The following is a 72,089-nucleotide window of genomic DNA, read 5'->3' on the forward strand; positions in this document are numbered from 1 at the left end:
TATTCATGAGAGACACAGAGAGAAGGGCAGAGACACAGGCAGAGGGAGAAGCAGGCTCCCTGCAGGAAGCTGACGCAGGACTCAATCCCAGGACCCTGGGATCACGCCCTGAGCCACAGGCAGACACTCGACCGCTGAGCCACCCAGGCATCCCGACAAGCTTGATTTCTAGCGTAGGGAGGAAGTTTTGAACCACTTAAGTATTGGGCCTTCACGGAGTTGAAAGCCCAGGGCAAACGAGCACAGCTCCCCGTGTGGGGCCATCAGGACACTGTGGGAAGGGGCACGGTTGCCCATGGAAGCCAAGGACAGAGGGTCTCTTGGCTGACCACATGGTAATGAGCATGACCTACGCCTCTGAGCCCAGAGGCAGAGGAGAGGAAACTGCACTTTGACCTTCAAAATGTCTTCTTGCCCAGTGAATTCCCATTATTGGTGAATACTTGAGAATAAACACTCTGTTATTCTAAATACTCAGAGTCTGTCCTGAAATCAAGAAATGGCTTAGACTGGAGGCCCTTCAAGGGCCTGGGAGGGTCCCTCCTCTGCACGGCCTTGCAGGGAGGGGGGTCTCCAAAGGAGCCGGCTCCCTCCTGCAGCTCCCCGGCAGGCCGGACGGCCACGGATAATTAAAACCTTGGTGGGTTTCTCACAGTACTTGCCACTAGCTCATGGAGGGGCTTGTTGAGGCAGATTCTTTGTGTTGTGTTAAGAGAATGGTGTGCTCCTAGTTCTTTTGGGGGGGGGGGTAAAGGAAATGAATTCCAGCACCAGCACAACCTGTGCGGCAAAGATGCCACCTCTTCCTGGCGTGAAGCCACAAGATCCCTTGGCTGTCTGGTGCCCAGCCCCAGACCAAATGCCATGTGGGTGAGAGAACTGAGAGCAATGCGGGTGCCCCCCGTGCCCCCCTTACCTGCGCCAACAAGGCTGTGATCTCGGCCAGGACACAGCAAGCTAATGGGCCCGGGGAGGGCGGGTACCCGGGGGCCCAGCCAATTCACGGGGAGGACATGGCGTCAGGAGACGTGGGCCGGAGCGTTGGGTCCTGCTGGGCCTCTGCACCCCGGTACAGGTTACACGCCGTGTCGGGGTGCTGGGTCCCGGACCGGCACCTCAGAGATCATGACCCCAGCTTCTAGGGAACAAGTAAGAGGCCGAGCACCTGCTCTGCGCCAGGCAGTGTTACGGGAGCTGGGGACACAGCAGCACATCAGCAAACATGACAGCCAGGGGATAACTTGTGCTCTTGTGGGGCTCCTGCTATAGCAGAGCGGGTTAGCGCAGGCCGATGGCTTTGCACGGTGCCCGGTGAGTGGTGACACCCAGCAAGCATTAGCATCGTTACCCAAAATCACACGGAGCTCCTCACTCCGCAGCCTGGCCCTCAAGAGGCTTCCTCCTCCCAGGAGAAGAGGCATTGGGGTACCTTGCCCCCTTCCCCCAACCTGACCCAAGTCCCCAAGTCCCTGTACACCCCTTTGTCACACGTCCTACAGCAGGGGGCAGCCCGCCTTGGGAACTGCTTCCTGGAAGAGGCGTATGACACAGTGGGTGACAACTCACTCCGGGGTCAACCTAGTCAGGTGGGAGTCCAGACCCTGCCACCTGAGAGCCCTGTGACCTTGGTCCGTTGTTTCACTGCTCTGGGAGGCTAACAAGGGCAGCCACGTCCCAGGGCTGATGGCAGCGGCGAGGCGGCGAGGCGGCAAGGCGGCGAGGCGGTGCCCAGGGTGCGTCACAAAGCAAAGGGCCAATGCCTGTCGGCAATGGTGATAATCAGCTCCTGACAAAGCCCACAGCAGAGAAGAGATGCGCTGTCCCTTGACATGACTGAGCACTCTGTCCCGCTCCGGGAAGAAGACAGCCACCCCCTGGGAAGGCCTGGGGCAGCCTGATGAGCATTTTCATTAACAGCCTGAATGAGGACATGGAAGGCCAGCTTATCAAATTTGAGTCTGACATGAATTTGAAAGGAAAGATAAATGAATCAAATGAAAGCCTGATCCAAAAATCTTTCAACAGGTAGGAATGATAAGTGGGAGCCAACCAGATGGAACTGAACAGAAGAATCTAAGTCCTGTGCTTGATCCCCCACCAGCTGACTGCACATGCTTAATGAGGGACACAAGACTTAACAGCAGCAAGACTTAGAAAAGACGCAGAGTTCTAACCAAGAGTGAGTTTAGAAAAGTGTGGCATGGCCTTAAAAAAAAGGTTTTGCTAACATAGGCCATATCAATGAATGTATAGAATCTACAGCAAGGGAGGTGAGCATCTCCCACCCTGAAAAATCAAATCTCTATTTTAGAAACCATTTGTCAAGATATACACTGATAGGACCAGAAACCAGACACCAGACACCTGAAAATCCTGTGTCATACATCATAGGATGTATTCACCGAGAAACGGACTCTAAGATGGAGATCTCAACACAGAGAGCTCATTATGGAGTGCTCTCAGGAGCCACACCTGTGAAGGAGTGGAGTGAGGGTGTTTGGGCAGAGGGAGAACTGTGCTGCCGGCATGGCCCTTCAGAATCCCTGGATTGGGGGTGGACCTCTGTGCCCCATATCCACCACCTAGCAGGTGTGGGCCGCACCCGGAGAGGAGGCACGGTAGCTCCCTTGGGCCGAGGGCAGTTCCCCGGGAGGGATGCGGGTGGGAGCCACCGGGGAACGGCACTGCTGGCAGCTGCGGGAGCGAGCTGAGTCCCGGAGCAGGCCCTGGGCAGCGTGTCCCACCGTCCGCTACAGTCTACCCCCTTGTGAAGCATGTGGCCACCTGTTTTGCATAACAACCCCGTGGAGCAGCTTACCCTGACTGCTGCCTTCTGGTTGTCTCTTTTCCTGGGGAAACGTTGGTAAGAGGGAGTTTTGTGGGACACACTGTAGAAGACGCCACGGCTGCAGGTGGCTCCTCTCAGCTCCCTCCCGGCTACCTATTCCAGATTCCCTTCACTAGCACTGAGCACCTATGCTGGACTCGGCGGCTTACCTGCTTCCATGAACCCAACGCCCATCCCTGACGGGACTGAATCTCTGGTTGCCACACCCTTGTCAGGCCTGTCTGTGTCATGGGGACTTGCCTCATGGGCGACTGTGCTTCTCAGTTTACCAGCAAGATTGGGGGAGAGAGAACAAGAGACTCCCCAGTGCCTCGATGCCAACCACACTCTGCCCTGCCCTTTGTTTGGTGCAGCAACGTCTCTACTTCCTCCCAACGATCAAAGCCCCTTAGCCCTGCTAGGGTAGTGACTTTGTCCCTTGTTTACTAGTCTCTCGGCATAAATAAGCAGCCCGGAGAGATGGGGCGACACCATGGCCAAAAGTTTAGTGTGACTTCCTGTGTCCCCCTAGTGGAAACATTTTCCCTCTAGAAACAAGGGTTTTTCTAGGTCTGCAGAGCCTAGCGGTGTGGCGACAGGAAACACAGATTCCCAAGGTGGGTCCCTGGGAGTTACAATAAGCAGAGACGTTCCTACTTCTACCTCTTGTTCCCCACACCCATTCATTCTCTCTCCTGGGAATAGGTCACTGACTTAGGGTACATGCTACACCCTGGAGGATGTCCCGTACCCACAGCATCCTCTCCAAACAGGTGCCTCAGCTGCACTTTCATAGGCTGTTCCGCTACTCTATCAGGTGGCAGTCTCTGGGGGTGCAGTATGTGATAAACCCAAAGGATCCTGTGGCCTTCCACCCACTGCCATATCTCCTTTGTTGTAAAGTGATGATCTCGAATCATGAGATCCAATGTTCTACAGGATCCTGGGTTGGGGGATCACATACTTCACAAGCCACCAGATACGATGCAAGCTGAGGTCCAGCAGGTGCAAAAGGTAAGCCTACTTCTGGAACCTATGTCAGTTCCAGTCAAAATGAATCATTTCCTCTTCCAGAGTGAAAGGGGTTCAAGGTAATCATCGCTCCATTGAGCGGCCAGTTGATCTCCCTCACAGGTCACAAAAACCTGTCATACTTCAGAGTCTGCACAGCAACCTGGATCTGCTGCAGGACTCTTCCCCACAAAGTTAGGGTCTTCTCTGTCACTCAGTAAGTGGGTTGGAGCAGTTTGCCCAAATGTAGAGTATACTGGCTCCAGAATCCCAAAAGACCCACTAGGTGTTGCGCTCCCTTCTTAGTGGTGGAGGCTTCGAGATGCAATAGTTTGTCTTTACTTTGGAAGAGAGTCCTGGCATGCCCCAGAACACCCAACCACTAGCAACCTCACTGATGATGGTGGCTCCCCAAATCTTCATAGGGTTAGCTCCCACTCCCTGGAGCACACGGGTCTCTTACCGAGGCCTCTAACTTCCTTGCTCTTCTTTGCTTATCCAGTTTCATTGACACGATTTCATCAATTCCACGGATCAGCGAGATGTTACACAATTTATCTAGACATTTCCAGATCTTTGGGACCATACTATGCTAGAGGACAGAAGCATTAACTAACCCTAGCGAAAGACGTTCAATAGGTATGGTTTTCCAGCCCCAGGAGAGTGTGATCCGCTCTGGGTCCTCTTTCCTGATCAAGATCTGTGTGCACACACCTCACAGTGCTCAGGGCTGTCCTTCTCTGCTCTGGCAAAATCACAGCATCTGCAACCGGGGGCAACTACTTGCTCAAATTATGGTAACCCACTCTTGTCCTCCAAGACCCATCTCATTTTCGGAGGCCCCATCTGGTGCATAAAGTGCTGGTGAGCACCAGTCCTCTTTCTTTAGGACTAAAGGTTGGTACTAATCCCTGCCATTTCCCACCTGGAGTGCAGCATCCTTCTTAACGTGTCATCTTAACTGAGGATAGGGTTGGAAGAGTTCCACTTGGCCTTTCCCACGAGGGTACACTCCCCCGGTGTGGCTCAGTGGATGCTGTGGACCTTGGGAGTCGGGTCTGTGCCAAGAGCATATGTATAACCTGACCCCATACACATGCACTCTAGCAGTGGCCAGGGTGACTTCGGAACCCTGCTTAGCAGCGCCAACTCGGGGCATTTGCCATTCCTCAGTATATAAGCCCAAAAAAGGACAGGGGTAGTCATCCCTGATGCCCATTGCTGTGATGATGCAGGGTCCTTCCTTACGGGAACTTAGCTTCTCCTGAGATTAGTAGATTCTGGGCCTGCGAAATTGGCTCAGATTCAGAAACTGGACAAGAGATCAAGGGGTTTTTTGTTTGTTTGTTTGTTTTGGGGTCTTTTGGAGGTTTTTTTGTTTTTGTTTTTGTTTAAACTGAGACAGCTGCTTTTAGCCTCCTGATCATCCAACTTTGATTTTTTTTTTTTTTCGTAAATTGAGCAATACTCTTCTTAGCTGCCCTGAGGGCAAGGTGACCAATTTATCCCAGTTTGAGCAGGACTTTCTCAGTTTTAGCCCTGAACATTCCCTGTCCCAGAAACCCCTCAGTCCTGAACAAAGAATCACAGTTGGTCACCCTACCCGGGGGACATCATGTTCTCCAGCCACACCCATCTGTCTGCTAATGAGGCCACCGCTTGGACCTTACTGCTCATTGCCGTGGTTGTTCCCACTGCTCTGGACAGGTAAGCGCCACCACCTGCCTCGGCCCCTTTCTAGGATCCCAGCTGCTGGCAGGGAGCCCAGGTTTGTGACATCTGACATTGCCTACGGCCATGCCTAGTCTATAAACAACATGTCCAATGCGCTCCTCCCTGCTGCTGGTCCCTCCTCACCAGCACATCTGTCACTGTTTTGGCAAATGGCCTGTCATCCAGGGCCTTCCGTGGAACACAGCCAGTTGGTAGGTTTTCCGGCCTTCCACAGAATAGCCACTCTAGCAAGCTCCCTCCTCAGAGTTGTGGGTCCCCTCTCCTGCCATCTGCCATTGTAATTCTGACATTTCTGCTTTTCGTAGTGTGGGCCATATCTTCCTCCGAGCTTGGAAGAGCCGCATGAGCAGCGCGTTCGCCTCATCTTCCAACGTCCTTGTCAGGGTGTGAAATCCTTTATCAAGGGAGAGTCTTCCATATTGATAAACTCACTCATCCAGTTTTTCATTCCATCCCCCCAGGGGGCACCCCCAATGTGCCATGCATGCACTCCTGGGCCCTGCCAGTGTGGTGGGTCCTAAACCTCCTTTGGGCCTGCCCTCCTTTCCTCCTGTAGAAGGCCTCTACTTCGCTGGCTGATTTATATAGTGACTTGGCCCCAGTTATTGGTCCAGTGTCCCAGAGGGAGATGGAGGTAGATCCTGAGTGGACAGATGTCATGTGTGCATCATCTGCAAGCAAGGAGAGGGGAGCCACTAGACTTCCATGCCGTGGAGGGGGCCACTTTGGCAGGCTGGGGGCTCAGAGGTGTTAGGGGGTCAAAGTTCTCACAATTTTGACCCACATACTCTCATCCTCAGTCTTAAGACCCCATTCCTTTCCGAGTAGGGCCGTGACCTTGGCGTAGCCAGCTCACTCAGCGTGAGAACTCGGAATGTCCTCTTCTCTGAGCTCCACCAATGGTTAAGCCTGGGTCCTGAACCTTAGCTCTCTCTTGTCTCCAGCTGCTAGAGAAGTGAATCTCTTTATATGGAACCAGGGAAGCCCACTGACTACCACCACATGTGGCCTTCAATTGATAATTAATCACCTACAGCCTTTTATCGGTTTTTTCCGATCCAATGATTGCACTCAGCACGCGAGCCATCCAATCCCATTGTCTTTATAATTACTAATTTCCTCAATCCTCTCACCCTCAAGAAATATGCAACCTGCCTAGTAATTCCCTTCCACCAGGATCCCATCCCAGTTTCTCCAGCAGGAAAAAGTCCTAACAATTGCCCTCCATCTGGCACCCACCACGAGAGAGAGTGTCCTCATCGTCCATGGGCCAGCAGGGATCCTGCTCTACGGTCACACTGGGAGTCTCTCCTTCACTCCTACCTCCGATCGTCTATGGTCCTGCTCCCGGAGACTTCACCACAAAGACGGGGCATGCAGGGAGTGTTGGGGGATTCCTGGAGACTGACTGGCGGATGGGGGCAGAGGCGGGGGTTGAATTGCATGCGGGGCAGCAGAGCCTGAGCTCATGCCATGGGGGTTCTAGAGCTGGGCATAACTTTTCTGAGGTGCATCTACTAGTCATTGGCCGTGACTGTCCCCGGGTAGCACAGAACCTGGGACAGGCCAGTCCTTTCAGTCCAAGGCCAGCTGCAAGCCGGCTGCCAACATCAGCCTTGGCTTTGGGAGAATGAGCTCCTCGGTCCTACAGGAGAGCCTGGACTCAGCACCTCTGCACCCATCACGAAAGCCAGGCCAGGAAAAGCTAAAGGGACAGAGGCCTGGCAAGAGAAGAGCTCGGAAAGGCTGCCCTGTGCTCTGGGATGCAGGCTTTCTCTCTGGGGCTTCATGGGCCGGCCCATCAACAGTGGGTGATAATTAGGAGATAAATTTTGCCTCGATGGGAAGTCCTTTGGGCACTTGTGACTCCCTGAGGAGGTGGGGTGGGAGAGCTCTGGGAGTACTGAGCTCCCGGTCTCTGAGGTCTGCGAGGAGAGCCAATGCCACTGGGGAAGCTGCAGAAGAGACTCAAGCATCAGAGTGAGACAAAATCCACCGATCTTTATGAGCACTTCATTCCAATCTTGACCTTTGGAGACTCAGGGACAATTACTTCCTGAAGAGTCCAGCAAATAAATTTTGAGTAGCTCTGCTCTTAAGCCTCCGCGGCAATGCCCCTCGTGCGAGTCCTCGCCTATTTTAGGGTTCTAAGTGAGACGCTGGATGGGTGTGAAGAGGGAGACAACAGGGTGGGTGGATCCGATGCCTGTGCAGCGAGCTGTGGCGTCCATGGTGATGCGGGCTGTCCTCCAGGAGGAACCCTGCGCATTCGCGGCGCCAAGCCTCCCGGCTGTCACCGCGTGCCCCTCCAGCTGGAACACGCATCCGCCAAATCTGTGCCCAAAAGGGCGCACGTCCCTCTGTGTGTACACAGACACGCACACAAGCTCTTCCCAACACAAATATATATTTAAGATTTACTGTTCTGGAAAACCTAGTGAATAATGTAAATGATGAAAGCCCGCGTCTGGCAGAAAATATTGTTCAGGCTGCCTCATTGAAATTCAGTCTCTCATGCACACTTGGTAATACACACGCCGTATGAATTATGGATTCCGGGCTTTATCTCTCACACGACACATGAATGTTTGATAAAGATTGTTTCCAATATTATATTTTGTCAAAATGCTCATCTAAAATTCAGTCAAAAATGCTTTCCGGTAATTATGCACTGACTTCATGGGGAGCAGAGAAGGGGGGAGGTAGAAAGTGCCCGTTGGTGGGGTCATCACTGTGCACGCGTGTGTGTGTGTGTGTGTGTGTGTGTGTGTGTGTGTGTGTGTGGCTTTTTTTACCCTGGGTGTTTTTGCTCAAGGGGAGAAGGGAGCCTGACAGCGTTGGCGCTGGAATTCTTCATGCCTCCTGCACACCCTCATTACACAAGCAGCTACAATAAGGTCTACCCTTCGCCTTGCAGACACTTGGTAGTTTCTTCACTCCTTGGATATATTTGTACTCACTGCTGGCTCATGGGCAATGTGGCCCCAGCCTGGCTTCCCAGCAACTCGTGCTCCCCGGAGCTTCCAGCTAATCTCTCCAACACGTGTACTTGAACCCTCAGTCCTCAGCCCCATGCCCCAATTCCTTCCAGTGGCCCTGCCTCCCACAGCAGAGATGACAAGTCCCTAGCACCCAGACTGCCAGCTCCACTCCTGCAACACAGCAGGCATCAATAAGCTATTGTCTCAGTCCTCCAAACCCCACCTCAGAATCCTTCTTAACACATGGTTCAGGCAACCACCATCAATCAGACAGTGATGACGTATAAAAGGAAATATATTTGGCATCGCTATACTGCAAGGCAAAGTTCAACTTCTGGAGCGTGGCTGTTTCTGACCTTCCCATAGCCTCTCTTCCAGGGTCATTGCTCGCCACCCCAGCCACACCCTCTCCAAATTCTCTAGTCCCTACATGATGCCTCTGTTCCCGCTTTAGGATCTGCCTTTTCACCCCCCACCTCCACCTCCTTGGCAAACTCCTACTCATACATCAAGGCCTCTGTAAACCCTTCTTTCCTCCTCCTGCCCCCAAGCCATGGAGACTGTCCTCTGTGATTTCAGGGCACTCTCTCTATTTACCTCTTTCCAAATCTCATAGAGTGTGACATCGTCATGGAAGTTTACTAATGGAGTAAAGATCCTGCCAGTCACCAGGGTTGACTTAGCAGATGCACAGTGAGTAACAGTGCAAAGGAAATGTAAGTTCTATGCTCACAAACGGCCCCGATTTTCCTGAAGCTACAGCACAGCAGACGGGACATTCATAACAGAGATACTAGAAAGATTTCCCCGCCCCGGTCTTGAGGAAATCACTATGTGTTTGGTAGCTAGGGATTTCAGAAAAAGCAAGACAGGGGAGCATCAGTGAAGGTGCTAGAACTGACCCCATCATTGTCACTGAAGTGTTCCTTTCTCTGTAGGGGCCAGCCCCCCAAGACCCTCCTCCAATGATGGCCTTGATGCTTCCCTCTGCCTCTGCACCCTGTTCCTGCCCACCAGGAACAGAAAGTCCACAACCCAGACATCATTTGAATCTGTCCTCTTCTCCCCACCCCCGCAGCCCCCCTGGGCTTCAGGCTGCCAACATCGGTCCTCAGCAAGGCTGGAACAGTCGCCTGTGGTCCCTCTGCCTCCCTTAAGCCTCCTCCAACCCATTCTCCATCCACAGCCAGCGTGAGCTTTCTAAGCCCAGATCTGATCACCTTGTACCTTGTAAGGAACCGTTTGATGTGTGCCCATTTCTCTGAGGCTAAAGTCCAGACTTCCCTCTGTGGCTTGGAGGGAAAGATTGGTATTCATAATATTGAATGATCGGTGAGGCCTGGGCCTCCACCCATCAGAAGAGATGCAGGGAAATAGCCCCAGAGGCCAAGTGCTAAGGCTCAGCTAAAGATGAGCCAGATAGAAGGCCGGGGACCAGGCCCCATCCTGACCATGTTCTGCACCACATCTCCAACCCCCTCATCCCCACTCCCCACCCTCCAGCCCGAAAACTCTCTCCTCCCCACCTTTGCTTTGCTATCAGCTTTTCTGTTGTCCCTCATCACCCAGCAGGGAGCTGGGCACAAAATAGGTGTTTTAAAAATATGCTCTGGATTTAACGGAAGGCCAGGAGCAGCAGTAGCCCCGGGGGTCCACCAGGAAGGCCCGCCGCGGCTCTAAAGCAGGGCTCCCCGCGCATCAGCCGGGCAGGCAAGCTGCGTCTGACAAATGCAGCATCAGGAATGTGGTAGCATGTGAGGAGGGGTGCTGACAGCTCCTAAGCCAAGTGCTGAACAAACGTTGTTCTATAGCCATTGAATATTTCAATATAACTCTGGTGTAAGAATTACAGCCCCGGATTTCAGCTATTCCCAGGAGGGCTGGGAGCAGAGAGTATGCCAACAGGGAAAATCCCTGTGAGAATCCCCGGATATGTTTGTTGTAGAGTTTGTGTGTGTCTACAGCCTTCCTCTCTTTCTTCCACAAACACTGCCTGCCTGCCAACCCTTTGCCAGGCACCGTGCTGGGAACTGGGAGGGGGTGGGGGGTGAAGACGAAGCCTGGAGGCCTGAGTTTTCAAAGCCCTCACCTTCTCGTGGGCAAACCAGCCCAGCAGGCAGCACATGCTACAGCGCAGACGAGGCGGCCAGGCCGGGGTGAGCAGCCACAGGTGGGGAACCTCACCAGGATGAGGTCTGTCGGGGAAGCTTCCGGGGCAAGGGCACTGGGCCTGAGTCCTTAAGGCTCAGTAGGGGTTCACGGAGGAGAGGTTGAGGGAAGGGGTGGGGAGGAATTTCAGGCATAGAGAGCAGCACCCGGGTGCTGACAAATCTGTAGGAAGCTCAGCGAGGCCGAGGCCGTAGCCAAAGGCCGCAAGAAAGGGTTTATGCATCAACCGGGAATTTAGACATTGCCCTGAGGTCCCAAGAGAGCAGCGTGCACGCAGGTCGCAGAGGGAGGCCAAGCCGCAACGGGCCCTTGAACGATGTGTCTGCCTTGTCTCGTCAAGACGGCGGCCCAGATCCTGCCTTCCTTTTCAGGCCTGCTGCTACCCTCAAGAGCAGAATTCCTCTCTTCATCCAATCGGGGCGGCCTGTGCTCCTCCGACCAATGGCATGAAGTGGAAATGAAGCTTTGCCAGGCCAAACCTTCAAGAGACCTGGAAATCCTCACCTCCTTCTCGGGACACTTGCTCAGAGGGAAGCCAGCCTCCCTGCCAGCAGTCCGAATGCCTGAGCTGCCATGCTGCGAGGAAGCCCATGCCAGCCACGGAAGGTGTCGGAGGGAGAGAATAATGCCAGGCAGAGCCGCAGTGCTCCCCGCCCCGGCACGGACAGAAAAGCACAGGAGCCCTCGTGGACATCCTGACCTCAGGAAACCTCACAGCGGCCCAGACAACTGGCTCCACTCAACTTGTGGCCACCGCCTGCCTAAGGCCCAGACACGGAGGAGAGACCAACACTCCTGCTGTGCCCTGGCAGGACTCCTGACCCAAATGATCATGAAAATAATAAAACGGGTATGGTTTGTTTGGTTGTTTTTCTTGTCTTCTGTTCTAAGTTTGGGACTGGCTTGTTATCTGCAGTAAATAACTGAATTGCCAAGCCAGCTAGGACGGTAGGAATGTGTTCAGGGGCAAGTAACAGAAAACCCATCTGCAATGGTTTAAATAAACAAATAAAAAAAGATAAAAATAAATAGGGGGCATTTCCTTGCACACACACGCATGCACATGAACATACACGCACACACACACACAAAAAACAAAAACAAAAAAGTAGAGGAAGATGCCTACTTAAAGTCTCTATGAAATCAAAGGCAGCATCTTTAAAATTCTCTTGGCTTTTCCCTCGAGGTGACAAGACAGCTGCTGCAGCTCCTGAGATCATGTTTTAATTCCAAGCAGGAAGAAGGCCAAAGGGGAAGGGGCTAAACCAGCCATCTTAGCCCTTTTTTATTGAGAGAGCCAAAGCTTTCCCAGAACATCATCAGCAGACTTCAGCTTAGGTCTCTTTGGACTTAGGTCATATGGCTTCAAGTTCCAGGTTCAAAGAGGCAGAGAGAGAGAGAGTGTGTGTGTGTGTGTGTGTGTGTATAATGGGACCATTCTGAATGGCAGACTAGGATCCATTTACACTGCCACCCCAAACAAAATTGAGGCTCCATTAAGCTAAAGGAAGGGACAATAAATATTAGATAGGCAGGCAGCCAAGTTTGTATTATCCATGACTTCTTTTTCTTTAACTGCTTTATTGAGGTTTAATTGACATACAATAAACTATATGCCGTATTTAAGGTGTGTGATCTGATAAGCTCTGACATATGTTTAACTCATGAAGCCGTTACCACAATCAAGACAGCAGACGTATCCATCATCCCCAAAGTTTTCCTGAGCCTCTTTTCAATTTCCCCCTCCTGTCCCTTGACTCTGTCCCTAGGAAACCAATGATGTGCTTTCTCTCACTGTGGATCAGCTTCCCTGCTCTACAGCTCACACAACTGGGTCACACAGCATGTGCTCTTTTGTCTGGCTTCTTTCACTCAGCAGAATTACTGGGAGATTCCCCTGCGTTTCTGTGGGTATCAATAGTTCATTCCTTCTTATTGATGAGTAGTATGTCATTGTGTGGATATGCCATGCACCCACCCTTCACCGATTGATGGATATTTGCATTTGGGGTCATTACAAAGAAAGCTGCTGTGAAAGTCGCCATGAACAAGTCTCTGTATCGACACACGCTCTCTTTTATCCTGAGTCAACACCTAGAAGTGGACTGGCTGGACCATGTGACAGGTGTACATTTATATATATATATATATATATATATATATATATATATATATATATATATATTAGGCAGGCATATATATTTTTTTTTAAGATTTTATTTATTTATTCATTATAGACACAGAGAGAGGCAGAGACACAGGCAGAGGGAGAAGCAGGCTCCATGCAGGGAGCCTGATGTGGGACTCGATCCCAGGACTCCAGGATCACGCCCTGAGTCAAAGGCAGATGCTCAATTGCTGAGCCACCAGGCGTCCCATATATTTTTTTAGGCAGTTTCCCAAGGTGGTTGTGCCACTTTACAGCCCCACGGTGTATTCCCAAAACATGTAAGACCTTAAGTCATCCACATCTTTGCCAACACTTGGTGTGCTTGTGGCTCCCCAGCATCTTAATTCTCTGAAGGGCTTTGGTCTGAGCCATGTTTCAAGAAATCCTTTGCTGTCCCAGTACCATAAAAATACAGAGAAAAGGGAAAGAAACAAATGCATTTCAAAAAATGAACTTCCATGTGCAAGATATTTTCGTGTACATTATCTCATTTAATCCTAGGAAAAATGTATGATAGTTATTCCTTTTGCTCCCACTTCACAAATGAGGAACAAGCTCTGAGAGGCCTGAGGTCGTGCCTCTATCTCTGTCCCACTCGAAAGTTCTTACTTCTCTCCTTTTCTTTCTGGGGCTTGGACCCACTCCATCTCCAAAAATGACTTCCTCTGGAAGGCAAAAATGAGGTAGCCATCACAACACAGCAATAGAAGGAGAGGTGGATTTGGGAGAGGAGGCTCCCCACAAACGAGCGTCAAAATCAGACCAGGTTGGAGGTTGGGAATGACTTCCCAAAGTAGGTGAATGTTAAGCCAACTTTCCAGGAAGCAGGAAGGAAAGGTGAGAAAGCAAATCCAAGAAGTAGAAATCATACAGCAAATCCCCACAGATATGGAACTTTGCAATATGTTCAAGGAAACCCAAGTAATTTGAGGACTAAAGTAAAGGTACACACAGGCAGGTCAAGAGGTGATGAATGAAGAGGCTGGAAAGATCCAGGGAGTGAAGATCATGGGGAAAAGCCAAGAGAGCTGACCTCAATCTTAAAACCCCCAGGAAACCACTGAAGATGCTAAGTGGAGGAATGAAGCAACAGACCTATGACTCAGAACAGCCCCTGGAGAGGATATATTGGAAGGGGTTCTCCTAGAACAGGGAGACCATGGAGTGGGGCATTTCAAATGTCAAGGGTTGAACGGACAATGACAACATCCAGAACTATAGTGCCTGTGGGACTCCCAAGAGGACATCTAGAAAGCAGGAAGGGAGGTCTGTCCTGAGCTACAGATAGAATATGGGGAGTCCTCAACATCTAAGTGGTCACCTACATCACATCTACGGGTGAGGTCACCAAGAACCTTGCATAAAATTAGTGTGTATTAAGTAAGCAGAGGGAAAGATGTCTGCGCTCCCTGGCAAGAAATAGAGGAATAGGAAGCAGCACCAGGGAGGAGGTGTCACGGAAAGAGAGGTGGAGTGAGGGTCAGGAAGGAAGGAATGGTGAGCATTGGCCAAACTCACAGTCAGGAGGGGCAAGCACAGGCAAGTGCCCATTGCTTTGGCTCCAAGGAAGGTCATGTACGGCCTCAAAGGGAGTGGTCTAAGTGTGTCAGCAAGGTGTGAGTCAGGTGTGATCCTTGAGGAGCAATGCTGTGGTCTGAATGCTGGGAACACACTCCTAGGGAGCCTTAGAAAATATAGATATCACTCACCTCCTAGAGGGGTTCTTGGGCAAGGAGATTTTAAGATGGAGGAAACTGGTAAAGGGGTATAAGCTGTTAGGAAAGACTCAAATGAGCAAAGGGGGTTGGAAAAAAACCAGGACACAGGGTGGATATGGCACAAACTATGTTTCTGGAGAATGAGGGGAGGGGCAAGCCCCAAGGCAGAGGTGAACGGGAGGGGGAAAGGAGTGGATTTAATGGAAATACATTCCTATGGGGTTGGGCAAAAAGTAAAGAAATTAGGTAGATAAACCACTAGCTAACCTAATCAAGAAAAAAAAAAGCACAACTACTCATAATTAGAAATGAGGATGAAGAAATAACCACATACAGAGGACATTAAAAGAATTATAACATTACTCAGTCTGATGCTTTGAAAATAAATGTGAACATATGGACAAAATGGGTGATTTTCTAGAAACATAAATGATGAAAACTAACCTCAGAAAAGATAGGAAATCTAAACAGTCCAATTACCAGAGAAGAAATTGAAAATGTTGTCAAAGAGCCACTATCCATTAAAGTACTAGACCTAGGCAGTTTCCCAGGTAAAATCTATCACAATTTCAAAGCAGAGCTGCACTGTCGTGCCGTATAAGCTGCTTCTGCACATTGTAGGGAGGGGGGAGGAGGACTTTCAAATGAATCGAAGAAGCCAGTGTAACAGTGAAAACAAAATCCCAAAAAGATAGAACAACAACAAAACACAATCCTATCTTTAAGACCACAGAAATGCAAAATCCTAAATAAAAGACTAGCAGGTGGAACACAGATGCATTTTAAAAGGATAATGTGCCACTACCACGTGAAGTTGATTCTAGTAAGGCAAGGATGGTTCTCTATGAAGAAATCAATAAATATAATTCATGATCTAGAACATCAATGAAAACCATATAGTTCTTCATGTATACTAGAAGGTGGTTGATAAAAATTCAACTCTGACTTTTGATTTAAAAGTCTTGGGGATCCCTGGGTGGCGCAGCGGTTTGGCGCCTGCCTTTGGCCCAGGGCGCGATCCTGGAGACCCGGGATCGGATCCCACATCAGGCTCCCGGTGCATGGAGCCTGCTTCTCCCTCTGCCTGTGTCTCTGCCTTTCTTTCTCTCTGTATGACTATCATAAATAAATAAAAATAAAAATAAAAAAAAAAAAGTCTTAATAAAATAGGACATAGAGAACTTCTTTAATACGAATTGATATACATACCTCATAAGTCAAGCCAGAAGTCAGATAATTTCTGATGGCAAATCAGTAGAATCCTTCCCATGAGAATCAAGAACAAGCAAAAAATGACGTTGTAATTGACAGCATGGTGAAAGTCTTCCCTCCTCCCTGTACCCATGTCCTCGACCATGTGATTTTGCAGTTTCTTCTAAAGACAGAGTGTTTTCCCCCACCCCATTGATGTTTAACTTGACTGTAGGATTTGTTTTGCCTGGTGGAAAGTGAGCGAAAGCGACAGAGTGCCAGTTCTGAGCACTGATTGAAGAATCATCATGTGTTTTTATGGCCCACTCTTGCATTTCCATCACCACCATAGGAGAGGATGCCTTTGCTACCTGGTCAGGGAGGATGAGAGATACACGGAGCAGACCCAGAGCCAACCTGCAGCCTGAAGCGAGTCAAGCCCAGTGTGGACCAGCCCACATGCAGTTGACCTGCAGACACATGGACAAGGAAAAGGATTTTCAACCACTGAGCTTTGAGAGGTTTGCTATGCAGCATTATTTTAACAATAGTTACCTGATAGTAACCCACTGTTAGACTCTTGTTCAAAGTTATTGTTGACCTACTAGCCAATGCACCTAAATAAGAGAAAGAATTAGGAGGTAGAGTTTGAAAAGAGTATACAAAATTATCATCATTTATCCATCATCTGATTGTACACTTCTAAAACAGAGGAGCAAGGCCCAGCTTCTTTTAAAAAGCTGGTTTAAAACATTAAAAGGCTTCGGTAAGAATTAATATATACAAAATCAAAACCTTCCCTATATAAAATAACCAATTAAAAATTAAATGAAGAAAAGATCCCATTTACGGTAATAATAAAAAGATAAAATACGCAGAGAAATACTTAACACAGAATGTGCCTAATCCGAAGGGAAAAAGAAGTTCAAACTCTGCTAAAGGACATAAAGTAAGACTTTAATAAATGAAAATACACCCTGTTTTGGGATTGAAAGAGTCATGTTATAAAGAGTCCAATCCTCACTAAATAAATCTGTGCTAGCTAATCCCAAAATAGCACGCAGGCATGTGATCCAGGCTCTGCCAATCAGATGCCCCTGGGTGAGGCTGGGGTTAGGAGGGCCCAAAGGGGAAACAAGTGCCACAGGTGATATGAGCTGATGGGGGAGGGCAGAGACCCCTGGCTTGGAGACAGGGGCAGGGGCACTGGAGCCCCTGAAATCACCCCCCAGTGCCATCAGAGAAGGCTTCACATTTGTGCCCAACAGCAACAATCCCCAGGGAAGCAGATGCAGGTTTCCTGGCTACACAGCCATGAGGTCTGATTCTCTGGCCTTCTGGGTAGTCTTTAATAAATTCGTTTTCTGCTCCAGTTGGCGCAGTAGTTTTCCTTGTTTGCAACTTCAAATCCTGACTGATATACAGACTAAATTAACAGAATATAAGGTCCAGAATATAAGGTTTATTAACCATATACCTCTGGAGGAAGTACCAGTAATGATAGCGAGCATTTATTGAGCACCTACTCTGTGCCAGGCACTGTTTTTACATACCTGTAATTATCTCATTAGCCCTCACAACAACACTGAGTTGTTATGCTCATTTTACAAATCTGGTAACTAAGGTATGTAGACATTTCTGCAACTCATATATAATAAAGTTGACACTTTAGTTCATTAGGAGAAAGAAGCATCACTCAATAAATAATTTGAGGCTAGCTAGCCATCTGGAAAAATAATGTAGGTCTCTATTCCTTACACTAAAATTAACTCCATATAAATCAAAGGAGAAAGGAAAAAAATTAAGCAGTAAAAGAAAATGTAAGAAAGTGAGTGTTTTAAAATGTTGGAGTAGAGACGATTTTTCTAAGGAAGGCACAAAATTCAGAAGCCATTAAAATACTGATAATGTTTTTACATTTATACCAAGCATTTCATCCTGGCAAGCGAAGAGAGGGGAGACAAACCCAGATTACAATAATTGCAATCAAGGGCAGCCTGGGTGGCTCAGGGGTTTAGCGCCGTCTTCAGCCCAGGTTGTGATCCTGGAGACCTGGGATCGAGTCCCACATCGGGCTCCCTGCGTGGAGCCTGTTTCTCCCTCTGCCTGTGTCTCTGCCTCTCTTTCTCTCTGTGTCTCTCATGAATAAATAAATAAAATCTTTAAAAAAAATTGCAATCAAGATGACAACAGGCTAATGTATGTAAAGAAATCGTGTAAATCAATAAGAAAGACAACAAACAATCCAATGTAAAGAAAGGACAGGGTATTAACATTTCACGGGAAAAAAATATACAAACGACTTATAATCCCTCATACTTTGACATATGGAGAATAAGACACCAATGTGGTAAATGTGTCACTTATCAAATTGATCAAGACTGAAAAGCTTGATAATCTGTGTTGCCGAAGAGGTCATGAGGAAATGGGCATGTCCCACCGTTGGGGAGTAATTGGTATGTGAGGAAATTTTTCCCATGTTTTAAAATTTGCATACCTTTAGAACTTGCAATTTCCTTGTAGAAATTTATCCTGGAGACACACATGTGCCTAGACATAAATACGTTTATGCATAAAGATTGTGGGAACATAATTTGTCACAGCCAAAGCCTAGAAAACAACCTAAGTGTCCATCAGTAGGGAATTCAGTTAAACAACTAACAGATAACGGCATACAGTAATGATAAGGAATTAGGTACAGGCATTGTCTTTAAGACTAAATCGTTTTGTAAAAATCAAGAGACAGCTAGCTGCTGTCTATCCAGTAGAACTCTGGAGTGTTCTAGAAGATAGAAGTGTTCTAGATCTGTGCTGTCCAGGTTGGGAGCCACCAGCCACATGCAGCTAGTGATGCTTGACATGTGGTAGTGTGACTGAGGAGTAAAATTAATCTTAATTTTGATTAATATCAATCTAAATTGAAAGAGGCGTGTATGACTGTGACGTTGGATGACTCAGGTTAGAAGATGCTCACATTTATGCATGTGAACAGTTAGTATTTCTGACCAATCTAGAGAAGCTGGTAATAGCCATTGCCCCTGCCAAAGAGAATTGGGGGGGAGGTGGTATCGGGTGTCTCTGGGGATGAAAAGAGTCCTTTGTCCATTTATAGTTTTAATATTTGACTCATTCACCGTGTGTCTAATGACATATTCAAGATTAAAGTAACCAGTGAAAGTTCAACAAGGAAAGTAGAGGAATTGCTTGAACGAGCCTTGAGGTTTTTCCTTGAAACAGAAGTAGGAAAATAAAATCTTAAAAAAGGCGGGAGTGGGGGACACCTGGGTGGCTCAGTTGGTCAAGGGTCTGCCTTGGACTCAAGTCATGATCCCGAGGTCCTGGGATCAAGCCTTATATCTGGCTCCCTGCTCAGCGGGGAATCTACATCTCCCTCTCCCTCTGCCTGCCACTCCCCCAGCTTGTGCTCTGTCAAATCAATCAATCAATCAATCCATCCATCCTTAGAAGGAAGAAATGAAAGAAAGAAAGAAAGAAAAGAAAGAAAGAAAGAAAGAAAGAAAGAAAGAAAGAAAGAAAGAAAGAAAGAAAGAAAGAAAAGAAAGAAAGAAAGAAGAAAGAAAGAAAGAAAGAAAGAAAGAAAGAAAGAAGAAAGAAAGAAAGAAAGAAAGAAAGAAAGAAAGAAAGAAGAAAGAAAGAAAGAAAGAAAGAAAGAAAGAAAGAAAGAAAGAAAGAAAAGAAAGAGAAGTAGGAGTTGCCCATGAGGACCTTCTCATGAACCATGAGATCCTGGAGAGACTCAGGTGTGTGGGTGAAAGGTTGACGGGCAGGGGAGGGGCTGAGTAACCACAGATGAAGGAGTCCTGGGCGGTGGGATGCTCCCCATCACATTTGAAGGTCAGCATTCAGGAGAGACAGAAGCCATACAGCTGAATGATTTTGGACAGCAGTCTGAGTGTAGACACTAAGTCGAACAATTAGATTATTCCCAAGACACAGGTAAAAAGAAGAACCTAAGAAGGAAGGGATGGATTGGATTTGGAGATATGAAAAAGGGAGAAAGGACGGAACCTGACAGCTAGTCCCATACAAAGATGGAGTTGACAGGGACAAGCTTAGGACGGCTCCCAGCTCTCGGCTCGGATGACCGAACCCATCTGGTAGCCACTGGGGAAATAAGGTTTCCCAGAGGAGCACGTTTGGGAGGAAAGATTCATTAAGTTCAGTGTTGGCAGGTTGATCCAGGTGGAAATTTCTAGAAGCCTCCAGATAGTTAGGTCTGAAGCTCAGCCAAGGGGGATTAGGCTCAAGAGGTTCGTGGGAGAGAGAGCCAGAGATGAGTGATCCCTGAAGCCAAGGGAACTGGAGAGGAGAAGGAGGTGTCGTGAGGGACAGAGCCCTGAGAGCACAGGGGCTAAAGCAAAGGGAGACAAGCCGGCTAAGGACGCTGAGAATGAACACAGAGGGAGGGAGGCAGGAGGGAGAGCTGGCGAGAAGGGCCAAGGAGGAGGCAGTTTCAAGAAGCAGGAAATGGTCTGCAAGGTCAGGTGCCATAGAGAGGTCAGGGAAGGTGGGGCCCTGAAAAGCCCATTGCACTTGGCAATTAGGAGGTCATTTGGTGGCCGCGGTGAGAGCAATTTCAGGGAAGTACTAATGAGAGGGAACACATGATTCCGGCGGGTTGAAGGGTTAATGGGAGAGGAGAGTGGAGACGGTGAGGGGAGGCTCTTGTTCGGTAGGGACGCTTGGCGTGAAAGGAAGCAGACAAAGGCGCGGTATCCAGAGGGCAGGCTGAGTGGAGGCTGCTAGTTTTTATGTTTGTTTTGTCGCTTTAAGAGGAGAGGGAGCGGGATTACAGACCGTGGCAAAGGGTCTCTAAAGAAACCGGATGTAATGAATGAAGTGAGGTCCCTTGGGGGAGGCAGGGAAGGCTCCGTGATGCGCCGGAGGCCGTGACCTGATCCAGAAGCCTCTGGGAAGGTGAGGAAAGGGGGTCCCACCCACAAACCAGAGGTGGGGCAAGAGGATGAAAACTGAGTGGATATTTTTTGCTTGGTGGCCTCAGTTTTCTCAGGGACGTCAGAGGTATGGTCACAGGGACAGGGGAGGGCAAACAGTGGTCTTCGGTAGAGTGGGGTGGGGCTGAGTCCAGTGAAGATGGTTGACTTTGCTGAGGGTTCAGCTCAGACAGGGGCCATGAGCATGAGGGGGCCCAGGAGTGCAGGTGGAAAGCCTTCCCCCTCCATTCACAGCAGCCTCACCCTACTGCTGGCATTGACTCACACCTGGCAGGGGGACCCCACCTCGCCCAGAGGAGCAGCGGAGAATGTTGGCTATTGGTGTGAGTCCACTCACGACTGTGCAACTTTCAACGAGTCCCTCTACCCCTCTGAGCCCCGGCAGAGAAGTGGGGTTCATGTTCTCCACCTCATAGGTAAAGCACTTAGCCTAGATCTTGGGGCCCCGAATGCTCTCATCAAACATCAGTTATATCACAGTTAAAAATATGAGAGTAAAGGTGCTGAGGGGCCTGGAGAGAAGGGTGGAAGCAATATCCCACAGAATCTGGACGAGGTAAGAAATAGAAGGCAAGAGGAGTGATGGGCATGGAGTTTGGTGTGAGGCCAAACCCACCCCACTACCTGCTATTTGTCAATAAAGTTTGGTCAATGCAGCCATGCCCCTTCCTCGTGCCCTGCCTCTAGCTGCCTTTGTGTCACAGGGACAGAGTCAAGTAGTAACAACAGAGGCTGCGTACCCGGCAAAGCCTAAAATATTTACTATTTGGCCCTTTGAGAGTAAGTTTTTAACCCTGGAGGGCTGGATGGACTAAAAGTAACTAACTAATTTAAAAAAAAACAAAAACAAAAACAAACAAACAAAAAAACCCAGGAGACTGAAAAGGTCGAAGGCAAAGAATAAGACTAGAGAGAGAGGGTTCCCGAGGTGGTGAGGTGCCGCATGGGGAGCTGGGCAGGGGGAGGGGCTGCTTATGGCACAGACCGGGTGAGGGCTGCTGGAGCTCTGGCCCACCCAGGAATTCCTAGGTTCTCGTGATCAATCCATGCATCAAAATCTGGTGGGTCAATAGACAGACTTACCCCTTGTGAACATGGGCAAGATCGAGGAGACTTCCAATCAGGAAACCCAGTGCCCAGGAAGTCACCAGAAAACAAAACCCCAGAAACCATCCTCCCCATCTTTGTTATCAAAACTTCGATTTGGGGGCCCCTGGGGGGCGGGGTTCAGCCAATGAAACCTCTGGCTCTTGATTTCAGCTCTGATCATGATCTCAGGGCTGTGGGATTGAGTCCCACATCAGAATCCAGGATGGCTGTGAAATCTGCTTGAGGTTCTCTCTCCCTCTCCTTCTCTTTCTAAGAAAAACCCAAAGACAAACAAAAATCAACCAAAAAAACCACTTCAGTTTTGTTCAAGTAACAATGCACCCTACCTCTACGGATGAATCACCATTTTTCCAGGCAGATCAAGTCATCATACTCCCTTTCCACTGATCTTTACGTTTCCTGACTGCCTTATAGCCAGATGCAGGCACGTGAGTAGTTCTGGCCAATAAGACGTCTCGGAAAGTCAGCTCAGGGCTTCTGGAGAAGCTTCTGCTTTTCTGGTGAGAGAGAGATTTACTGGGGCTGACCTCTTCCCTTTCTTGCTGTAACACAGAGCTGATGCTTGGGGCTGTGGAAGCCATTTTGTGACCATGAGGCAATAAATACGATGACGTCCATGCAGGCTGCTGAGGATGTTGGAGCAGAAAGAAAGAGCCTGGGACTTGACACCATCAATAAACCCTTGTCTACCTCCAGACTTCCGAAGCGAGATATGCAAGTGGCTTTATTGCTGAAAACATTTTTTTCTTTTATTCAAAAGCACTTTTAATTGAAAGAAGGAAGAGACAGAAGGTCAGGGGTAGCAGTTGGATGCTGGAAGAATGGCCTGCCATGGGGCCCGGGGGAGGGAGAGGAAGCAGATGGGGGCTGCTACCAGCAGAGGGATGCGTGAGTGCTGATCAGACTGGGGAATGGGTGGTTAAGAACAGATAGGGGAAGGCTTTAGATGAGGGGTTGAGGACTTTAGGTTTTTGGGGGTTTTTTTTCTGCAGGCAATGGGAAAAGCTCACTCAAATTTCTTTGAAATCCTGCAGATCATAAGCACGGTGTCATTAATATTTGCTAAGTTCTGTACCTTCAAATGTTCTTAAGACATTTGCTTTTCCGTACTCTCTCTACAAGAAAAAAAATGGCGATGAATTTGCATTATTTTTATGGTTGTTATCTTTTTCCTAATTGTAAAACTCAAGTGCCTTTAGACCATTTGGAAAGCAGAGAATCAAATAGAAGGAACTATTTTGGGTCTTTGACCAGAAGGCTGATATTTCAGAGAATGAAGCAGAAGCCGGATGGGTTGATGGAGCTTGAGACGGGAAACAAAAAGATGCATTGTAACTCGCCTTCCCTGGTCCTCGATTTTTCCATCTGTCAAATGAGCAGGGAGGACTGCAGCTAGGGAAGTGTCCATCCTGCCTGGTAGCCCAGGGGTGCTCGAGGTGAGCCGCTTCCCTGGGCTATGAGCGCACACCCTACTGATGCCCTGGGTCACGGTGAGAGCCATGGTCCATAGGTACCAGTCTGGTCCACCCATCCCTTCTGGGTCCACACAGAGTGGCCGTGCGACCCTCACTTTACAGATGTGAGTGACGGGCTCGGAGGGGATAAGGCGACGACCGCAGCCCTGGGCTGTCACATCTCGGAGGGCAGAATCCATGTCCAGTGCTCACTTCTACTCCCCAGAGCCGGCACCCTCTCCAACTCAGTCTGGACCTCACTTCCTTGAGTTGCTTGGGAATCTGTTCCCCAGAAGCTCAGGAAGGGCAGTGGGCTGGAGTGAGGGCGAGTATGCAGGTCTGGCACCACAGTCCCTCGCCCCAGCGGTGGCCAGGTCACTACCACCTGGTTTGGTTGCATGTAAGCCTCAGGACTGACTCAGCTGGCTTTCTCCACCAGGGCACTGCTGGGGACCAAAGAGTTCAGGGAATAGCTTCAAGTTTACTGAACTGGTGTTAAAAATCAATGATTTCCCTCCTCGGGAGGCACCCTCAGGGGCAAAATAGAGTGAATCGCTTATGAGCTTCTGCATGCACGCTGGTGGAGGATGAAGCAGCCGAGAAACTAGTCCTATGTCATAATGAAGCACCGGTCACCCTTCCCTGCGCCGGGAGCGTGCGCCCTCCACCCTCCACCTGCAGTGGCCAGGTGCCACTCAGCCCCGTGCTGCAGGACTGTCACTCACCCCTAATTACCAAGAGCAGCCTTGGCACGGAGGCTGCCTGGGGCTTCTCCAGGAGGGAAGAATTCAGAAATGCAAGTGTGAACCTCTCAACATCCTCCAGGGGTGGGTACATTGGTTAGTGGCTCTGCCCAGCCGAGTGGGCCCGTTGATTAATGCCCAGGAAACAAGCTGCTACAGATCGCCCATCACTCTCCCCCTCCCCTGGGCACAGCGCCCTTGCTCATCTACTCCAGGCCACGTTGTCTGTCCGCCCCCCCCCCCCCCGCCCCCACAGAACATTCCACCCCTATCCATAGAACCAGAGCACGCCAGAGGGAGAAGAAACCAGTGCCAGAGACGAACTGTTCAAGAGTTTAGCACTCGCTGCTGGGAACATCCTCAACACTTTTTAGGTGCCTGACTTCCTGGATGCTCACAGCAACCTCACGAGAGAGGTGTTCCTATTGGGTCATGGTAAAGACAAGGAAACTGAGGCATGGAGCAAAGGAGTGGAGCGGAGGTTAAGCGATCTGCACACTTAAGTGGCAACACTGAGGTTTGAACTCAGGCCTTAGCTCAGATCTGGAGTTCTTAACTATTCTACTGCTCCCACCGACTCCCATGGTCCCATCACTTTTGCCTCATCTTGCAGATGGGAAGCAGGCCCAAGAATCAGTCCAAGGTCACCTAGCCACGTAGTCCTGGATGAAGCCCAGGTCACAGGCTGCCATCCAACGCTCCTTCCATTGCCCCATGATGTCACTTGCTTTCCTCAAGGCTCTCTTTTTAGAACAGCAAAACCACACAGATTGGAAGGAACAGTCCAGGCCTCTTCAGAGCCCCTGGCCTCCAAACCTCCGTGGGTCTCATAGGAACTGACATCCTTTGACCTCTAGCCTCACAAAACATCGCTGACAACTAACGTGCATGCCCTTCACAGTTTACGAAGCACTCAAACCATCCTATACCACTCAATCCTCATGACAACCCTGTAAAGTAAGTCTGACCATGGTCTCCAGTTTAAAGCCGGGGAAACTGAGCTTTTCTCCGTTGGACAAGAACTGGCATGTCCCCACCATGGACAAAAGGCAGGCCACGTGCCATCCCACTCACCTTGCGCCAGCAACATTGTCCCTAGTCAGCCCAGAAACATCGTCAGTGTTCACCCTTACAAACCTACGCAGACTTCTTAGGACTCAGATGCTCCTCAGCCTCAAGCAAGAGGCCGATGAGACACTTGTCATTGTCCTAAGCCAGCAGAGCTGGCTCTGAGCACCCTCTGCTCACCCTGCCCAAATCCTGGGAGTCTCTGGATAGTTTTCTGAGCTCAGAGATCAGGTCTCATAGGTATTAGTATCTCCCAGTGCACCTACCTTAGGGCTTGCTAATTAACACGAAGAGAAAGGAAGGAACAGAGGAAGGCTGGATGAGGACTTCCACTGGACAATTACTGGCTCGGACCAGCTGCCCAAGCTGGTATGCGCTGATGGAATTTTCATTTATAATGATAATACCACCCAGCAGCTGTGTGACCTTCTGCCGGTGTGCTCCCCTCTCTGGGCCTCCTTGTCCCCGTCAAGAAGAGAAGGTAGCTCGATGGGCTCTCAGATAGAAATTGTGCAACCTGTACTTCCAGCTCCCCCCGCAAGCCTGCAGGTCTCGCCAATCAAATCCCTTCACGTTTCCCACGTGTTGCTGGAGAGAGAGTCTATCCTTGGAATCTGAACCAGGCAAATGTACTTCTTCTTTTCGGTTCCCAGCACCCCGAAATACTTCCTATTGAAAGAATCGCCAAGCCTATGGGGAGCAGAGTTTCAAATCCCTCTTCTTGTCCATTGGGTGGAAATGTCTTTTCCCATATTCTGGGACAGGAGAACGGGCTTTTAGGATTGGCCAACAGGACGTTCCCGTTCTGGACTTTGAGTACGAAGCCGGTAACACAAGGGCACAGGCATAGTTGGAGATTTCTCGAGGTGGTGCCGCCGAGCTGTCAACGACCCAGAGACGGTGCAGTGACAAGCGGCTGGCAGTGGCCAGATCAGCCGCCGCGCTCCAAACACCTCCCTGCGGTGTGAGCTGCCTGTTTCTGGCTTCAGGCTGGCTCCCTGTCCATTTTACAGCAATCGAGGTGAGGACGGTGGCCCGACCGGTAGGGCCATAGCTGTGAAGTCGGAGAGACATTCTGTGTGTGCCAATCACGGGCAGCACACCTGTGGGTGTGCCACGTACCCTCACGGAATACTGTTCTCTCCCCATGAAGCAGACACGACAGTAAGTACTCCGCAAGGGCTGCTGCGGGGCCCACAGCAGATAATGTGAGTGGCGCTCCGGGCCTGGCACCCGGCAGGGGCTGAATAAATGGAGGTTACATGAATGAGGAGGGAGGAGGAGAAGCTTCGAGAATGGGTGTCTGAATCCAGGGCAGATACACCCCGCTGTAAACAGCCAGAAAGGCTGTCCCGAAGCACAGGGCAGAGGAGGGCCCATCACCCTGGGTGCTGACCTTCTCGGGGAGAACTGACCTAGGTCTCCCTGATGCTACTTCACCCGGGTGCCTGCCCCGCAGGGAGCTCTGGGGGGCCACGCGCTGAGGCCCGCCTGAGAGTGGAGGCCCCGGGAGGCATTTGGCCTCTCCCAAAGCCGATTTCCCCAGATGGAGCACAGGGCTGGCTTCTGGTTGCAGGGCGTGCCAGGCCGGGGGAGAAGGCCTGCCAAGAGCCTGCTCCACCGAGGTGCGTGCCAGCGCCAGGGGCCAGATGCTCCCTCCAGAACCTTCCATCAGCAATGGCATCTGCTCCTCTCCCAGGCTGGTCCAGCTGCCACTCGGGCGGGAGGCTCATTTCCCAACCCCAGGCCCATCTTTCTGCCAGCACCCTCGCCCCAGGCCTTTCCTTGGGGGTCACAGAATCTTGTCTTTCCTCGGGTCCTCGGGGCCGCTACTGCAGTGCCCACTTTCTGGCTGTCTCTGGTTCTGACTGGAATTTAATTGGGAGCTTGAAAAACCCTGATTGTTTGATAATTATAAGGCAGGGAAATTACTAGGGCATCAAAGGTTGCTCCCAATTGCTATATTAATTGTCCTTCGTTATCTCTCGGCATAAAAGACCACTTGATAGAGACAAAAGCCAGCCTGCTTTTATTTCACGGCCGCCTGACAGGAGGATGAGGGGTCGCTGTTGGCTCCCATCCACGTCTTCCCAGACGGAAACCTTTGCTGCTCCCTGCCCAGCACAGCCCCCCGCCGGAGACCAACAGCAAAGCCCCGCAGCGTGCAGCCACGTGCAGCCGCAAGCAGCCCGGGACCCTCCCGGGGGACCCCTGACCCCGTGTCTCCCGCAGCCAAAAAGCCCCGGTTCTCAGCCGCGTGTTTAGACGTGCTGGTCCTTGTGTGCTGGCGTGTAAGTGCACGCGGGGGCACTGTGGAATGCAGGGCCAGCGCTGGTTGAGGACGTCCTACGTGCCAGGTGCCATGTCAAGTGGTTTACATGCTTCTCTTTACAACAGTTATGCCTGGGATTGTTTTTTGTTTTTTGTTTTTTTCTTTTTATTTAGTTGGTTTTCGTTTTGTTTTGTTTTGTTTTGTTTTTTGTTTTTCCATTTTGCAGCTGGGTCTCAAAAGGATTAAGCAACTTGCCCAAGGTCACAGAGCAATGACACACTGGCACCAGGAGCAAACCCTGGGCACCTGAACAGAGCTCTTAGCCACCCTGTAGTGCTGCTCTCTGAGTACATGTATGTGCACGGTGTGTGTGTGTGTGTATGAGTGTGGCATGTGCGCGTGCGTGAGTGTCCGTGAATGTGTTGGGGATACCAGTAAAGGACAGTATCTAAGGAGTGAGCCCAGGACAAAAAGGACGAAGCAAAAGGCATGAATGAGGCCATTGTCAAAGCAAACCCATACACTTGATTTGTTTATTTTTAAAGAACCCAGCCATGCCTTGATTAAAACCACTGGGGCTGGCGGTAAATGAACCCATGTGTGAATGTTCTGTTTCCTTGAGCATCTATTTTGTGCCAGGCCTTGTGCTGTCGGCGGCGAGTGACCCAGGGAGAGTCAGGCACAAGGTCCACCCGGTGGGCTCCCGGCCTGGCTCCCAGCCACAGACCCTGGGCAGGGCTGGCGTTGTCCCCTCTAGCCCTGTCATCATCATGGTCCTGCATTTGAAGCCTCTGCCTCTGTGGGGAGGACCCGGGAAGGCTGGGTAGAGCTGCCTTAAGGCCATTAATTTTTCATAGCCAGTTGCCAGCATGCTCGAACGTCAGCCGCCTGGCCAAGAGCAAGGTTTAACCAACAATTGATTATCCTTGGAACCAACAAGGCTCTATATCACTAATTCATAACTTGGCTTTTGTTCTGCAACCGTGGCTACATTCATTAATAAAAAGAAGAAGCATGTGTGGAGCCCTTCTCTGGTCGAGCCCGATGGCGACTCATCCTTGACTCCACAGCAGCCTTCCAGAAAGAGATCCCCATCCCCTGATACAGATGAAGAAACTGGCCCAAGAGGGGACCTCATGCTCTGCCCCCATCACACGGCTTGTCTAGAGTGAACCCACTGGGGGGCCAGTCTCTGCACCATAACATCATCAGATGCTCCATCTTTCCCAACAACATACATGGATTGTTCGCAGGTCGTGAGTTTCAAATGAGAAAATCCAAAGGAAGCAACCGTCAGTGCCCGGAGCCAGCTTCAGACCAGCCACTGTGGATTGTCACTGGGCCCTCTAGCTGGCCCCCAGACCAGGGCGCAGGCCTGGGGGGGCGGGGGGGAAGCAGTGGGCGCAGCTCACTGGCAGGTGTTCCAGACCTACAGGTAAAACTGTAATTTACAGCAAAGCCTAAGTCCATCTCCCCAGATCAAATTTTCCAAAGGAGCCTTTTAGATGTAGCCTGTCTTGGCCAATGGCCAAGGCCCATCAGGCTGCTTTCTCAACATCAGAACAACCAAGAAAATAAGGGACAGGCCAAACCTTCAGTGATAAGTTATCTTTCTAAGTTTAGGACAGAGCTGCCTTCAGTTGTCATAATTTATCTCAATATTTATTTCAGGATATAGTTTTTTACTTCTACTCTGTCTTAGATATACACACTTATTTACATATATAATATACATAACACACATATAATACATTATATTAATGATGTATATATTCTATGTAATATATATAACATATATAAGACAGTCATTCTGACCCTTAAATCTGCCAATCTTATCCTCAGCCCCTAACCTCTGTACCGCTGCTTCCTCCTGTCCCTCTAGAACTTTGCATGGCTGGCTCTTGCTCATCATCTACATCTCAGCTTTATTTATTTATTTATTTTTTATTCATGAGAGACACAGAGAGAGACAGAGAGGCAGAGACACAGGTAGAGGGAGAAACAGGCTCCATGCAGGGAGCCCGATGTGGGACTCGATCCCGGGTCTCCAGGATCAGGTCCTGGGCTGAAAGTGGCACTAAACTGCTGAGCCACCTGGGCTGCCCCTACGTCTCAGCTTTAATGTCACTTCCTCGAAGAAGTTTTTTACCACTCCACCTAGACGGGTCCGTGGTAGCTCCCGGTCATATTTTCATCCTAGCTTTGTTCTCTCATCAGAGATACTGTTTTATTCGTGTAATGGGGTGTGCCCACTAAGAGAGTGTAAGCTCCATTAGGACAGAAGGGGGAAAGCTTACTCATCACCGCGTGCCCAGCACCCATCGGGAGCCCAACAACGTTTTGGTGAATGAATGCATCAATGAATGAAAACCTCCCCAGGACCCAAGTAGTCTTGTCATGGGGCTCTGCACCTCTAAGTCAACATGACCCAAAGGCAGGGAATGTGCTCCTTCTAATTTCACAGGGACTATATGCTGAGGTCTGCATCTCAAGGTTATTAGCTGAGTCCAAACTACTCAGCTCTGACCCAAGCAGCAGGTGATGAGGATGACTTGGGAGGTCTATTGGGAGCCCAGGGACAGCTCAGAGCATCAGGTTGGGGAAGGTCCAGCTCTAGGAGGCAAAGTTCTGCTGGTAGAACTGGTCTGGCCTAGTACAGCGGGCACAGGAGTCCCCAGTGTCAACTTGGTTAGCAGCCCAGAGAACAACCTATAATGGTTGCATTAGCAAATCCCAAAACACCAAGGAGGAGAAGTTTTCATGCCTCTAAAATATCTGTGGCAGGAGGAAGACTTAGAGCAGGTGGTACGTGCTCAGGCTAGGGGGTAGAACCCGTACCTGGATATGAGGCCTCTTGGGGTCAGGCTTGACACTGAGGCCCCAGCTGGTCCTAGGAGAATGTTCCATTGGACACATCATGGCTGGGGTAACCACGAGCCGTCAGACTGAGATGGAGTCCGGAAGCCAACCGTGAGCCAAGCCAAGGTGCACAGGGCACCAGAACTCGAGAGAGGAGCCCAGGCTGGGCCTGATGCCAGCTTCAAATCAGAGGAAACAACAAATCAAGGTGAGAGCCAACCCAGGAATCAGGGTCACGGGCAAATCCAAATGGAGTCAGGGAAGCAGGCCAAGGGCCCAAGGGCAGACCAAGGCTGCAAGGCAGTTTGGGCTGTTCCCCGACGGAGGTGGTCAGAGCCTCCTCGGAAGGCCAGGCCTCCGGGGGCTGTGGCTTCCATCAGGCGTCCCCGGTGGACATGACAGGCCGACTGGGACGGTGGGCATGGGCGGAAGGCCGTTTGAACTTCCTCAGCCCTGTATCTGAGGCGGGAATTAAACCGTTCTGTTCTACTAGGGCGTTTCATTGACTTCTGGCAAAACACGATGTCCTGCTTCAAAGGAGAGGAAACGCACAGGCTTAGGAGGCTCGTTGGACATCAAAGCACTATTAGAGAACAGCATCCTGATGAGCTAATTGCAAATGCAGCCTGGGCAGACGGAGCACGTTTGCCCAGGAACATATGGGCTCACACATCCAGGCAGAGGGTGCCGGGGACAAGATGTGAGCGGGGCTTTGGTGAACCCAACGTGTTTGCAAAATAATTCAAGACATCGCCTCAGCCTGGGCTGCTCTCCCCTCCCACATTCCATGGGGCCGAGGGGGAGGGGAGCAGGCTGCCTGATTCCTCTAAAGAAGTAAGGAGGACTGGGCCAAAACGCACCAGAACATTCTCCTCCAAAACCAGAGGGACTTTATCTGTGGAGAGGGGTCTTTCTTGTCTCCCAGAGGCTCCTCCAGACTGGGTGACCCTGACTGAGAAGCAGGGTGCCAGTGGGCAGCCGGGTGAGCCGTTCCCCTCCTCGGGCCTCCCCAGCCTCAGCCACCCTGTTCAGGGGGGAGACCCTAACACTGTCAGCCCCGAAATACTTACAGTCTCTTCTGACATCAGCATTACAACTTGCCCAGGAACCTGGGGGCCACCCAGCCCAGGTCATCTACCCCAGGGCTCTGGGTGGGGAGAGGGTCAGGCCAGTTGAGTAGGTGGTGCCCCCACTCCTCATTCATCAGAAAAAATTTGGTGACTCCGATTCTATCTGGTTTATAAAAACAGGATCAGGCGTATGTTTTTCCTTGAACAAAGGGAGGTCCAGACTATTAATAAAACTACCTCTCTGAAATAACTGCTTCATCTTACCAGTTGGGGAAACTGAGGCCATGATGGGCATGACGATGGCCTGGGGCACACAGTGAATCAGGGATGGGGCCAAGTGTAGAGCCCAGGAGCCCAGCTCCAGGCAGTGGTCTGGCCACCCCACCAGGCTGCCCACACCTGGGCAGGTTCAAGCAGTTTGCGCCTCGGTGCTAGGCTCCCTGGGCTTCCGAAGACAGAAGGTCCCCTCTGCCCCCAAGGGGGACTTCCTCAGCAGGATGTGTGCCTCAGCAACCAGGAGGGCCCCCAACAGTCACCCTCCTGCCCTCCAGGCTGGGCTGATGAGGTACAGAGGTAGCCAGGAGACCAGAGGGGGCTTCTCAAGGGGAAGGCAGGGAGGCCAGTGGGAGAAATAGCCACATGAAATCACCGTTGGTTCTGCTGTGTCTCCTCAAACAACAGGCTAAGTGGCAGCAACAGGGAGGGAAGACACTGGAGGAAAGAAAACAGAGAATTAATGGGGGCCTGGGAGGCGACCTTGTCCTGCCTGTTGGTCAGACGCATGGAAATCAGAAGTAGAGGGGGTGAGGGGCCATGCCAAGGCTCCCAGCAAGACTGTGGCTGAGTCCTACCCCAAATGAGTCAGTCCATAGGCTTTGGGCACCTGAGAAAAAATCCTAACTGGGGCTTGTGGCTGAGTCCATACAGCCTGGGTTTCCAGCTTCCTCTGCAACCCTCCCTGCCCCTCACTCCTGGCTCCTTATCACAGCATCTCAGCCTCTACCTTCACTGCTCTTCACAGAATCTTAAGTGATAAACTTATTTGCATGGTTCTTTTATTCATTCTTATCTCCCCCTGCCCTAGACCATTGGCTCCTTGGAGGCAAGAGTTGACATGCTTTGCTCATGACTGAGTCCTCAGTGCTCAGTATATATTTGATGGATTGATGCATAGATGGATAAATGGATGAATGGATAAATGGTTAGATGGATGGATGAATGGATGGATGGATGGATGGATGGATGGATGGATGGATGGGTGGGTGGATAAATGAGTGCATCAGGGCTTTGTCTGAACTCAAAGCTTGCCATGGCTCCTCCCCACCCCTGTGATCTCATTAGGAAGGCCCTTTACCCAGTACTGAGGCCATTCATGATCTGACCTCAGTCCTTCTGGCTCTTGTCTCCTACCACGATTCTCTCCATCTCTGTCATACCCTACACACCACTCTGGAAGGCCCTGCTTTTGCATGCCTGAATAGCTTGAGGTCTAAAGTACCCCCCTCCCCTTTATCTAAATGACAGTGTCCTATTGATACTTCTATACCCAGCTCAAATGTCTCTCTTCCTGCCCCAGTGAGCCAGGCCTTAGGCAGCACAGACAATGCTCCATCCTTGACAGTATGACAGCCAGGGTACTGCACAGGTATAGAAGATAAAGATTTGTTCCATGTCTGATTCTACTGTAGGAAACTAGGCCTGCCATGGGACAGGAAGTATGATGTGTTATCGCTGTGTGCCAGATTCTGGGGCTTGACCAGTGTGAAGGCTCAGTCCAGTAAGTGACCCTTCCACCACACATGGATCAACTTCGAACATTCCATCCCATTCCAATATTCTCACTCTCTCTCTTTCTCACTCTCTCTCTCTCTCTCAAAACCTACTGTATCTGCTATAACTTCTCCTGGTCTCCCTCTTACCTACCATCCCTCTGATCATTCCCACTCCTGAGTGAGGAGGGACCCAGAGGGAAGCTCAGTCAAAGCCCAGATTGGCAGACTGGTGCCTTTGGGCTCGGGCCAGGTGTACTCAGTGCCCCCTCCCCCCAGAGGCCTGTTGGTGACAGGCCTCAAAGAAGAGGCCTTGTGGTGGCCCCCAGCTTAGACTTGGGCATGAAAGTTTTAAAAGCATTGCACAACTCTGTCTGGTCTATGCAATCCTCTTTTAAAAAATCAGTACATTTTGTATGCAAATATAGATTTCCAGTTCCTCCTGAAAAATTAAAAGATCGAGCCTTTCTGGAGGTGACTTCTCACAAGACACCAACTGGGAGGAACTTAAGACAGAGCTGGGTGCCCTGGTTTACCACAGACCCCATCCCATCATCCTTGCTTCACTAATGACCCAACCCTGCCTGGCTCCCTTGGGAATTGAGGTTTGTGGGAGTCCTGGGAGACTTTCTTTGCTCCTAAATCAGATCACTGCTCCCTTCTCATTGCTCCCAGACAGACACAAACACACATAAACACACACACACACACACACACACACACACAGAATGACCCAGAACCAGGATATAGTGGAGTCTGAGGACATAAGAAGGGAAGTCTCCAGGGAAGGAGGGGGGAAAAGCATAAACATGGGTTTGGAGACAAGAAGGAACATGTAGGGCAGGAGCACACCCATCCAAAGGAAGCCAAGAATGCAGTGGGAGCTGAGGTCTGTGCTCCCGCTGAACTTGAATAGCAGACCAGTCCGCTGGGACCAGCCATCCTCCTCATCATTGAAAACAAAGGCTGAGTCTCTTCAGTACTCTAGCAGCAGGAGCACCTCAGGGCTGCAGCTCCTGGCCCATCGACTATCACAGAAAATGCCAACCCTAGGTGTGGTTGCAATGGTCACTGCTGCCGTTCACTGTGGGCTTTCCACCTGCCCAGGACCATGTGAAATTTGGTTTGGAGACATGACTGCATTTCATCCTCAGGCTGAGCATCCCTGCAGCAGGAAAGCCAAGAGTCAGAAGAGCAAAGCAGCTGGCCGGAGGTCCCACAGACAGCTGATGGCCAGCTCCAGACTGCCTGGGTCTGGGTCGGCTTCACTCCCCAAGAGCCATCATGTCAACTGCATGCTTGATTGAAGGGGGCTGGGCTCATCCAGACACAATACCCTTTGATTCTCCATCGTCCAGCAGCCTCCCCCAGAGAGATGGATTAGAAAATGAACCCTTCCCTGACCATCCCAGCCTCTGAACACTGAGGACAGTCAGAAGAGAGTCTGAAACATTTTAATAAAATCCTACATCAGTGCACTGGTTAAGAGTGTAGACTCTGTACCCAGACTCTGCCACTTTCTCACTGAGTGACCCTGGGCCAGTTGTGCAGCGCCCTGTCCCCTGATTTCCTCTCTGATACAGTGGGGATCATAAAGAGAAGGAGCAGCCGTCATGAGCACACTGTCCTCGTGAGGTGTGACCCGAGGGGAGTGGCGCTCAGAGCAGGGCTGGAGCCTGGCCAGCACCTCGTGGAGCAGCTGTACCTTCCTCCTCATTCATCCCCAGCTTGCCTTTCTCTCTCCTTTCAAACAAGGTGGGAAGAGGACTTCCTTCCTGTATCCCCTTCCCTGAATGGTGAAGACTTGGTTCCCCAGGACCTCTCTGCTCTGACCCCAGGAAGCCCTAGCAGCCTCTCCAGGGGCCTCCCAGCCCTGTGCCAGCTTGTGATGAGGCCTGATCCCGGTGGTGCTGGGGAGCAACTGGGCAGCTCTGCTCCCAACATGCTCCTGGCCGAATGGGGTGGTGCCCTCAGAATGGCCTGCAACCACTGAGGTGGCCTCTCGGGCCTGTGACCTGCATGCTGTGCCCCTGTTCTTGGCCTCTCCAACTCTTCACAGAGGCTGCCAGTTAGATGAGAGGGCATAGAAGAGGCAGTAAGAGCCAGAGCTCATGGGCTCGAAGACCCGTAGAAGGCCAGGGCAACAGGGACTCTGAAGGATGGCCAAGTCCAAACCCCTCCCTTCCTGCATCTCTGGGGAACCCGAGGCTCACAGAAGGCAGGGGTCCAAGGTCATGCAGCAGAGAAGCAGCAGCAAGAGAGAGTGTTCCCAGAAGGGGAGAACATGACATCCCATGGATCTTTGGGAAAGAAGACCCGAAGCACCCCCTATGAACCTCCAATCTGAGCTTGCAAACAGAGGTTGACAGGGCTGGCAGGTAAGTTGAGAGGCTGAAAACCCAGGTAGGGACTTTAGGGAGCCGAGGCCACTTGCCCCACCTAAAGGGAGATGCCTCTTCTCAGGTCCCGACACTATTTCTTTAAAGTAGTTTTGTTGAGACAAAATTCCAGAGATCGCCATAGAATTTCACAGAACATACCATAGAGCTCACCCATTTAAGGTGATCAAGTCGATGTTTCTTAGTATTTTCACAGAACTGTATGTCAATTGCCACAATCTAATGCAAGAGCGTTTTTGTCACCCCAAAGGGAAACCCCAGGCCCAGTAGTAGTCACCCTCCCACGGCCACCAGCCCGGCACAAGCATTAAGCTACTTGCGGTTCTGTTGATTTGCCTGTTCCAGCAATTTCCTATCAATGAAACCATACAGTACCCAGCTACCGCCTTCTATGACTTCCACCTTCCAAGGCTCATCCATGCTGTGCATGCATCACTGCTTCATTCCTTCCCATCGTCAAATACTCTTCCATCGTATGGCTGTGCCACCTGGTATTCATTCACCCCCCACTTGACAAACATTCACGTGGTCTCTCCTTTCCTGGCTATTGTGAGTCATGCCACTTTGCTCACTCGTGGACCAGGCTTTGTGTGAACACGGGATTTCATTTCCCTCATATACCTTCCTAGGAGTGTGATTGCTGCGCCACGCAGTGACTCTACAGTCCACATATGGATGAATTGCCATATCTTTTTCCAGACTGGCTGCCCTGTTCTGCACTCCTACCAGCATGGCAGATGGGTTCTAGTTTCCTCACATCCTTGGCACTTCGTTGTTAACCATTCTTTTTCCAATATTTTATTTATTTATTTATGCATGAGAGACACACAGAGGGAGGCAGAGACACAGGCAGAGGAAGAAGCAGGTTCCCTGTGGGGAGCCCGATGTGGGACTCGATCCTGGGACCCCAGGGTCACGCCCTGAGCTGAAGGCAGGCGCTCAACCCCTGAGCCACCCAGGGGTCCCCGTTGTTAACCAATTTTTTCATTGTAGTGGTATCTCACTAGGCTTTTGAATTGCATTTCCCTAATGTCTAAAGATGTTAAACATCTTCCCATGTGCTTATTGGCTATCTGTAGATCTTTTTTGGAGAAATATCCATTTAGACGCTTTGCTCATTTTTAAATTAAGTTCTGTTTTTATTACTGAGCTCTTGCATTTGGGTCTTTGATTCATTTTTTTATTCATTTTTATGTGTAGTGTGAGGTAGGGGTCCAAATTCATTCTTTTGTATGTGGAAATCCAGGGAATCCCAAAACCATCTGTTGAAAAGGCTACTCTTTCTCTATTGTCTGGCACCCTGAACAAAAAATGGCACCCTTGACTATGAATATGGGGGTTTATTTCCAGGCTTTCAGTTCTATCCCATTGAGCTACATGTCTGCCCTTTTGCCAACACCACACTGTTTTGATTAATGTAGTTTTGCAGTAACTTTTGAGGCCTGGAAGTATGCGAGGACTGGAAGGTTCTAAACCTTCAAGACTGGTTTAGCTATTTTAGGTCTCTTGTCCTAGATGAATTTTAAGATTAGCTTGTCACTTTCTAGGTGCATCCACTTTTTGCCGCGTGGCAAAGTAAACCTTTTTTTTTTTCCTAAGTCTTCTGATTTTTCAAGAGAAGTAAAAAATTTTGGATCTTTTAAAATATAAGATTTCCAGATTTAAAAGCATCATTCAAGCCAAACAAAACAATTTCTGTGGGTTAAACCTCAGGGCCACTAGTTTGCAACCCCAGCTCAAATTCAAAGTTCCAATTTTTCAAACGGGGAGCTGAGACCCAAACAGGGAAGGTGTATTTCTTCTGGAGATAGAGCAAGTTGTGGAGGTGGGATTAGGATTTAGATGTCTAGTTTCAATACAAGGACTTCCAGACACCTTCCTCCCTCCAAACAACGTCTTGGGAAATGCACCCTATCCCCAGCACATGTGCCTCAATCTCTTCCAGTCAAATGAGGATGAGCTCCCAAGATGGTAGTGACTCCTTTGGTTCCAAAGCTGAAGCCCAAATCCTGCCATTACCTATGATCCTCAGATACCACCATATGTTTCACCAGCTCATGGCCCAGAAAGACAGAAGCTCCTCTCCAATCCTCTCCTGCCACGTCGAGAGAATACTCTGAGAGGAATAAGCTGCCCTACTCCCTCTTGCAACCTCTCTGGGCTTCCACAGCCCCACTTTAGAAAAGAAGAAAAAAGAAAAAAAAAAAAAAAGCAGTAGTAGCCAGGAAGCCTGCAGCCTCCACAAAGTAATTTGGAGCAGATAGAGTAGAGAAAAGAATTCGTCAGATTAAGAGCCAGGCACGTTATGTGGGCCAGAGCACGGGGGCTCCAGGGAGACCACTGGCTTCAGCCCTGCTCCTGCAATTAAGATGATAGCATCGAGGTCGCCATAATCCTCGGGGTCATAAAATGTGTCACAAGGCACTTCCTCTACAGGGTGAATCCAGCAGGCAGCTGGTCATAATTTTTTCTGAGGCTGCCTTTTCTCTTTTTTCTTTTTTTTTTTTGGTTAAGACAGCGATGCCAGCTCTAATTTTACTGCAAGGTGGCAGATTTTCATTTCATACTCTCTGCAAAGATTGATTCACTGGAGTGTAAAAAAAGGAAAAAAAGAACACACACACACGCGCGCACACACACACCACCTTGAGGCGTCCCACATTCTTCCTTCCTGATCATTTCTGAGAAATCAAACCTTACAGCGTAGTGATTTTCAGGGATTTTTTTTTCTTTAAATAGTTTTTTTTTTAAAGTCACTGGTATTAGGGTTCATAGAATCTCGAAAAGGAACAGTAAGAAGAGTGCTTGAAGCTTTTGCACCCAGCACGCCCACCGCCCCCACCCCCACCCCACGACTTTAGAGCTGAGGGCTCTCAAAGCCAGAGAAGCAGGGACTTTCCTGACATCCCACCATATGTGGCTGAGCGGGCCGAGAACGCAAGTTGTAATATGTGCAGAGCATGCTAAACCTGCACAACCATTCAGATACCATCTACCACAAAGCGTTCCATTTGACAGCATGGGGCTGAGGCTCAGAGAAGGGAAAGGACATGCCAGGTCCTTGGGGTATAAGGTGGCAGCTCTCTAACATGGGTCAATGGATTGCCCTGCTTGATGGGGGGTGAGGGGAGCCCGTGGCCTCAGGAGATGAGGGAGGTGTAGGAAGAGGAGGAAGCAATTTGGGGTGACTAGAAGGAGCAGTGTGAGAAGCAGATGAATGAGACTAGCCCAGGGACCCTCTTTCTCTGTGCTGTCCCTTGAGAATGGGCCAGAGTATCTATCCCAAGGCCAATATATACCCAGGCTCCACAAAGGTGATCAGCTCCAGGGGACACGTGGAAGGTAGCAGGTGGCTCTGGGAGAGAAGAGAAAGTCAACAGAACCTAAAGATTTCCTGAAAGGCATTGTCATACTTCCCCCATACTTTATTCTAAGCATGGCAGACAGAGATGAGTTCTATGGCCTCAGAGTTGGCTCCCTTGTTATCTAACAACCTGTGAAACTTCTGAATGCTACTGAACGTAGGTTCCTAGTGACCTAGAAGGAAGCACCTAGCAGAGTGCCATAGGGCTCTGTGCTCTACCTTCAGCTGCTAATAACTTTTATTAGGTTTATAAAAGAGCTCATAGGTCTTTGCTGATCGAAGCAGGTGGCTAGAAAAGCACATGTGAAGGATGACATTTTTAGGATTCCCAACACGGTTTCAATAAGCATTCATTAAGCACCTACTATGTGCAAAACTCTTCTGTCCACTGGACTCGTGAAGAATCCCTTTACCTGAGGAGATGGAGGAGCACAGGCAGTGGGGACACTGAAGCAAGGCCTATCCCCGGGTGCTGCAGCTGGATTCCAAGAGATTATAGGGAGCAAGCAGCCCCAAAGGACCCCCAAGGGCTCCACACTGCTGCATGGGCCCCTCTGGTGAAGGCCTGATGCAGCAGAAGGACAGCAAGGCTCCAGTTGCTGAGTCATAATCCTGGAGCCAGAGCCAATTTTAGCAGAAAGACAAAAGGGAAAAGACAAAAGGGAGAAGATGGGGTGGACTTGCCACCACCCGCCTTGCCCCTCACTTTGGAGACGAAGCCAGAAAGTCTCAGGTCCCAGCCCTCTCCAGGCAGGATTCCTCACCTCCTTGACTTAAGCCTCTGGGTCACTTCCTCTCCATCCACAGCTATAGTGTGAGCCACACTCTCTCACCCAGATTGGACCTCCAATTGGTTTATTCCATGATAAACCATATGCCAGGCCCTGAGCTGGGTGCTGGGGTGCCCCAGTGAACAAGACACCGGCCCTGACCTTGGAAACTTAGTGTCCAGTGGGGAGTTGGAGACTAACCAATGAATAGTGACAATCCAGGGGCCGTGCAGTGGAAGGCCCGCATAGGAGGCACTTAACTCACATCGGGGGCATCTGTGAAGGCTTCCCGGAGGGAGCGATGTGCACACTGAAGCTTAAAGGATTGACAGAAATTAGCCAGGGGAAGAGAGGCAGTGTGTTTTGCCAGCATGCAACACCTACTTTTTGAAAGTCTACTTTGCAGCAGACACCAGGAATCAGCAGCGAATAAGGCAAACACAATCCTAGCCTGGATGGAGTTTAGAGCCTGGCATTGAGGCTGATGGGACACAAGTAATCACATCAAATTATCACTGTGTAAGAAGGACAGGTTCAGGGCATTCAGAACATAGACTAGGAAGACCAGGCTGGGCTATGGCTGGAGACAGAAGTCACTGGAAAACTCAATTTAGGCAAAGCTTAAGAAAAGAGGAAAGGCCTACCAGGCAAAGCAGGGGACACAGTGGGAAGGAAGTAAATTTCGGGCCAAACAACCTGTGCAAATGCTCTGGGGCAGCAAGGAATTTATTACTTTAATAGACCTGAAAATAATGAGTAAGACGGAGAGTTTGGAGCACCGTGGCAATGCAGTAGTTACCCTTCGTTATTATGATGAACACCACGTAATGATTTCCAAGATTCTTAGGCTATCAGCTTTCCTTCCCACCATTGTCATCCCGGGTTATGGTGGAACATTCTCTCCACTTGAGAGATGAGATGGAGGCTCTAAGAGACAAGGCTCTGAGAAGTGTTCCCCTCCCCACGGCCCCAGTGTGTGCCCAGCGCCACCTCCTTGCTTGTTGTAGGTGGGAGGTTGTAGGGCCCAACCCAAGGCCCCGGCCTGCAGCCTCCCCAGCCTCCCCAGTCCGAGGAGTCCAACTCCCCCCCACCTCACCAGCTGCACCCAGGAGCATGCTTACTGTGCCTGGGATTTAAATGCGAATGGCCCATAAAGTTTTTCATCTCAACAGATCCCAGCTGTGACCCAGAGGGAAGGGGAGCTTAGGAGAGGAGGTTGTTAAAATGTGGAATTTGGAAATGGCCATCTCCTTGAAAAACAAAAGCGTGTTTTTGCTACAGGCATCTCAAGGGCCTCTTGTCTCCTCGGTCACCCGCCAGGGTACGTGTTGCATGTCAAGTGATTCCATCTTAATCGACAATTCAATTGGCCCAAATTACATTATGTATGTAAATTTCCATCTGCAAATCAGCTCAGGGTGGCCCTCACCCCGACAGCCAGTCACTGCCCTGGTCTCGGGCTCCCAGGGCCCCCCTCTGCTCACCCTCTGCCTACTGAGGCAGGAGCCCTGTGAGGACCAGGAAGTAGAACAGGGAGCTGACCTGCCCATCACAGAGCAGAGCTGTACCCAGGCAGAGAGGTTGGGGGGATAAACCGGGCTCTAGGTACAAATTGGGTTTCCACCATCGATTCCCAACAAGAGCAAATTGGGAAAGCAGTTGCCATGGAGCCACCAGCCTCTGATTTCAAGCCCAAGCAGCATCTGGTGACACTTCACAGTGGCACTGCCTACGAAGGAGGCAGTTGTGGAGAGTGGATAAGAGCGTGGACTCTGGAGCCAGACTGCCTGGGTTTAAATCCCAGCTCTGCCACTCTTCCCCTGGGAGATGGTGAGCAGCTCACTTGATATCTCTTAGCCTTGCTTTTCTCTTCCATAGAATAGAGACAAAATGTCCCCTTCCATGTAGGTTAGTCATGAAGCTCCCTAGGAGCGTGGACTGTCATCCTCATCCTCATTATAAGTGGCACTACCGCTACTTTGCTGCCGAACATGCTGGAGTCCTTGGAGTGAATCTGCTAAACTCAAGAGCATGCAAGCTGGAAGTGATCTTAATTTTCCTCCCCACCGGGACTGGGAATAGGGTGAGGCCAAGGGAGGCACTGGCCTAGGGAGTAGAAGTTAAGATAGTACCCAAAAATCTCAGTAATCAAAATAAGTCATAGTTTAATGCAGTATTTTTAAACATCAGAATGAATACCAAAAAGAGGTCCATGATGTACAAAATACCAAAATGTAAACCTACTTGAAGGGCGTGGTTCTTTCCCTGCGTGGAATGAAGTCTCCACATGTCCATGGCATCTCATTTTTCTGCTACTCTTGGGTAATCACTTGAGTAACCAAGAGTCTTATTTTCACCAGTTAGAACATCCAGTCCAGTTAAGACCACAGTCTCGTCCCATTTCTAGCCAGTCTTCTCCAGCATTTGGGGCTGGAATGCCACTGGCCTTGAAGGGGAGAGGCAACCTACCTCTCTCCTGACCTCTGCTCTCCAACTTCATGCATGACTTTGGATTCTGACCCCTTAGGGTGAAGCCCAGAGAGGCAGGGGATCAAGGGCAGGATGTCCAGCCCCTCCTGCAGCACAGCATCTGGGAACTGGTGTTGTTCTCTGAGGAGTTGGTGGATAAAATCCAGTTCTTTCTGATATGGGGCTGTCATGGGTTCTTGGATGAGTCCCCTGCTGGGAACTCCATCATCAGCCTTGGCTGATCACCTCCAGATACTTCCTTAGCCGCTGGGCCTCTGGGGATCCTCTTGAGGCCATACTGCCCCTCCGGGCCTGCTTCTTTGAAGGAGTTGCACAGCCAGATGCTAGCACACAGGCGCTCACCTATATCCTTGCTGGCAAGAGGGCAGCTTACCCTCGTGTGCGCCTCGTTGTCCTTTTTACTGCCCCAGACCCTTCCAGCCACAGTGGCTTTCCATCAGACCTCTTCGACGTGGAGCAGACTCCTATCACTATGTTTCCCAAACTTTCAGGCACCCATATCAAGCCCTCTGTGATGGTTATTATTTGTCTACTCAACTGGGTTAAGGGATACTTAGATAGCTGGTGAAACATTATTTCTGGTTGCGTCTGTGAGGCTGTTTCCAGAAGAGATTAGCATTTGAATAAATAGACTGTGTAAAGAAGATCCATGCTCATCAATGCGGGTGGGCATCATCCAATCCCTTGAGGCCTGGAACAGAACCAAAAAGCAGAGGAAGGGCAAATTTTCTCTCTTCTTGAGTAGGAATATCTATCTTCTCCTGCCTTTGGACATCAGACTTCCTGTTTCTTGGGCCTTTGGATTCCAAGACTTACACCAACAATATCTTACCGGTTCTGTTCTCTGGAGAACCCTGACCGACACACTGTCCTGAAAGCCTCTCACTAGGTTGGAGGTGAGCACAAAGGCCCCAGCACCCTTACTCTTCCCCCAAAGGGAACTCTTCTGAGGGCCTCTTCTCTATCCCTTTGGGGGGGGCAGGGTGTTGAGCTAAGGTCCCCAACCTGCTGTTACTCATCTACCTTGAAGCCCAGCCTGCTGCTTTAGCATCTCCTTTGAAATCAAAGGGCACCCACCACGGTGGTTCTCAGCCTTGGGCAGCTTAGCCAAAACTGAGGCACAGGGAATGGCCCCTGGGTTTCCTTGAGCACTCACTGTCCCCTGAAGGACATGTCTGGTTATTCTGGTCATACATGAGGCATCTGAGGACCAGAGGCAAAGCCCTGTGAGCAATCAGTGGCAGAGGCCCTGGGCCTCCTACCTGCCCCATCAGCCATCCAGGTGGCCACCCAGGAAGGACATGAGTTAGAACGGACAGTGGGCAAAAGTCAGCCTCAAGGGGGGAAACGCAGGTGGCTATGTGTGGGGGTGGAGGATCTTCAAAACGGATATGACAAGCCACGTGGCTTTAGTAAGTACCTGCTGTGTGTCCAGGCTCAATCCCTGACCTCAGCGAGTGGGGAGGCGAGCTGAGCAAGAATTGCCCATGTTGCAGGCACAAGGGACAACAGCATAAATCAGATCCCACCTGTGACCGGGTCCTGGAGGACGAGGGAAGTTGCAAGGGTCGGAGCAGCCCAGGAAGCTCCCTGTGGGAACAATACCAAGGCCTTTTGGCAAATCCACAGGCCTCCAGGTGGAGACTCTTTTAGTATCTGGAATATGATACAGGGGAAGGGGAGGGGAAGGGGGGGCTCTTCTGTCCTCTTCTGACAAACACGGGCTCCTCCTTCACCAGACACACAGGCTAAGCCATCTGTCCTAGTACCGTGCCAGGACTGTGTGACCTTGGGCCCATGTCTCGGCCTCTCTGAGTCACTGAGTCTCCACCTGCCCCTCTTTGTAAAATGAGGATGATGATGCCACAATCAATTCACAAGGCCATGAAGGGTTACAATGAGGTAATGCATAGCCGGGGCCCAGCAGTACCTGGTGCACATTCAAAAGTACTTTCAACAGGAGCAAAGCCGAGCCTCCCGTGGTGTGCCGGGCTCTGTGCCACCCGGAGGGTGGAAGTGAGGAACTCTGAGTGGGACCACGCTCTTCAATACCCCACCCGCACTTCCCATGAAGGAGACAGGAATGTTGTCCCCAGTGCTGGTCGGTCAGGCATTCAGTCGACAAACACCCACCCAGCAGATGGCCTTGGGCTCAGCAGATGCACAGAGCCGGTAAGCACAGCCGAGGAGAACAGCGAGAACGGAGCTGGCCCAAGGGAGAGCCTACCTGGAAAGAGGGTAAGGGGGCACTTTCCATAAGAGGTGCTGTTTGAGCCAGGCCTTGACTAGGGAATGGGAGCAGGTGGGAAGGCAAGACAAGGGGAAGAAGGAGGAGCCCACATAGAGCAGGGACTCAGAAAGTGCCCCCAGGAAGCCCCAGTAGGGCAGCCAGGGTTCTCTGGCCATGGGGGAGCTTAGAGCTCTGCTCTCCTCATCCCTCTGCTTCCCCCTTGCACTACGCACTCCCTGGGGGCAGGACCAGATCCATCCCAGTCACGGGGGAGGCCCTGGCCCCCGCCTCCTGCTGCCTCATGGTAGGTGCTCAGGAAGTATTTGCCTAACTGCACTTAGGCCTCTGGAGACCATGTGCTGGCTACATCCCTGGGACTCCAAACCCTCTGCTCATTTGTGCGGCAATATTTGCAGAGCACCTACTATGTGCTGGGCACCTCTGAGGGTGCCGAGGTGCAGTGGTGGGCAGGCATGGGGCTAAGAGTCACCGATAAGCTGACCGTGATGACCCTGGGACCTGGGGGCCTGCTCTGCGCCCCCAGTTCCAGCAGACAGGGGCACTCCAGGATTGCTCCAAGTGGGTCCAGGTGGGTCCAGGTGGGTCCAGGTGGGTCCAGGTGGGTGATGGGGACTTGTGTCTGGCCGTGAGGAACGCTGAAGTACAGCTGAAGGGCACCCCAAACTTCTACCCTAGGCCTCCAGGAGCATCATCCCGGCCATCCTCCACCTGGCCTCTTCCAGATGCTGTTCCTGCTCTGGCCACATCTCAGGGAATCAAGCTGCTGGGGAGGCTTTGGGCCACCTTCTTGACCATCCACTCCCTGCCGTCCTTCTCCCCTAGCAGCTCAGGCTCTCCCAGAATCTCCTCTCAGGCCACCCCAGCCTCCCTGCCACCCCCTCTGCCCTGGACCCCAGGGGGGTCCCCTCCCCACTCTGGTCAGGGGCCTGTCCCCCTCTGTCAGAACCGTCCCTCCAGGGAGCTATTCCACATCGCCCGTAAGGCTGCCCCTTACAGGCCACCTCTCTCCACGGGTACTGCTCACATTCCCTAGCCTCAGCCTTAGAACAAACCCCACCACCACCACAGCCTGTGCCCATGGCTGCAGTACCTACAGAGCACTGAGTGTCCATCGTCTCAACCAGCCTGACAGGTGGGCCGGCAGGTGAGCAAGCAGGTGACCCAAGAGGGGCAGGAAAGACAAGAGGCTCAGCCAAGCCTCAGGAGGCTCCCGGCACTCGAGGGGCCAAGCTGGGATTTGTTCCTTTTGCTCCAGCTTTTCAAGGCAGGACTTTCCCCACAGTTCCATACAGCCCTCTCTAGAGAGCCTAGCATGGGGGTGCGGTGGGGGAAATTGCAAACCTGTGACCCAAGGGCCCAGGTGTTTGGTTGGCCAACAGCGTTGTGAAGTGTTGCCTTCCGATACTGCTGGTGGGTCCTGCTCCGTTCAGCTCTCCTGGGCCCTCCCACCCCTGCCACCTTCATGAATTTCTTCTGTCTGCCTTGCTTCTGGAGGCATTGGAGTTTGTCGCCCCAAGTGTGACCCCCGGAAGCTGTGCTTTGTGTCCCTGCCCCTCTACTACCCTGGTGCTCACTACACTCCCTTCCAGCCCTGTTGGCCGGGGGGCTCTCGGCACCAACACTAGTCTCCTCCCTGCACCCTCCCACTCCTCTGAGCTGCTCCACCTTCCGGCTGCACCCTCTCCTCTTTCTTACCCAGAAAATGCTCATTCATCCATTCATCCACCGAACACGCACCACATACACACTCCCATGGGCCAGGCACTGTTCCGGGTGAGGAGAACCCAAGGGCAGCAAAGATGGAGTCCCTTCTGTAAAGGGCTCCCAGACTTTCTGGGGACACAAGCACATAAGGGATAAGCTTTGAACAACTTTCAAGTGCAGCGCGGGAAAGGAGCACAGAATAATCTGGGCCTTGCTCGAGTATCACCTCTTTCAGGATGCTTTCCTACCCACCAGACAGTCAGGGACTCTTCTGGTGTGTGCCCGTGACCCCTTAAATGGGCCTCTAGTACAGCTTTTATCACACTGAATTATGGATACTTTAAAGCTAGGATCAGAGATAAGATATATTATTATTTTTAAGATTTTATTTATTTATTCATGAGAGACACAGAGAGAGAGAGGCAGAGACATGGACAGAGGGAGAAGCAGGCTCCATGCAGGGAGCCCAATGTGAGACTCGATCCCGGGACCCCAGGGTCACATCCTGAGCTAAAGGCAGACACTTAAGCATTGAACCACCCAGGCGTCCCAAGATGTATTAATTTCAATATAGTCCAGGTCCTGGTGACTGCCAGGATTGAGTAAATGAATGAATGAATGAATGAATGAATGAACGAATACAGGCCATGATCAGTTTGTTCCTCTGGGGTATTTATATTTGCAAATGCACTACTGCGTATACCCATTTCTGTTAAACCACCCATCCCTATGGACCCACAGTTCTTTTTCGCTGGCTCCATGCAGGCCTCTTGTCGGGTCCTGGGCCCCCTGGACAAATGGGCCGTGGCCCTCGGCAGATGGCCCGACAACAGGGCAGACAGGCTCATAACCAGCGAGCTGTATCCAGCAGCGTGCAGCCCTGACCCGGCGCGCATGCATGCAGCTCCACTCTTGTCCCACGGATAATTGGAAACGTGCCTGGTGAGTCCATTGGACCCAGTCCCCTGGGAGTGATTTCCACACTACGACAACCTGCCCTTGAGCGAACAAGAAATGATGAGAAAAAGAGAAACTTCTATCCGTGGATCTAGAAGCTCAAATGTGGCCCAGGGAAGCAGGGAGAGTGGTTAGAAATGGTTGAGGACAGAAGATGGGCCTTGGCGTGGGCCCCAACCAAGCAGCATCTGGACCGTGGGAGGGACTGGACAGTGGCTGGGACATCTGCGTATATTGGAAAATATGCCTGTAGCAGGGTGACAAAGCTAGCTCGGAGGCAGCTGTGTGGTGGTCCTGCAAGCCCATGCCCACCTGGGTGGCTCTCCCCGTCCCCCTTCCCTCCCCCTGCCTTCACCAGCCTGTGTCGCCTCTCAGGGATGTAGAGACTAAAAGTCTTGCTCTCCCGGCAGGCAGCACGTGGACAGGAAGTGGCATTTGGTGGAGCCCTGATCAGGGGTGAGAACACCACCGCTTCCCCAAATTGGTTTTCCGACAGTAAATTATAATTGCTCTAAGTGTTCTAGAACTCAGGGACTGAGATTAATTACGGCTCTGTATCCTATGGCGCTCTGAACTTTAAGCACAGCATGGTGTGCAGGTTGTTAATAAGAAGGAAGATCTGGGAAGACTTTTCAGATGAGCAAATAAAAAAAGAAAAACAATTTGAATTGGCTTCTGCACCTGCCAAGGGGTTCCCTTTGGGCCTGAAAGGATGCTTTCCATCTTTCCAACCTGGCCGCAGATCGTGTTAATGATGACCAAAGCAAAGTGGCTGCTGGGGCCTGGGGACATGTGGCAGGCCTCCATCCACCTGGCTCAGAATGAATCCAAGCATGAGGCCGGTCAGCCCTTTACAGGAATAACAAGACAGGCGGTTCACAAACTCAGATGTCAGGAGAGTCGGGAGGGTAAAGTAAACAAGTGGGGCTTTCAGGCGAAGGGTCTGATAGGGAGTGGTGGAAACTGGGGAGCTGGGGGGCCCATTCTCTCTGAGGCCACCTCAGTGTGGCTCCAGCCAGCCGCTGTCACATCCCGGCAATGCAGCCTGGGCTGCTGGGCCTTCAAGAACAGAATTCCAGGTTTCGATATAAAATCTATTTTTATAGTTAGTTGGAAGCTTATTATAATTTTAACATATTTCATGGAATCAAATAAAATCTATCCAGGCTGGGGATGCCTGGGTGGCTCAGCAGTTGGGCGCCTGCCTTCAGCTCAGGTCATGATCCTGGGATCCAGGATCGAGTCCCACATCAGGCTCCCCGTGAGGAGCCTGCTTCTCCCTCTGCCTGTGTCTCTGCCACTCTCTCTCAGTCTGTGCCTCTCATGAATAAATAAATAAATCTTTAAAAAAAAATCTATCCAGGCTGGAATTTGGCCCATGGACTGCCATCTTGAAACATCTACGTCAGAGACCTGTTTCTTTCCTTGGGTGAATGGTAGGTTTGGACCTCTCTCTCCTCCCATGGAGAGGAGAGCCTCCTGCCCTTCCGCCTCCTGGTTCCTTCCTTCCGACTCCATTTCTCTGCGCATGCTCTCCACCGGCTCCATCCTCACCTTCTCATCCATCTCCCCATTACACCTCAAGTCCCTTGACAGGCATGGATTAGACAGCCCTGTTCCCAAGCAATAGAGAAGGCCCCACAGAGTAGGGGCTCAAACAATGTTTGTGGAATGAAAGAATGAAGAACAGTATGCACTTTCAGACGTCTCTGCTTTTCTCATTCTCTTCCTCCTACCTCAACAGATCCTAATCCAAAACCCAACACATGCCTCCAGCCCAAGCAGGCGTCCCCTGTAACCCCTTCACCATGTTTCCAGGCTCTGAAACTGAGGTCAGAGCCAAGAGGGATTAGAAGCAGAAGGGACATAGAGTCTACGGTCCAGATGAGGGAAACAAAGTCTGGCAGGAAAAAAAGGATTCCCATAAGGCCGAGCCGTGAGCTGGCAACCAAGCTGAACCTTGAATCTGGAATAGGGCAGTGTGATGTGGAAACCCCTGACATCTCCCCCTTCCTGAGCTTTCTCTCCTTCTGTCTCTCTCAGAGCACTGCCCACATTCAGGGGGCCAAATGTCCCACCCACTCCCATCCTGGGCAGATGCAGACAGAAGACCTGAGAGCCATGACCATCCCGACATGCACTCAGCTCAAAATGTACTGGGAGAACCATTCATGTAATATAAAACAGAAATCACTATTTAGAATGTGCAATTAATTTATTTTACTAAAATGTGTTTTGAAGCCAGGTCTCATGGCTGCTGCTGCGCCCTGAGGGCGGGACCCACTCTGGGGATACTGACCCTTGAAGCCCGATGCCCGGCTATGGCCATGACCATGACCGACCCCAACCCAAGGCAGCTGCTTGCCAAGATGGCAAGCCATTATCAGGACACAAGAAGGAGATTGGAAGGGACGTGTGTTTGTGCTGGGGGCTAGCTGGCTCCCCTTCATCCCTTCTTCTCCCAGCTAGAAACTCAGAGAAGGAACCACCCAGTGAGAAATGGAAGCAGGCAAGTATAGAGGTCAAGAATGTGGGTCTTGGAGTAAAACATCTGGATTTGAGTTCAAGTTCCAGTGTTTACAAATGTGTGATCTTGAACTAACCCTTTTATCCCTCTCTGCTTTAGCTTCCATCTCTGCCAAATGGGGACATGTGAAAAAAATAAAACCACTATATTTCCAGGTTGAAAAGTGCCGAGCATCTTACATACTATAGATCATTTAATCCTCATAACACCCCTATGAGACACATACTATTAGTATCAGCTCCATTTTACAGACATGGAAACTGAGGCACTGAGAGGCAAACTGGACTGTAAAGAGTGATCCAGCTGGTAAATACTAGCACTGTGATTCAAACATAGTTACCCCCCTATTAAGTGAGTCTAGAAGTCACATTCATCTTTTCTTAATTGTTAAGAAATTTAAGAAAACATAAACATGATTCAAAGCCCAGAAAGCACCAAAGGCAGAGCAAAGCCTCCTCTTCATCACTTTGCATCTTCAACCACCCTCCCGTCGATAACCATTCTTCTGTCTCTTATTTTAACTCGTAGTTTCTTTAGGAGTGGGCAAGCAAACATGAACACAAAGTTTGTCCCTCCACCTTTACACGAAAGGCCAGATACTAGACACATTGCTTTCATCTTGTTATTTTTATTTTTAAATAATTTTAGATTTTTATTTTTAAATAATTTTTAAATAATTTAGACTCACTCACTTAGAAATTGCAAAATAGGGCAGCCCGAGTGGCTCAGCGGTTTAGCACCACCTTCAGCCCAGGGCATGATCCTGGAGACCCGGGATCGAGTCCTGTGTCAGGCTCCCTGCATGGAACCTGCTTCTCCCTCTGCCTGTGTCTCTGCCTCTCTGTGTCTCTCATGAATGAATAAATAAAAAGCCTTTAAAAAAAAAAGAAATTGCAAAATAGTAGAGAATTCCCACATACCTCCCCCCCAGCTTTCCTCAGTGACAACATCTAATGTAACTATAGTACAGCTATCAGACCAGGAAATGGACAATGGCACAATCCAATTACTATCCCTCCAATTTTTATGAGGTTTAGGCACACCACTTTTAATGTTTTTTGGTAAATAGCTCTATGACGTTTTATCCCATGTGTAGACTTGTGTAAGCACCACATTGTCAGAATTCAGGGCTGCTCCCTCACCACAAGGGACATTCCATGTGCTGCCCTGTTAGAGCCACGCTCTCCTACCAGCCCTAACCCCTGGCAACCAACGGGCTATTCTCTATCACTGTATTTTGTCACTTTGCGAACAATAGACAATAAATGAAAGCCACAGTACATGACCTTTGCGATGGGTTTTTTTCATTCAGCCTAAAGCCCTTGGGATCCGTCCAGCATTTACCGGCACCACTAGCCTGTTCCTTATACCATAGTTATAGACACCCATTCCTCTGTTGAAGAACCTTTGAGTTGTTTCCATTTTTTAGCTACTACAAATGGACCTATTTGCACATTTGTAAGTAAAGTTCTGCATGAATGTAAGTTTTCATTTTTCCTGGGTAAATACCCAGGAGTGGAATGGCTGGGTCATATGTTCCTGTATGTTTAACTTTGTAAGAAATTGCCAAACTGTGCCAAACGGAGTGGCTGTTCCACTTTTTGCCTTCCTGCTGGCAACGCATGACAGCCCCACATTTTCACCAGCACTTGATATTGTCAACAATTTTTATTTCAGCCAGCTTAATATGTGTGTAGTAGTGGTACCTCATAACATACCTTACTTTTTAAGCTTAGAACGGCTTGGAGCTCTTTCTATATTGGAATAGAAAGCTACTCTTTTTTTTTTTTTTTTCCCTGCAGCTGCATCGTACCTCTTTGTACACCAATATTTACTTAACTTTTTTTGGTTGGTGTTTGGGTATTTCCGATCTTTGCTGTTTCAAGCACTGGAGGCCCAACTCTCAACCAACACATTTAACTGCCTTTGTACATTTCAAAGGGGTTGTGTATATATATCCTGTCTCCTTCAGCAAAGGGTCCTTTTAGTGATTTTTAAAACCGTAAGTGAAAGAAGCCTAACTTGAACCAGCTTGAAAATGAAAAGAGGAGGGCATGATTGGATCGTAGCTGGAGGAACTGAACAGCCAAGCTGTAGAAACAGTAGGCCCAGGAGACCCAGAACCAGGGCCCCAGATGAACCTCCTTTGTCTCTCCGCACTTGTGTCTGATTCTTCTCCCCTTCCCTCACAGCATAGCAAGAGTGACCACCAGCAGCACCCCTGTGTTATCTGACGGCCCCCCCCCTACTGTGGGGGGACTACCTCTCTTTGCCAGACCTGAATCAAAGGTGTCAGAGGAGGAGTCCAGCCCTGTGGGAGAAGGAGGGGCAGTTTTAATGCCATCCTTACCATCTCGGAGATGTAAGATCACTCCTGAGATAGCTGTGTGTGTAGATGAGGAACCCTAAGATGCAAAAATTTCTCCTTTCCCGTGGTTGACTTGCATGGGATGCACTCCCACATCTCTCAGTACAGACAGCCAGACTCAGCACACATTAGATGCTAACGGCATGCAGCTGGTGCAGAACAAGATACGTGTCAATCAATCAAGCATTCTACTAAATTGCCTCCTATTTCTTCACATGCTGGGGGAACCCACCATTTAAAATAATGCTGTTAAATTCCTCTGCGAAGCAGGCTTTCTTCACAGCAGGATTTGCTTAAAGTGGGGCATGCCTGTAGTCTCAGTTCCTGGGGGAAACCTTTGATTTTCCTGACAACCCACTGAGCTAGGCGAGGATGTTAGGAGGGCAAACGGTTAATGGATGTGAAAGCTTTCCCTGACCTGTAAGTAGCATAGAAATGTAGGGCCTCACCATGACTATTATGATTACCCTTATTTCATCTCGTCTTTGAAGAGCTTTACACTGTAATTTTGGAAGTGGAATTGGAGACACCTCTGTAACAGTTCAACCTCATACTTCTCCTCCAAGGCTCAGTCCAGGGTCTCAGAGCATCGTTTCCCAGCGGCCCTGTTGCTGCTATTCAATGCCACATAAAGAGATTTCCACAGCCAGAGGCGTCCTCGGATGGGAATAAAGGGATGCACTGAGGCGGGGGCTTCCTGAGGCACATTTAGCCCTCTCCAAACTACCCTGTGCCAGAACAGCCCTCTCTACCCCAAATTTAGGGATTTGAGTTAACAGTCTCTCTGGAGAACTTGACTGTATGCCAAGCTCTGTGCTGGATGCTGGACTTCCAGGAAGCCCACGGTCTGGGGGAGGAGGTGCATCTAGCTAACTATCCTTCCAGGCAGTGAAGGGAGATGCAGAGGTCCCCAGGACAGAGGATTGGGATGGTGCTAAGGGAAGAGCCCCAGGTCTGAGCTTGATAGGGAGGAAATGAACATCTGAATAACACTGCTGACCTTAGCAACCCCAAGGCTTCCCCAGCTGTCCCTCAGACCCCAGGGCCATTACACTGCACAGGCAAGGTTTTCCCTAGAATCTTTCTCTCCTCTACATTTTCTCTCCCTTTCTCTAAATTTCTTCTCCTTGTTTCTAAGGAGTCCCCCACCCACTCCCCTTCCCCAGAGGCCATCTCCATTCCCACCTCTCTCCCATGCTTGGTTCTGCAGAGAATCCCACCACCCTCCCCTTCCCTCACTTGCTCTGCTGGGCCACAGTGAAATGTATTTAGCTCCTAGAGCCTTTGTCATAAATCAGTCTCTCTGGAGGCTCAATCATTTTTATTGCTCTTCTGTGAGCATCCTGTCATTCCTCTCCTGTCTCAGATATTGGCAAGCTTGGAACTCACGGCACTTTTCCTGGACACGTCTCATTAGAGACCTGCCCATGGCTCTCTGCCTTTGTACTGTGAGGCTTCCACAGCCAATTATCCTGACCCCATCATGACTTTTGGCAGACACCCCAAAAAAGCAGATAGGGTTGAATCTACATTATTAACTGGGAGTCTCTCAAGACCTCACCACTCCTGTCCTTCCTTCTTATTCCCATGGAGCAGCTCAGACACTAGAACTGAGCCTGGACAACGGTACTGATGGCTACCGTGAGCCCCTCACCCCATAAAAGGCTAAAGGACTCTAACATAGAGTGAGCACTGAACTGGAGTCAAGAGGCTCTGCAAAGTTTATGGTCCAGAAATGTTGGTGAGTGAGCAATAGTGATCACAAGGAAATGAATTATATTGAAGGGGTAATATATCATGATAATTAATAAACACAGACTGTCTGAAGTCAGTGAACTTGATGGAAAATACACAGGTCACTAGGACCTTGAGGATGTACAGACAAAACAAGGAGGGGAATCGCTGCAGACTGTTTACATTCTTGCCACCTCAAGAGTGAGGTGAGCTGAGAACCCGCTGGAGTTTGACCAAATGAAGCAGGGATTCCAAGAGAGCTGATCTGTGCATAAGTCTCTCCCCACTTTAGAAGAGAATAGCAGAATAAGATATTCTGCAGCAATGTAAATTCAGTTTATAACATAAATGCAGTTATTGGAAATTGGATGCGGACCAACACATGGTCTAATTAGTTCTGCCTAAGGAGCTTGGGAAAGGTCTGTGCTATGGACAAAGAAGGAAACCAAGGAGGCAGTATTTGAGAGCTATGTTCAGCTTAAATAAGATCTCTGGACTGTAGAGACCATGGTTTTCTCCCACTGACTTGGGTTGGGATCAGTCTCAATTATGTAATGTGGCCACACATCCACATGGCTGTACCTATGCTATTGATTGGCATTGCTGCGTGAAAGAATCTTGATCTAGGGGACCCTTGTCCATCAGCTTAGTTACAGAGCACCTGTGTCAGTGTGATACTTAGACCCTTGGCCTACCCTATTGCCCAAGAGAGTTGGACCCTCCTAGAAAGGAGCAGTTGGAATAAAACCAGGAGTCAAAAAGTGGAATTTGTTTTTTCCTTCAAATCATAGTTATTGAGAATCTATTATGCATCAAGCACTGTTTTAAGGGCTAGAGGTACAAGAGTAAACAAAGCTGACCAAAAACAAAACAAAACAAAACAAAACAAAAAACGAAAAACAAAAACACCTTACCTTCATGGTGTTTATGTCCTAGTTCCTCAGATATTTTCTAAAATTCTGAGATGCTGTGGATAAACTGAAAGTTTTTCTTTCTTCAATCTGTCCTCCTCCCCTCATATTCCAACAACAGAATGGGTAATATAGTAAAACACCTAAGCCTTAAGATGTGGTCCAGAGAGAAGGCTAACTATGTTTCCATTCAAGTGGGAATACGATTAAGCACATCCACTCACTATTTCATAGTCAAGAACTGAACAGCAGTCTCTATGTCAGGTATAAACAAGATTAAAATGATCAGCATGACAACCATGTAAACATTATTCAGGAAAAAAAAAAAAAGAAATAGAAAAGCAAAGCGAGAATGGATAAAGAACCCAGTCTGGAAAAAAAGTAATTCCAAATAAGAACACTTCCCCGATCTAATAAAACTTGATGAAAAAAAAAAATGGCATCAAAATAAGAGCCAAAGAACAATATGCAGATGAAGAAACAGGCACCAGACTTACCCTATTACCTGAAACAACCAAGGAAACAGGCAAAATCCATGAAACAACAGTTTGCAAGACACACGGAATAAGAAACAAAAGATGGAAAACAAATAAGATGAGCCTTACAATTGCCCCAGCATACTGCGCAGTCTCCAGGCAGCAGCACGTGCGGGGACTCATACAGGGTGGGAATCGTTCCTGTCCCTGGGCTTGAAATAAAGTACTTCAAAAGATTTTGCTTCAGGATAGAGGAGTAAAATTAGTCCAAGATTAAAATGCTGCTCTGATCATGCCAAACAAAGCTTAAAGTAATAGGACTGCGTTTCTAAGAAACTTAAGTACATCCCAGAACAAGGCTCAATGACATGTGTACAAATATAAAGCTTTCTAGCACCTAATAAGACAAAATTCAAAATGTCTGACATCCAGTAAAAAATTCCCAGAGAAGCAGGAAAAGATAATCAATAATTAGGAGAAAATATGTTCAATCACACCTGACCAAGAATGACACAGATACTATGATTAGTACACAAAAACATTAAAATGGTGATTATAATCATAATCTGCATGTTCAAGAAACTGAAGGAAAGAGATACAGAGACTGGTGATGCAAAGACCCAAATCAAAATCTTAGAAATCAAAACCTCAATGTCTAAGATGGGGGGAAAAGAAAGCACTTGGTGGGATTAACAGCAGATTAATGATCACAGAAAAACAAAATTCATAAACTTTAAATAGGGTGATAGAAACTACCCAAAATTAAACATTGAAGAATTAAAATTTAAAAATAGATGGACAAAGCAAGATGTAGGTGTAAGGCAAACTCAAAGGACCTAATAGATGTGTAATTAGAGTCTGATAAGGAAAAAAGGGGAGACATCTGAAACACAATTGCTAAAACTTAAAAATGTGAGAAAAATATAAACACAAAAGATCCAAGAAAGCTCAACAAACCTCAAGCCCAAGAAACATGAAGAAAAATACACTAAGCCACATGATTTTTAAAATCACTTAAAATTAGTGATAAAGAGAAATTCTAACAGTAGCCAGAGGTAGGCTGAGGGTGAGGTATATAGAGAGGAATAAGGGTAACAACAGTTGTCTCGTCAGAACTAATGTGAGCCAAAAGAGATGGAATGGCATCTTTAAAGGACCACAGGAAAAGACCTGCAAACCTGGAGTTCTATACCCAGCAAAATGATTCTTCTAAAATGAAGGCAAAGTAAAGACATTTTCAAACAGAAGCTGGAGGGATTCATCACAACTTGGAAATGAAAAGTATGTGAGTGAACATGGGAGATTTTTTTTCTTATCATTTAAAGGGACATAAAAGCTAATTGGCTGTTTAGAACAAAATAATCACAATCTATTGTAGGGCTTATCACATATAGAAGTAAAATGTGTAACCAAAATAGTTTCAAAGCCTGGAGAGGAAAAGAGAAGTATAGTGTAAGAATCTTACACCAAATGCAAAGAGATATAACAATAAGTTGAAAGCATAGACTACAAACTCTAAAAGACTAAAATAGTGAAATAACTGAAAAAAGAAGTAAGCCAGCAGAAAGATAAGGAAATTATCAAGGGGTGCAAGGAAACTTTTGGAAGTGATGTATACGATCATTATGTTGATTTATGTTACTGGTTTCATGGTGTACTCGGATGTCAAAACGTATCAAACTGTCACTCTAAATATGTACAGCTTGTTTTATGTCAATTATATCTCTATAAAACTGTTTAAGAAAGCAATAGAACAATATGGAGAGGGAGCTTCAGAGCCAGTGAAACAAAATAAGAACCGTCATAATACCTTTACAGAATGAGAAAGAAATCATACAAAATTAAGAATAGAATCAATGTAGGGATGCCTGGGTGGCTCAGCAGTTGAGCATCTGCCTTCGGCTCAGGATGTGATCCCAGGATCCGGGATCCAGTCCCACATCCAGCTCCCTGTAGAGAGCCTGCTTCTCTGCCTGTGTCTCTGCTTCTTTCTCTCTATGTCTCTGATGAATAAATAAATAAATCTTTTTTAAAAAGAATAGAATCAATGCAGATGACAAATAAATGCCTGATATCAAATAAAGTGTTGAGAATGGGCTACCAAGTGGTACAACTTCAGGGAGCTGGCATGTCCTAGTCTTTTATGTGAATGGGGACTCCCACAGCTCTGCACTCCGAGGCCTCGCAGCCCTCTGCTCGAGATGATCACAGTGAATGCAGAAGAAAAACACAAGAAGGTCAAAGTAATATAGTGAAATTTTAATGGATTTGGAAGACAAAGTTGACCTTCTATTAGGAAGCAGAAAGCATGGCAAATGAAATAGAAATATAATAATAGAAATTTTTAAAACCCTGAAAAGAAAAAATAATGGAATTTGCTGATTAAAAAAACCACTTTTCCCAAGGGTCTTGGGTAGGAGGTAGGAAGATGATATAGAAAAATCAACATTGGGCAGCCCCTATGGCCCGGCAGTTTAGTGCCTCCTTCGGCCTGGGCCTGATCCTGGAGACCTGGGATCAAGTCTTGCATCAGGCTCCCTGCATGGGATCTGCTTCTCCCTCTGCCTGTGTCTCTGCCTCTCTCTCTCTCTCTCTCATAAATAAAATAAATCTTTTATAAAAAAGAAAGAAAAATCAACATTGAGACACAACTAGGAAAAAAAGAAAGAAAAGAAAAGAAAAAGACGCAGCCAGATAATACTTTTGGACCATAAGGACAAAGAGAAAGCTCTTCAGGAATCCAGGTAGAAAAGTTAGGCATCAACAAGCTGCTGTGAAGCAGACTGGCCTCCAGATCTTTGGGTAACAGTATATCATTTCAGGAGAAATGGAGGAATATATTCAAAATTCTGATGGAAAGAAAATGTAAGCCAAGATTATTATATCTAGCCAAGATGTCACTCGAGAATAAAGGCTACAGGAAGACATTTCCAACTAGGAAAGAATTGAAAGAATTATACTACTCCTGATCCCATGTTAAAGAGCTATTTGATTATATAATTCAGCTTAAGTAGTGGTCGGAATCTAGAAAACCTCCTAATATCTACATTTCCTGCTCCTCTAGTTATAGGAATCTTGGCATTTCCCCAGGCACATTGCCACCCACCTGTAAGACCACATACCCTCGCCTCCCCTACAGCCAGTCATGGTCAAGTTGTGAAGTGTTAGTCAATAGTATATGAGCACACATGGTGTATGCAACTTCCAGAAAGTCTAATTAAAGGAAAGGAGGATATCCCTCTTTGGCCTTCATCCATTGTGCAGCCTGAAGGACAGATGTGACGAGTGGGGCCATCTCAAACCATGAGGACAAAGCCTAAATCCTAATGATGTTAGAGAAGACACCTAGAAGGAATTTCACTGCCTAATAAATTTGTGTACCTGCCTCAACTCCTCTGGACTGTTCCTTCAGGGTTACTGTGTACAAACAAGAAGCAGACTTTTTATTTTGCTTAACCAGTCAGTTTTTGTTGTTGTTTTATGCAGTGAAACCAAATTCTGATCGATACATCAGTCAACTAACAGATATGTCTTAAATCAGGGACTGAGATATGGAGACGTTATGGTTTTCATACTCAGAGTTCATGAAATTCCTTTCATGATGTCATTAAAAACTGACATTACCACAGGATGAAATAGAAATGTTAGATAAAAGAAAATTATAAAAATAATAATATAACTAACAATATCAGGAAGTGGGAGGAGAGAATCAGGGAAGTATAGGTGCCCATCTCCTCAGCTCTCTGAGCATGAAGTCAATCAATACTGTGCAAATTTAAAATATGTCTTTTTAAAACCGACTGCAACTTCCTAGTGTTTTCTATAATCCCTGAGAGAGAATCTGTTAGAAAATAATATCTCCTGTGCTGGCAAAATATTTATCTAAATGGAACCATTCCTTCCATTTCATTTTCCTTTTTGTTCCTCTTTTAAACAAACACAAAATTTAACATAATACTTTTTATTAAAATGTTGCCTGCGTTGTATGACCCCCCAGCATTATGTTCCTGTCTATGTAGACGCTATCGAGATATCTGCAAGTTTTGATTTCTGGGGACAACACTTTGTGAGGATCAGTCACTACCTTTTTCTTGGTGGTAGGCTTTATTTCCTGAATTTTCTATAATGACTGCTTATAACTTTTCTTTTTTTAGCATTAGTGGATTTCCAGTATACATTTAGCATATGATATTCTTCTAGTACTTACCAAGGGCATCCCTCCAAGTCACTGACCAATGCTTTACAGTATAGATGTTTTTAAATTTATTGAAACACTCTTACACAAAATTTCAGGTTTTTTAAACATCCCACCTCACCTTCTTACCTCAGTTTCTTTGTAGCCGGGATTTCAAAAAATAGAGTTTCTGATCAAAATGGCATGGATGTTTTAAACCTTAATAGTGAAATGATTGTGTCCTATTTACACTCTAAACCACCAAGCATGAGAGAACCCATTTTCCTTATTTGGTAATGGATTGAATACTACCAACATTCTTTAATTGTGCCATATTGGTTTAAAAAGTAGTATTTAAACTTTTAATACTGGGTGAGTGGGTGGCTACCAACATTCTTTAATTGTGCCATATTGGTTTAAAAAGTAGTATTTAAACTTTTAATACTGGGTGAGTGGGTGGCTCGGTTGGTTGAGCATCCGACTCTTGGTATCAGCTCAGGTCATGATCTCAGATTGTGGGATCAAGGCCCACGTTGGGCTCTACACTCAGCAGGGAGTCTGCTTGGGATGCTCTCTCTCTCTCTCTCTCTCTCAAATAAGTAAATAAAATCTTTTTTTTACAAACCTGGTATTTCATTGTTATTTTATTTCCGTAATTCTTTTTCTTAAGATTTTATTTATTTATTCATGAGAGACACACAGAGAGAGGCAGAGACACAGGCAGACGGAGAAGCAGGTTCCCTGCGAGGAGCCCGATGCGACCCCGGGATCGCGACCCAAGCTGAAGGCAGACGCTCAGCCACTGAGTCACCAGGCACCCCTATTTCCTTGATTCTTTGTTAGAAAAGGACTCTTTTATTTCCCTTGCATTATTGGTTATTTAGTGGCTTTTCCTTGTCCATTTATCTATCAGGTTATTTGTCTTTTTCTTATCAACTTGTAAAAAGCTCCCTTTAGATAAAAGCTATCAATTTTTTGTAATGTGTGCTATAAATCTTTTCTCCCAACATTTATCATATGTCTTTTGATTTTGTTTATGGTATCTATATCCGGACATAAATGCTTAATTTTTATGTGGCATATATCACTTTTACTGTTAACAGTGAGATCATATTTTTTTTTCAAATACTGAAAACTATACAAAACCAAAAACAATGCTCTTGTCCCATTGCATCCCTCCCATCCCCATCCTTACCCTCCGAAGTCTAAGCACCCCAGTGTGGCACAGGGTCCAGCAAGGCTGCTCCATCCTCCTTGGTTGACCAGATCCTGCCCGAGGACAGTCTGCTGGTAGTTACTTTCATGCACATCAGGGGTCTCCTGTCTCTGAGCTGAGCCTCTGGTGTCCCTTGCCTTAGCCAAAGCCCATTTTGATCCAGACTCTCTCCTTCTCTAAGGAGGATTCCAGGAACCCTGCCTTCCTGGCTGCCAGGCTCAAGAACTCTCTTGCCCTGAGCTCAGCTGGTGTCCAACCAGTGGGCACCTACATGCCCTCCTGACCCCCACCCACCAGCCTCCATGCTGATTGGTCAGGACCTGCACCTTATCACCCCTGACCTGAGCACCTTTCTATCGTCCTTATTTCAAATACACTTTAATTATGCGTTTATAGCTGTGTCGTTCATCTCTGTCTATCTCTCTGACTCCTGCTTCTCTTCTTTCTAACAACACCTATGTTCTCAGCTATTCCTATTTTTCATATCACTGCCAAATCCAACACATCCTTAGAGAGTCCCTGATGACCACCATGAGGGGACAATATAACCATTTTATAGAAGAGAACACTGGGCCTGGGAAAAGCCAAGTGAGTGTCTCAAATCTTGAGATGGAGCATAATAAATTGTAGGCTTGGCCGCTGGAAATGACTCCAAGGTATGTTCTTGTCCAACACTGTGCCTTCAGATTGATACAGTCCTTCCCCATAATAGCTTACTGGTTTGATATTTCAAACACCTTGGGATGCAAGATGCCAACAATCAGGTATGCTCTACTAATCGGCAGCAAATAATTCTATCTGCAGACTTCCAACAGTTTGCCAAATGCCTCCTAATCTGGCCACCTTCATATAAATTGCTCTAAAATGTTATTTTATGAATATACAGTATCCAATAACAAATAGTATCTTTTTGTGAAATTAATTTCAATTTAGCCTTAACTAATACTAAATTGCTATGGAATTACATATTACATACACATTACTACAGAAAGAAGTTCATCATGATTAATGTTATTACAGTGAACACCAAAGGAATTAATAATGATTTGCAGTTATTATAAAGTGGTACTGGTGTAGGAAAAAAGGTTAAGTCTAATTAAATTCTGGCAACCACTTTAGGGCCATGCAGCAATGAGGATGCTGGATTTTATGTTAATTAATTCTATATGAAATGTTGCTGAAGTGTTTTAATATTGTTCAAAGAGCCATGTTGTGACTACCAGTGTATGTTTTGATTTTTTTTTTTTTTCCGTAGTGACCTGGCATGGGTAAGGTGTTGAATGTTCGGGATTCACCAGGTGTTAGGAAGCTGGGGGTTTTCTGATTCTGCTCTCAGAGGAGTGAGGCTTTCTGGTGAGACCAATGTCTCCAGTTCCCTGTAATGATCCAAGCTGGGAAGTGGGTGACTTTTCTTTAGGAATGGATCTTGGGAAAAAAAAAAAAAAAGGAATGGGTCTTGGCTTCCTTGAGTTGTTTTCTGGGTTAGACACCGCTCCACAACTGTCCCTTCATGTGGGCAGAATGGGTAGCCTGGACATCCCAAAAGGGCCCCACTTTCTTCAAAACAGGACTCGGGTAACACGGTGTCCGATCTTCCACTATGATGAATGGAAGTCAGCATGGATGAGCTCGGGGCTTGGGAGACTCTGAAGATTCAGATTTCGTTATGGTTCTGTAGCTCATTTCCTTTGTATCTTGGGGCAAGTCATTTAAATTCTGAGTCTGAATTTCCTCAGACTTCACAGTATTGTTTTCAGGATTAAATCAGAAAATGGATAAGAAAGAGAGATGGGAAGCTCTGGGAGCTAAATAAATTCGTGTTGTTATTTGTGACCCTCCGCTGGGTGAAGTTCCACCCTTCACATGGCTCATTCCTACACTCAGCCGGATGAGCTCCTTGAAGATGGGGCCAGACCGTTTAAATATTGCTCCTGCTTCTTGCCACCCAGAAATATTTAATATTTCAGATAGTGGTATTTGGTGGGAACTTGTTTTCATTAAAGCAGATTCTCAATCACTTGACTTTTTAAATTAATCAAAGCACGCAAGTTAGTGTCTTTGGTTGTCTTGCATCTGCAAGCCAAGGGCATAGCTTAAAGCTTGGCTAGAATAAAGTTCAAACAACTTTAATTCAAACAAATTTTAGTCGAAAGAATGGTTGGGGAGATACTTGGACGGATGGGTGGGCATCCTGATTTCTCTGACCCAATACAGACACAGGATTTATGATAACCCATCTGAGACAGAATCTGAACCCTGATCCCAGCCCCAGCAGTCGCCCTTCCAGTCTTGGGGGCACTGGCAGGAGGTCAGGCTTTGGCAAATTTGCCTGTGACATTGCCACCCCTAAGCACTGTTTATGGCACATAAATACCTCCCAAGCCCCCAGAAGCTACTTGCCTTCCAAAGTTCATTTTTAATACCATAATCCCTGGAAGCCTCCCCAGAGCACAAACCGTCCACAATGATCTCTCACCGTAATGGGGAGAAAAAGTATGTGTAGGGCACCCGGGTGGCTCAGTTAAGCGTCTGCCTTCAGCTCAGGCCGTGATCCCAGGGTCTTGGGATGGAGCCCTCCATCTAGCTCCCTGCTCAGCGGGGCATCTGCTTCTCCCTCTCCCTCTCCCTCTGCCTGTGGCTCCCCTCTGCTTGTGTTCTCTCTCTCTCTCTCCCCCTGTCTCTCTGTGTCAAGAATAAATAAAATCTTTAAAATTAATTAATTAATTAATTAACTAATTTTAAAAAAAGAAAAGGTATGTCTAGCCCAGAGGGTCTCAAATTTCAGGGGTAAGAGAATTGCCTGGAGGGCTTGTAGAACACAGATCTTTGTGTCTCACCCTCAGAATTTCTGATCCAGTGGGTCCAAGACGGGGCTGCGAATTTGCATGTCAGCAAGTTCTCAGATGATGCTGTGACTGCCGGTCCGGAGACCACACCCTGAGAACTTGAGGTCTAGCCCAGGGGTCCCTGTAGAACTTACGGCAAGTGGTGACTTAAGAGAACTATTGAGAGTAAGGAGTTTGTTGAGCACCAACACGGCATCTCCCTGTTGCCTTCCAGCAACATTCTAAAGATGGTGCCCTTACTACCATTTGCTTTTAGAAGAGGAAGCTGGCTTGTGGAGGGAAGCAGCACAACCAAGGTCATGGGAGGCCAGATCTTCGCTCATTACCCTGTACTGACAGTCTGGCTGGAAAGGCAATTGCCACATGCAAACAAAGCGTGTCTGCCAGGAACAGTAGCTAATACAATGAAACACATGATGTGTGAGTCCACAGTGTTTCACAAGCAGTGGGTGGGCAATGACAGATTGATTGACTAAGGGTCAAGTGTGCCAAGGATCCTGGGAAGGAGAGTCTAGCCCAGTTCACTTGACCAGTTATGTGACTTCAGGCAGGTCGATTAACCTCTCTGGGCCTCCCAAATCTGGCCCAAAGTGTTCATGCTCTTTCCACCTCTGGCTTCCCTGTACGTAACAGGTCTGCATCTGCAGCTCCAGGAGCATCTGAGAGCCTTGTGCAGTGGGCTTTCCTCTGGGGCTTCCTGCCTTCCAAACAACCCAGAACAATGCGAAAGGGGCCCGAGACACCTCCTCGGCCCCTTTCCGTCTCTCAACACCAGAGGCATCTAACTAATAATCTCCCTGCGGCCTTTGTAGGGCCAGGGAGGAAGGAACCAGAAGCCAGAAATGCAGACAAGCAAACCCTGATTAAAAGGAAACCTATTTTGTGGAAATTACTCTAAAACCAAACCAAACCAAACCAAACCCCACCATGGCTCCGCCAGTGAACTCCATCTTTCAGGGCTGCATCATCAGCCCCGAATCCATTCCGAGTCCATTAGCAGCCCAAGTGTCAGCACAGAGGCCCCCAGACTCCTTGGAACCTCAAGAGTGAATCTCTGGGGAGCTGACTCAGCGCTTTGTCTTTGCAGAGATAGAGAAATTGGATTCCAAGCCACGGAGGACAGCAAGTCTGCATCCAGAAGCCTGGAGAGACAAAAGACTGCTGTCAAAGAGAGGAGCGGCCCAAAGTTCCGGCCTAGAGCAAAGGTGGCAGCTAGGAAAAGGAGGAAGGGAAGGAGGGAGGGAGGGAGAGGGGAAGACAAATGGATGCATTGTCCACAACTCCATGGCAGACACCGTGCGTGCTGTGTCATTAATTCCAACAACAATAAACTTTCAAAGCAGACGTCGTGATTCCCATTTTACAGTTGGCATAACTGAGGATCGTACCTTGGAGTGACTTAGGTAGCTCTTACCTACCTACCTACCATGGACTCAAGCAAGGGAGACCACATCCGTTCAAATGCAGATGTGTCTGATCTCGAAGGTCATGCACCTCCAGGTCCTCACCCCAGGCAGTGCCTTAGTATCAGCTGCTGAGAAGTTTCCACTAGAAGAGAGGAGAGAGGGTGACACACTCACCTGAGTGGTGCATCCCACACGCCCGGTGAGCACTCACCAGATCCTAAGCCCAGGGACACCTGGTCCTGCAGAGAAATGGAAACAACAGTCTTGCCAAAGACCTCTAAGGTTGCTGGGGGTGGTGGGCAGACATGCACAGATGGCCCAGTCTTGGGAAGCTCCCTCCAGCTCGACGGGCTGACCCCCACCCTCCAGAGACTCCACGGGTGTACCTGCCATCTAGCCCCTGGACCCCTCCTCAACCAGCTCTACAGCTGTGATGTTTCCCCCACCTGACCCTGGGCATCCTGGGGAGTCGCTTCTCTCTTCCTTGGCTTCTCCTCCTCCTCCCTCCAAGCCCATCAGCGCAGGCGTAGCAGAGAGGGGCTAGGCCACAGCCATCCCATAGAACTTTCCCCACTGTCCATCGCAGTAGTCACCAGCCACATGAGCCTATCCATCATTTGAAATGTGACTTATGCAAATGAGGAACTTTGTTTTATTTCAGCGCATTTCCATTTCAATCACTGCAGGGCTAGATGCTTTGAGAATACCTGTTGGCTGGGAGAGAGGAAGATAAGAGAAAGAAAAAGGAGGAGAATGAAAGGAAGACAAGGGTGAGGGTAGGGGAAAGCCAATCAGTACAAGCAGGGAGGGAAGGAAGGAGGAGGGAGGGAGGGGAAAGTACTGGTATCAGAGAACAGACAGGCAAGTGTAGGTTGGTGTGGGCTCGTTCCCGCAGCCTTCTTAGCCCTTGGTGAGTGCAGCTCCTGGAGAGTCCAAGTCCAAGCATCTTCAAGGACATCAAGTGGTCACCACCCCCCAAAGCCCCTGGATGCAGAAGCAGAGACCCAAGAGTGTCAGATAGACCGGGCCTGGGCCTCCTCCTGGCGGCACATGGGGGGTGAGCTCAGAGGTGGGAGATGCTGGCCTCCGCCCATCCCCAACTCCTCCCCCCTACCCTGCCTCCGTCTCCACATCAGCAATAGATTTCCAGGACACTCTAATGAAGTACATCTTGAGTCTCCTTTTCACGGCTAATGAGGAGACAACAAGAATTTGACTAATACCAGTACAATTACTGGAGCAGTCAAGCGAGGGCCTCTGATTAGACGTGATAATTTGCAAGGCTGGGCTCTTCACATTAAGTTTGCAAACAGTTTAAAAATCACTTCCTCTATTTATCCAGCTAATCCCTGTTTAATGACTCCAGACCCAAGAAAAGAAAGGGGAAATGTCTCTTTAAAAATTAATAAATTAATTAATTAATTAACACACCAACAACCCCAACCTTATTTGCCCAGACAGGAGAGATGGCAAAAGTACAACCTGCCCGTCATATTTTCAGGCAAACTCGTGGAAGATTTCCCAGCCGAGAAGGACTCTGCCTCCCGCAGACCCGGGCCTTGGCCTGGCTCTGGCGGCTCACCCAGGCCACTCCCACCCTCGGAAGATGCAAGTGCTTGTCCACCTCCCTCTTGATGGGCAGGTTCTGGAAAGGCTGCAGGTGGTGGTCACCCGTCTCAGAATGGTGTTGGCAGGACGGACACACACGGGTGGAATTCCAGGGGGTTCTCCATGACCTTACCATTCGAGGAGCGGTCCAGGCCCAGCAGCGTGGGCATCTCCGGGGGTTGCAACAAACACAGACGCTTATGCCCCACTGAGACCTGCCCGTTCGGAATCTGCGATCTTGCAAGCGCCTGAGCGACGTGCACAGGCCTGGACATCCTTGGAGCGCTGCTTTAGGACATAGCATTTGCCTGACGCCAAGGACTGACCTGACCTGGGGACGCTCGGCTTTCTGGATTTCTGTACCATGAAGTCTGCAGACCTGTGCTTGTCTGTATGCCGCCCTCCACAGAGGTTTGCAGCAGGGATTATTCAAAAGAGGAGCACATTTGGGAAAGGCTGGGTTAAACCAAATCAAGATTCTTGGCTTACTACAGGTTTCGCAGCATCTTTGTAAACCAGTAAGAGTCCTAACGTCCATGAGGGAAGACACTGTGGCATGTCCCAAACTCACTTGAAGTGGGAGCCCCTCTCAAAGATTGTGGAGCAAGGCGGGCTCACTAGCACCCATAGAGGGCAGAGCTACGAGGGACAGTGGGGGATTCTGTGGGACACATGGGGAGTCTGGTCCCAGCTGTGGTGTCCCGACAGCGAAGGTCTGTCCAGGAAGGGAGAGCGAGCTCGGGGCTCCCTGGATCTGTCCCAGACTTCCCTCTCCTACCACCTTCCCCTGGCACTCTCACACCCCAGAGGAAGAACCCACCCCAAGTATCCAGAACTTAACTAAGACCATCAAATCTAGGCATCTGGAAAAAGAAAGGGATGGGGTGGGGGTGCCGGTGGAGGATACCAACCTCTTTTGCATTGTAATTCACTGTACACGGGATGGCTCACGCTGTTCCTTCTCCAAATCCGGCTGAACCCAGAACTGCTAACGTGCGCAGATGAGGCTCATGTTGTGCCAAGAGCTTTCTACACCTGCTTCGTCCAATCCCCGTGAGGGCCTGGGGTAGCCACCCTCACTGGCTCACATTACAGATGAAGAGCACGAAGGCCACCGGCTTTCTATGGCTTGCTCAGGTCGACCCAGCTAAGCAAGCAGTGGTGCCGGGATTCAAACACCAGCAGACCCGGGGATCCCTGGGTGGCTCAGCGGTTTAGTGCCTGCCTTGGCCCAGGGCATGATCCTGGAGACCCGGGATCGAGTCCCACGTCAGGCTCCCTGCATGGAGCCTGCTTCTCCCTCTGCCTGTGTCTCTGCCTCTCTCTCTCTCTCTCTCTCTCTCTCTCTGTGTGTGTGTGTGTGTGTCTATCATGAATAAAATCTTTAAAAAAAAAGTAATGATTTTAAAAAAAAAAAACACCAGCAGACCCAATAGGCTCCGAGGGTACTCGATCGTGATTAAATCCTCGTTAACGCACACAAGCACCCACACACTCAGATATCGGACCCTAGTCCCTAAACCCTCTTGTGCTTATATATGTGAGTATACGCATACACGTGCAGGACAACACAGAGTGAGGTGTCTTGTCCCCGCAGGATGTGGAATCACGGAATTGGAAAGAGCGTGGTAACATTTCCAACGGCAAACAGCTCACCTCATGCTCACAACACCTCTGAGGGTAAAACCGAACAGGTGTTCTTTCCCCACCGTACGGAAGGGAAGGCTGAGAGCAGAGGGAGGACGTGGTTTGGCAAGGTCTCGTGCTCACCAGCAAGGGCCCAGCTTGAATGTAGTGTGGCTCTCACTGTCTCCTGGGCACTCAGACCCCCAGCAGACACGGCTGTCCTCTCAGGCTGTGGCCATCGTGCTCCGAAGAAATCCTAAGGCCCCGGGGAGGCATGGACCCTCAGAACTGTCTGTCTGGGATGCACGCAGAATTGACAGCCAGAGACCTTGGGGCCAAGACTGGGGTCTTGGGATTTGAGCCTCAACTACCACATGCCCTCTACGCAACACGTACACACCCATCCATGCACATACCACGTGTACGCAATACACACACGTACGCAAGACACACCCACCCACCCATGCACATGCACACACATGATACACATGTGCACACATGTACACAGGACATACACACTAAATACACAGTACGCACATATACACAATACATACATATATACCCACACATACACACAGATATACAGTACGCACATGCATATACAATATACACACCTATATAATATACACATGCACAACACAATACACATATGCACACATTACACAAGATATACATGCACATGCATACACACATATTCACAGACGTACATAAGACATACACACTAAATACACAATACACACATACACACAATGCATATATATATCCACACATACACACAGATATACAGTATGCACGTGCCTATACAATATACACACATAGATATAATATGCACATGCACACACATATATAATACACATGTGCACACACATGCACACATGTACAATACACACGCATGCACATGCATAGATGATACACATGTGCACATGCATATGCAATACAAGCACACATGCTCACACACACATAATACACATGCACACACACATGCACACTTGTACAACCTACACACGCTTATGCATATACAATATACACATGCACACACATATACAGTACACACATGAACACCCATATACGATACACACGTCCACACACACAGCCCTCTGTTTCATGCTGACCAGGGTGTTTTTCAGCTGCTGGCTTTGCCAGAGTTTCTTACACAAGCTAGCCAGCTCCCTGCTGCTGGCAGTCGCCAGCCTTAGCCAGTGAACACCCATAGAAATAGGGGTCTGGCCCACGGGCACGGGCTGAGAGGAGCGTAGAAGTGGTCCCTTTGACAAAGACAGGAAGAAACTCGGGTGGGCGGGGGCACTAAGTGAGGAGGGGGGGACCAGGCGCTCTCAGGTAGGGAGGGTGCTGGGTGCAGGCACCGTGGGACCTGGACTAATGCCCAGCCTAGCAGTCAGGAGCCCTGGGGCCCACCCCCATCCCATTCCAGGTGCACTCTGGGACCTTTCCCCTTTGCTCTCCTGCCTCGGCGTGGCCACCTGTGCGACGAAGCTGTCCAATCGTGTAGTGCCCGGCTTCTGTGAGTCTGAATCTAAGTCTGGTTTATAGGCAGAAGAGCCACCATGGGCTTGAAGTCCTCTGCCCAGGTCAGGGAAGGAGAGGGGTCCCTCAGGAGATCCCCACTCACGTATGAGAGACCTTGGGTATCTGGCCCATTGGAGGAGAAGTAGTGCTTCCCTTCGGGGGAAGTGGTGTGCCGCTGTGTGACCTGGGCCGAGCCTGTAGCCCTCTCTGGGCTCAGGAGCTCCACCAGGCTCCTGCAGGCCTCAGACTGGCCAGCTCCACCTTCCCCAGCGGTGCAGCATTGTGAAGAGGAAGGATTCTAGACCCATGCAGCTCTGAGTTCAAGGCCCAGACGTCACCACTTACTTGTGATCTCCTCAGGTCTGCCCTTGCTTTCTTAATTCCTCAGTTTCCTGCCCTGCCCAACATGAACAATAATGGGAAGGAGGGATGAGTACGGTCGACATCACTGGAGCCCAGCAAGAGGAGGAAAGGCTTTGCTTGGGTTCTTAGAAAACAATAGAAAGCAAGCCTGGCTGGGCTCGGTGGGCATGTGGGTTCCAACCATCGAATGCTTGAATTAACTACCGCCCGACACCTCTCAACAGAGGACTGTGCGGACCTGGATGTTACCAACGTGGAAGAATCTCCAGGTAATAGCGTCCAATGAAAAACATACAAACAAACAGAACCCCAAGGTGCAAAGCAAGGCATGTGGAATGCTTCTGCTGGGGCACGAGGGAGGCCCAAATGCAAACATGTAGCTGCTTATTTTTACGAATAGAAACACTGGATGAATCAGGAGAAGCAGAGGGGAAACTGTACTCCTGGGGGTGAGGGAGCATGGGTAAAAGGAGCAGGGCTGGAGGTGAGTGTGTGTACCTTTCCATTTAGTAATCACTTTTGAGTCATATTCCAAAATATTCAAAAATAAAAACAAAACAAAGCTCAAGCTGCCTTGTGGTAGGCGGAGGGTTTGGGGAACTGGCATGAGCCAGCCAACTTCCCTAATCCGGATGGACAGGCAGACAGACAGATAAACAGCCCAGAGGCTCAAGTCCCCAAGGGCTGGGAAGTGGGTCAGCCGTGCAGCCAGCAACGCCCCCTGCCCACCCCACCCTGCCTCAGTCCTGGGCAGCCCCGCGCCCTCTCACCCACACCCCTGCTGGCAGGGAGCATTCCACTCCCCAATTCTTCCCGGAATGAATGCTTTCTCTAAGCTCATTGCAAAACATCCTGGCTGGAGCTGCAAACGGGAATCCAGAAGCACCCCCTGGAGAGAGGTAACCCGTTCCTGAGGACATTCCGGCCTGGTGCGAGGGCCTGCAGCAGGAAAGGGCTGAACGGGCCACACTGCCATTGCCGGCCAAGCCCGGGGCCCCCACGGCACCACCATGCACTGACTGGGTGTCACGATGAGCTAGACCAGCCACCCCAGTTCAGGCAGTGCTGGCTGTCGGGAGGGCTGCCCCACACACCTTGAGGCTCACCCCTTGGGGCTTCACTGGAGACCCCCGACCCCCCTGAGCAAAGCAGCCTTGGGGGCAGTGCCAGGCTTCTGGAGGGAGAGGAGAGCAAGAACCTCTGTGCTAAGTTCTCTCAGCCCCACACCCCCCTCCCCAAGAGTATGAGGTGCAGGGCACCTCGCGGCCAGATCCACTTCCCTGTCTCTAGCAAGACAGGATCGGTTTCCCCACCTGGCCTCCAAGCCTTTGCCCTAACCCCCACCCAGTATACCGCCGTGTTGACAGCACCCGACAATCCTATCCCCCACGCAACGGTGAGCCCCTGTGACTGACGCATTTCTCCCTCTTGGTACCAGCTTTGCCACCGTGCCACCCCAGCACCGGCCTGGCTCAGGGCAGGGGCCTGAAGAAAGTCTAGTAAATAGGGGGCGGCTTAGAAAGTTGGCAGGAATGCAGGCAGGGGGAATAAGGGGGCAATTGTTCCCCAACCATGTCAGTAACAGACCCAGCATTCTTCATCCGGAGCTCAGCCCAAATCCAAGGCAGTCGCCTCCCTAACGGGAACTCCAGAGGCTGGGTTGGCCATGGAGGCCATTCCATGGAGAAAAGGAAGTCTCATCCCGCTTGGTTCCTCCTTGAGAACAGCCATCCTCAGGACCCTCTGGCTTAGGCCACCACGCATGGGGAGGGGGTCGGAGAAGGCCGCAGAGGGTTCACGGCACCCAGAAATCTAAGTCACACACTGGCTCCAACCACCTGAGTCTCCCACGTTTGGCGCCAGGTCCAGACTCTCGGCATGGTGGTGAATTCATTCACTCGGTCACCGATACTTGTTGTGCACCTGCTAGGTGCCAGGCCCCTTATTCTAGGGAGAGGAATTCAGCAGAGGTTGACTCAGGCTCATCCTATTTATTTGTTTCTGCATTGGATTTAGGGTTGAAGACCAGGCATCATTTCCGCCATCTCCATCATCATCACTGCTATGATCCCCATCACCGTCATCGTCACCACCATCACCCCCTTGAACCCGGCTCCAAGAACTTCCTGCCCCCCCCACCTCTGTATGTCACTCCTCAGGAAAGGCAGTCCATTTTGTTTAAACATGTCCTTGGAGCAGGCCACTGTCCCCAACATTTCTCACGCCAGTAGACCGGCATTTTGCCCTGGT

The sequence above is a fragment of the Vulpes vulpes genome, chromosome 4 (assembly GCF_048418805.1).
Source record: "Vulpes vulpes isolate BD-2025 chromosome 4, VulVul3, whole genome shotgun sequence".
NCBI lineage: Eukaryota > Metazoa > Chordata > Mammalia > Carnivora > Canidae > Vulpes > Vulpes vulpes.